General features: G+C 41.3%; 3 protein-coding genes across 3 annotated transcripts in view; all 3 read left to right on the forward strand.

Annotated features, from left to right (window-relative positions):
- Window positions 1-5,137: 5,137 nt before the first annotated feature.
- LOC103362088 (serine/threonine-protein phosphatase 2A 55 kDa regulatory subunit B alpha isoform-like) lies at window positions 5,138-18,607 on the forward strand. The gene is made up of 10 exons (XM_008288352.1): window positions 5,138-5,470; window positions 7,572-7,640; window positions 10,880-10,977; window positions 11,313-11,478; window positions 13,068-13,180; window positions 13,837-14,014; window positions 14,507-14,671; window positions 14,862-15,031; window positions 16,458-16,549; window positions 16,940-18,607. The coding sequence occupies exons 1-10, from the start codon at window positions 5,464-5,466 to the stop codon at window positions 17,217-17,219; spliced, it is 1,338 nt and encodes a 445-aa protein (XP_008286574.1). The 5' UTR covers window positions 5,138-5,463; the 3' UTR covers window positions 17,220-18,607.
- Window positions 18,608-19,395: 788 nt separating this feature from the next.
- bnip3lb (BCL2 interacting protein 3 like b) lies at window positions 19,396-35,026 on the forward strand. The gene is made up of 6 exons (XM_008288353.1): window positions 19,396-19,693; window positions 23,742-23,961; window positions 27,497-27,575; window positions 27,974-28,077; window positions 28,876-29,025; window positions 32,438-35,026. The coding sequence occupies exons 1-6, from the start codon at window positions 19,636-19,638 to the stop codon at window positions 32,484-32,486; spliced, it is 660 nt and encodes a 219-aa protein (XP_008286575.1). The 5' UTR covers window positions 19,396-19,635; the 3' UTR covers window positions 32,487-35,026.
- A 12,628-nt stretch (window positions 35,027-47,654) lies between these two features.
- Window positions 47,655-54,014, forward strand: part of LOC103362090 (dihydropyrimidinase-related protein 2) — a 33,059-nt gene continuing 26,699 nt past the window's right edge. Inside the window, exon 1 of the mRNA XM_008288354.1 lies at window positions 47,655-47,914. Coding sequence (XP_008286576.1) covers window positions 47,873-47,914 — 42 coding nt within the window. The 5' untranslated portion in view covers window positions 47,655-47,872. The remainder of the gene's footprint in view (window positions 47,915-54,014) is intronic.

Here is a 54,014-nt window from a genome sequence, read left to right on the forward strand (position 1 = left end):
TAACTCTACTCTCAGGCCTTGACTCATTGGCCAAGTTAAGCTGTAGATGCTGATATTCATAATGATGTAATTGCTGTTTGAAGTCACCTTGTTGACACATGCTCTGATGGTTTGTTGTCATTTTAAAATCATGCACTAAATTCAAACACTATTTTTAAGCAGAGAAATGACTTGACCCCCACAACCTGCTGGCAGTTTATCTCCAGTCTTTAGAGCTTGTTGGCCCTCTGGTGGCTGAAAGAGCAAAAAGCAATAAATTTTTTATTTTCCCTTAACGAACCACATCTCAGACAAACAGGACATAGCTGTCTGAGCAGTAATGATGGTTGCCTTAATAGAAAATTCAACCTGAGTGATGTGAAACTCAGTAATCAGTCAATTACAGAAGTTGTATATGTCCTTTTTTTCCTATCCTTATATTTAAATCCGTTATAATCAGTATCTGTACACAACATTTTTGTCGACTCATTATGATGCATGGCAACAAAATTTAGTTTTCTACTCTCCATGGGGACAAAATGTTAATAACACATTTATGGAAATCGCTTGCTGCATAATGAATTCCTCTCACTGATGTGCATTGTCTACATCTTGCTAAAATTAGGGGCTGTAATTCATGCACGTGCTTGAAGGGCTCCAGTCACAGATGAAAACATGGCAACAAGAAAAGTCTTGTTTTGGTGAGGGAACACATGCTGCCCTCAGCCTGGCACGAACGAAGCCCAGTAACCCTCAACAGACAGACTTCAGACTTGGTGCTTGGACTCAGAAAAAAAGCACAAATGATGGCCAAATTTTCTAATAAATGGTGCTTTTTATTTGGTTGTAGCCGTGCTAGCAGCATGAAAGAGTCAGCTGGTTCACCTGTCAGTCAGCTGACTGCACTGATCAACGTTATTCCACACAATGAAAGCCACACCCATATTTATACAGCAGGCTGACCGGTTCCAGGCAGCAGACAGGTGTGGTGATCATCTTAACCCAGCCAGGGTGACAAACATCCACAAAAACGTTCACAATTCAATATGTTACACAGAAAAAAAAAAAAAAAAAAAAAAACGTGCACGGAGGAAAACAATAGTACAAAAGTCATACTGTTACTGCACATGTTCAACCACACCTGTCAGGAGCTTACCGGGTTCATCATGCATAAACACACGTGTGGTTTTTATTGTTCAAAGAGACAACTGAAGATCCATGTTGTCAGTCAATATACAATTTTATAGCACAGATTAAGTGTTCAGTCAGCCTCCTTTTTTCTTTATAATGTGATGTCTGTGTTGTCATAACATTTAGTTACAGACATTCATGGTGCTCAGAGGATGACTCCCAGTGTCTTTGGTGATATTCTGACATTTTCATTTAGCAACAGCCGTTCTTTAATTATTGATTCTACTGGTGGACATCAAATCATATATTCTGCAGAAATGACAGCTGCAAACATCGGACATTTAAATGTAAACAATAATATCAATGTCATTTTCAATATTACATTTTTTCAAAAGCTACAGTATTATACGCAATATATTATATTTCATGTACAATAAATCAATGCAATGTGCAATATTTCAATATCGTGTGTGATATTCCTTTGTTACGTCCAGAATCATTACCAGTATTACTTTTTACTTTTCTATTCTTGTCATATTTTAGCTTGCTTGTTTTTATTTTCAGTAATGCACTGTACTTTCATCATGTTTTTAATCTATTAGGCATTGCGTTTTCTCATGTAATTTTGTTTTCCAAGCAATATCAGGATTTCCCTCGGAACTGATAACATCTTATCTTATGAAATATTTCTCTATCTTCTCAATGTACAACAGCTTGCACAGACATTCAGTGTTTTCAGAGGGAGAACCCTAATGATTTTGGTGACCCAAACTTTTATTTTCGTTTGACACCACCGTAAGTTTGACATTTGTGCTCATTCAATGGCTTTGTTGACCCCTATTAGTTTAGTTTAGTTTAATTTATTTATCTCAAACTACATATATTTAAAAAAAAAAAAAATACAGAATAAGCAATGCATATATAATACATAAGCATTATTGAGAATTCAAGTACAATATTCAATAAAAGAGAAAAAAAAAACAGAAAAGAACTAATCTAAACATAATAATGCATCCATCATCTATACACCACTTAATCCTCACTAGGGTCATGGGGGGCTGGAGTCTATCCCAGCTGACTCAGGGTGAAGGCAGGAGACACCCTGGACAGGTCACCAGTCTATCACAGGGCTACACTTAGAGACAGACAACCAAGCACACTCACATTCACACCTACGGACAATTTAGAATCATCAATTAACCTCAACATGTTTTTGGACTGTGTGGGAGGAAGCCGGAGAACCCAGAGAGAACCCACGCTGCACGGAGACAACATGCAAACTCCACGCAGAAAGATCCCGGCGACCTTCTTGCTGCAAGGCAACAATGCTACCAACCTTGCAGCCCGCACAAACACATGTATGTCATAAAGTTAAGACATCCTCAGCTGTACTTTGCTGCTGATTAGCAAATGTTAGCATGCTAACACATTAAACTAATATAATGCAAATGGAAAACATCATATTTGCGAAGACATCAGCCTGTTAATTGAAATTTGCAATCCCAAAATCCCCACCAGTGTGTCTTTTTGAAAACAGTTTCTTGATTACTGTGGATAATCCAAAAATCTCACAGGGAACACTTGTGATTAGAAAGATCTAGCTCCAGTGAAAACACTTGACTGCAGCGTTGGTGGATTAATCTTAAAAATAGATCTACATGAAACTTGTGCTGGCAGCTGGTCACTGCACAATCTTTCCACAGGGGTGTGCATTACTCCCATCTGCTTTCTTTTCATTTCCTCCCTGAAACTTATTTTTTCTGCTGTCTGTCTCTGTGATGAGGGGCAGGTGCTGGGCCAGCAGGGGGATGCACTTCTGCTGCTTCTCTGACAAAGATCGGGGCGGATCTTGTCTTCGGAAACGTCAATTACAGGGTTTGAAGTCATTGACAGGTGAAGTGGGTCAGAAAGCAGCGCCTGGGAGCAAATTGACAGCTTCACTACATTTAATCAGACATTGCAGCTGGCAGTTTTGATAGCTCCGCTGCAACTGAACAAGTTTCCGACAAAGAAAATGCTCATCTCTCTTTCGTTTCTCTCGGGGCCCGCCATTTGATGCTGTTCCTCTTCGCTTCTCCGCTGCAGCTTAGGAATGCTGTGTTTGTCTTGTCTTCAGTGGGCACACTTGCTCTGAAGGAGATAAAGGATCTGAAGTGTCCGTGTGGGTGGTGAAACTATCGTTTGCACATCTGAAGGCCTGTGTGTTTGTGGTGCTAAAGCGTCTTACAAACTCTTCAGTCCCCTCCAGAGCCAACCAACAGACAGAGCTTCCTTTATAGTATACGCAGCTTACTATAAAATGAGGCGGAGAGATAAAATAAAAATAAAAATATCTCTCTGAAATTTTGACGAGCTATAGAAAACATGGCAAAAGGAAAATTCAGACTGTAGTAGTCGTGCATGGGAGTATTAAATAGGCTTAAATATTGATGTTGCTCTAAGTGATGCATGCACATTACTGTCTGAATGTATTGAGTGAATGGTGGCAAAACTGCCCAGCAACAGATCTCAGGACTGCATTATAGGTGTAAGTGTTTTCTGTGTAGTCTTTTCTGTGCTCATAGATTTATTAAAGGTCATCTGGAAATCTGCTAAGTCAAAAATATACATACAGCAACTTGACTGATCAGTTTTAATGATGTAGAACGCTGTGTGAATCAAATTTTCTTCCCGGTATGACCGCTTAACTTCTCGTGAGTAATTGAGATTGATGATACCTGGTGACTCCTCTGAGCCAATTTAAATGGGGTCCATTTGGTCGACTCACTAGACTCAGCCACGAACTCTACAGTGGAAATGGAAAGGAGTTCAGCACACATCTGAAAAAGGAACAAGTCATAACTCAGATCCCACAACCAAACAACTGATTGTAAATATAAAGTGCATGGTACAGTTGTGTCACTGCCACAAATCCTCCTGCTGCTGAGAAACAATTGGTCAGGATGGTCAAGAGTCAACTGAGAATCACCCAAAAAAAAACAAGTTGCAGTGGAGTAAATGCTGCTGAAAGACATGTGTCAGAGTCAACACTCAAGCTGAGAGGCTGCAGAGCAAAAAGGAAACCCTTTCTCCAAAAATGACACCTCAAGGCTGTCTGTTTGCTGCTGATCACATGGACAAAGAAAAGGCCTTCTGGAGGAAAGTTCTGTGGTCAGAAGAAACAACAAATGGAGCTATTTGGCCACAATGACTAGAAATATGTTTGGAGGACAGAAGGTGAGGCCTTTAACCTCAAACGCCAAACCTACCGTCAAGCATCGTGGTGGCAGCATCATGCTCTGGGGGTGGTGCTGCCAGTGGAACTGGAGCTTCACACAAAGTAAATTAAATAATGAAGAAAGTGGATTACCTCCACATTCTGCAGGAAAGCCTACAATAAATAGGCAGAATATTTTGTCTTGGAGGAAGTTGGGTGTTCCAACAAGACAATGACCCCAAACGCACATCAAAAATGTTAAATGAATGGCTAAGTCAGGATAAAAATCAAGGTTCTAGGCTGGTCTTTGCAAAGTTCTGACTTTAACCCCTTTAAAAAGTTAAACTGCACCAATTCTGTTCAGAGGAGTGGTCAAAGACACAACCACAAGCTTGTGGACGGATAACAAAAGGTGAATACTTGAGTTGAAAATGGCCAAGAAACATTTCATCAGATCTTGTTGTATGTATATTTTTGAGCCAGCAGATTTTGTCATATCTCCAAAAGACCCAAAATGCATGATTGCTTTTTATGACAAAAATGTGCTTCAGTCATTCCATCATAGAAAACTGAGAGTTACTGGAGTCATTGGAAGCTCAGAGCTGAAATAATAAACATGGTCTTTACATGTGTATGCAAAGTTTTGAGCACAGTAAGTATTATTACTGCTACAAAGTATGAATGAAGTGACACCAGCACTGCCTAAGTAGGACAGTGTGATCATGATGATGATGTCCATCAACGTGCACGCGCGCCCGTGTGCAGCTGCCGTGCTGTGTGCGCGCGCATTATAAAAACCCTTTGGTTCACGTGCGGAAGAGACTCGAGTGGGGTGGGGAGGAACAAGAAGAAGAAGAAGAAGAAGAAGAAGAAGAAGTGGTGACTTGTGGGATGCCAAGTAGCCGGCGGCAAGAGACGCGGAGGGGGGGAGACACACCGAGAGACACAACAGACACCGGAGCGGGAGATAGAGACCGGGAGAGTGATTAAAAATAGCCGGTGTTTGCGCTTAATTTCGAGCCCGACTTCCAGGTTTGCGCGCATACACACACGGCGGACACTGAGCGGAAGAAAAAGTTCAGATCCCACGAATCAGCGCGTGGGAGTGGGAAGCAGGATCGTGACTGACTGAGGCGAGCTCCACTGTCTGTCTCGTCATGGCAGGTAATTCACTTTAACCGTCACACACGCACACGGGCACCCGGCGTTTTCTTCACACCGAGAATCCGCTTGCAGCGAGCTCGCCGCCCCCGTCAGTCGGGAGATTTCGCAGCCGAGTGTTGGGGTTTAGCTAACGGCAGCCGGCTAACCAAACTTAGCTTGTGTGCTAACGTTAGCTAGCTAGCTAGTGTCATCGCCCATCTAGCCTGTCTGCTGTCTATGCCGGCTAAAGCTAGCTAGCTAGCTAGCTAACAAGCAAGTGCTAGCTGTTTACCGTCTCACTGGCCCGGGACCATTTTTTTTTTGCAAGCTATCTGTGCACACCGTGTTAGCCAAACATAGCTATCCTTCATACTACAGCGCCAACTTCTCGCAGCTGTAATGGCTGATTCTTACTCTGGGTACTCATAAGTCATCAGTTTACATTTATCCGGTCTGCTGCTATAATCACACCAGTGCAAATTTCTCAATCACGCTACGGTTGGTTTGACAAGCCAGGCTAGCTAGTGTTAGCGCAAACTTTGACATTGCCCACATGCAGGCTAGCACCGCAGGCCTGCTGCAGACTGAGCAGGCTGTTTGTGCAATTTCTGCTTGAAAGGACTGAAGAGACAGAGAGCTGGTGTTTAGGGCTATACATCTGCTACAGTGGAAAACTATCCCCTCAAATCAGACCCAGATACTCAAGCGTTTATTTGGCACAGCGCAGCGTTTTGTTCCATTCATTAGCTGATAGTTTCAGTGCTGTAGAGTTATTGTGAACGCCTTTAACTCCTTACAGTCGTTTGAGATAGGTGGTTATTTAATCGTTCAGCAAAAAGAAGGTCTGCTAAAAATACATCTAGTACATGCATTTTATCCATTTGCCCGGGGAAATGCCACTGATCCTCAGACGTAGACATCAGACATGATTCTGTCTTTCAAAAGAATCAGGGAGATTTGCATATTTAAACACCTGCTTTCTGTTTCTCTTGCAAAATGCACAGGCATTAAGATGAGGCTACATTTTTATCCTGTCCAATACCTACCCTGTCCTGGCTTTTTGTTTAAAAGCCATGATTCATCTCAGAATAAGAGTATGATGAAACCACGGTGACTCATAAATGTCCTTGATTATTTTTCAGAGCTTCTGTTAAATGTGTGGACATTGTTATTGACAGATCCGACCAGTTTTTATTGTGTAATAACAGAGATGATCATGTGTAAAAATTATGCGGGATTCAACTAGATTTATTGTGCAACGAGCTATGTTGATTGAGAACCTGTTGAGACGAGTGATGGTGGTTATTATTAAATACTGCAGCATGTTTGACTTGTTTTTATAGTTTTGACAAGGGAGCCTGGCATGAGAGCATCTCCTGCTGCGAACAGTTGACCAGACTTAAAATAAAGGACGTCTCAAGACTGAATTCACCCACTGTTACTGTGATCTGGAGTTCAGTCAGTATTTATGAATCTAATTTACACCCGACTCCTTCTTTCAAAGTGCGAAAACCACAGTGATAACTGAGCCTTAAATCTGGAAGATTTATTTAAACAGTCATTGTACGTGAAAGATCTTTGACATCTCAATCGCTTCTATTTCATAACTGTTGTCTTGGTAATGTGCCCATAATATAACTGGTCTTGCAGGTCTCATCTGTGGAGTGGGTATATGTATTGTTCAGATAGAGACTGACAAGTCAGTTTCTTGTCTTTGAGACTACACATGCAGAAGTTGTGAGAGGATATGTGCACATTTATTACCGCATACGTTTTTGCAACAGGTCTGCCACCTGTCTGTAAGTACGATATCAGTGAAATTGTTTCTTGCTACCTGAAAGTGACACTGTGCTGAAACGAAAGCTTTCCAATGTGTTACTTTTGAACTGCTTGCATATCAGGGCAAGGAAAGTTAAAATACACAGTTAATACGCTTCTTTGACGTACAACATCACGCAGCTAAATGCTGTTTCGTTATCAGTAAACATGTGAAACCTGGCCATTTTAGTGTAACTGAGCCAGTTAAAATCCTACTATTAAAACATGTAGAACACCCTTAGCCAGCCAGAAATATACTTTGAGGTTTATTGTTAATGTTACATTTCTTCTCTTATTTCTACAGGACCTGGAGGTGACATGCAGTGGTGCTTCTCTCAGGTGAAAGGAGCCATTGATGACGATGTAGCTGAAGGTACGGGCTCCCCGTCAAGAAAAATTTGCATTTTAAAGCAGAAAGCGTGGTTGGAAAAGTGACAAATGTTGGTATATGGTCAACTGCTCAACAGCTTGCAGTGAATATCTTCTGTTTCATTTCAGCTGGTTCGATATAGAACCATTTAACCACGCCTTGGTGCGATAAGCCATGATGCGATGTGTTTGAACTGTGCACTCCATACAGCACGGCCATTATGTATATATTTTAAACACTACCTGTGTTTCCCTGAACTGAGCTGTGTTGTTGCACTGAATGACTCACCATTTGTGGGCATCATGCAGATGATTAAAGAGAAAGCGACTTCTTTAAATGTATTGCTCTGTTAAATTATTCTTTACTTTAATCAGACAGAAGTCTGTTTATTGACACCTTAGCTGTATTAGAGCTGTTATTACACATTAATCTGTTCGTGCTGTTGCTGATTCACATTCAAAAATTTCCATTGGTCAGCCACTGGTAAGCTCTCATTAATACTAGAAGTGTTACTCACGTTGGAGACTCACCACTAGATCCTTGTGAGGATCAATTAAACAGCAAAATATTGACATTTTTTGATACCTTGGTGTCAGAGCAGGTTTTGGTGTTTTAAAGTGGACTGAAAAGAAAAGAGTGCATGGCAGCACTTCAGCTCTTGGTCGCTCATGGTGAAGGTGTTTTACTTGAAATTTGGAAACGGAGACTTTCATTGGTCACTTTGGTGGTGATGGACAAAACATTGGATGCTAAATAGATAAATCCAAGACTGTGAACCCATATCGTATACTGCACAGCAGTTAATAGTCCTGTTAGGTAGAACCTCTGGATGATGAGAACAGCATCAGGACATTTTCCCTTCATCTCAGTAGGATTAGCTCTGTACTATGGTGTTTGGTATTTTGCTTCAGAATATGCTTCTACAAACGACTGGACATTGGGCATTGCATTACACTGATTGAACAGTTTTTTGGTACACCCAGCTAATACTAATGTAGTCTAGTGCAGCATCCCTGCAGTAAATTCTATCCCTTTCAAGGTTATAATGTTGTTTCCTCATTTTGGAGGATCTAGCTTGTTGTAGTGTTAAATTGTATTGCTATAGTTATACATATGAATAACATTTTTGGCGAATCCCATTTATAGAAGAGTGAGAAATTAAAGGAAAAAGCTTGAACCATTGATCCTTACAGTGAGGCGATCTGGTCTCCATGTTACGTTGTTTGGGACGTTTACTGACATGGTTTGGCTTCACTTGGAGGAAAGGTGGCTGCAAATGATTACAGAGTTGTTCAGAGTCATCACCTTTACCTCGTGATGAAACCTTCCTATCCTGATGGGAGTGGTCGGGTTTGAGTCTGAAAACGACGTGAATCATGTGCTATGATTCCTAGTCACCAGATCTCAACCCAACGGGACACGTGTTGGAGATTTTTTGACCAACATGTCAGACAGCACGCCATCATCAAAACACTAAATGACGCACTATGTTTTGGAAGTAGGGTGTTTCATTCCTCCGACTTGAAGCTGTCCTGGTGATACGTGGTGGCACAACACCTTACGAAGACACCTGGTTGGTTTTTCCTTTCATTTTTCACCGGTGCACATATCACAAAGCGTCGGCTGAATATCAGAAACACCTCTTTGTCTCTGTGTGTCATCTGTTGTTGCAATAAGCATGGCCAAGTATCTGGAATCTAAAGAATGGAAACATGCTTTACTGGAAGGCGGTACTGTTTTTCAGTTCATGATGTTCTGCAGCAGTCTGGCATGTTTCAGCCTTTTAACGCATTCCGATGGTGGAGTGACAGAAAAATGGTACATTATCCTTGGCCCACATTTCCTATTGTACTCCATTTATGCAACATTCACATATAGACAGATGGCGACATCCATTTACCATCAATAACGAATGCATTTCAGAGGCTGAAGTAGCTGCTTTGCTCTGGCTATTTTATTTTTTTTCATACCTGTCATGGGCATTTTTTCAGGTGAAAAACATTTGCATCCAGAATTTGCTGATATTGAACAGAATCAGTTCTTCCTTCTATTTGCACAGTGTTCTCTTTATGAAACTAGTCTGGCTTATCCAGATGCTGCAGCACATCCTTCAGCTGTTGTTTTTTTTTGACGATATATATGGCAGGTAAGGTTTTTTCTTGTGACTCTTCCATACAGACCCTGTTCATTCATCAACTCTGCACATCTGAACAGTGCACCAGTACTCCTTATACCAGCTCTGCTTAGCAGATGTGCAGATTTATCTGACAGGTTTCTAGTGTTCCCAGATCTTCTCTAGACTTCCGTGGCTTCCCCTAAGTGCTGTTCTGTTACTGACACTGGACATTTACAGCTGGAGGTGTTTTAATCTTTTTTTAGGAATCGGTTAGCTCAGGTTGAGTTTCACTTCATGGCTTCAAGACTCAGATATGATCCATCTTTGCGATTGCCTCGAGTCTGTAATTTCTAATGACAATTCTTGAAATGTCTGACAAGTCTGAACTCGTCGAGTAATTCTTAGCAGGTTAATGAAGGTCTGAGACTTTACATGTAGTATATGGAGTGTCAATTACAACTGATTGTTTTCTATTTGAATAAATAATAAGTAACAGGGCATTAGTAAATGTAGTCAATGTGCTGGATTTGTATTTTCTTTTTGTCACTTTAGAAATTAACAAAATGTGTAATCTGCCCAAAAATGATTACATACAAGTATGACTATGTGCCCTCAAGTAGTTAAGCTACTCGTTGGGATGTATTACCCCCTACTTGGGGCCTCAGGGAGTACAACGTATATACAAAGACCACTCGCTGTAACCTTTTGGAGCATTGTCCTTCTGCTCCAATGGGCGACAAAGGGTTAAGCAAGTGTGCATCTATGCGACTGAGCTTGGGTTTATAAAGCAGCATACTGCTGCTGGGGGAAATGTGTAATGCCGTCTGAGTAAGAGGGAGAGAAAAGGGGAAAACTAGGTTACTGATAATTTTCCGTCTGCTCTACATGCTGTGACATCCTTCTGCATGTCCAGCCTCGACTCCCGTCTTGTCCACTCTCGTCCATCCACCGCTCTCTGATTCCCAGAGAGATAAATCCAGGGTTAGTTGGGATTAACAGTGGTCCCTGAATGTACTTAATAATGGAAAGAGGTTGTTCTATTTTGGTGCACCAATTTTAAAATAACATCATGGCAAATGGGAGTTTTAATGTTTGTCTCTCTCTCTCTCTCTCTCTCTCTCTGCAGCGGACATTATATCCACTGTTGAGTTTAACCACACAGGGAAGCTGCTGGCCACAGGAGACAAGGGTGGGCGTGTCGTCATTTTCCAGCAGGAAATAGAGGTACAGCTGCATGTTGGACTTGTGTGGAGTTCTATTCCCACACTTTAGAAAAGGTCATCCCTTGAACTCAGTCACATGAAGTGAAAAGAAAAACAGATGGATGTTATTTTTGGAACATATTGTGTAAACAGTATCTGAGGATTTAAAAAATAAATAAATAAAAAAGCTGACTAGTCATATGCTGTATTCATGCCTGTTGTATTTCTTCGTAGAAGGATGCTGTCAATTATTGAACAGATGTTTGTTTGTTTGTTTGTTTGTTTGTTTGGAATGAAATGCATCAAATAAAGGGCAAATTAACTTCCTCCTCTTTTGTGTGAACCGGTTCCCAACAGAATAAGAATCAGCCTCAGTTCCGGAGCGAGTACAATGTTTACAGCACTTTCCAGAGCCACGAGCCTGAGTTTGACTACTTGAAGAGTTTGGAAATAGAAGAGAAGATCAACAAGATTCGCTGGCTTCCTCAGAAGAATGCTGCTCAGTTCCTGTTGTCAACTAATGGTGAGTGAGTCATTTTAACTGAGCGTGTGCCCAGATATTTGCTAAACTCTCTCTCCAGGCATGAATTAAACTCCCCAAAACTCATCTTTGTTCATCAGACTTAAACAGTTAGACATTTATGCCATGAAAATAATGCTTTCTTACCCTACAATGGCTTAGATGTCACCTTAGTAGGTGTGGACACAGTCTGTAAATTGATATTAATATTTAAAGCCACACTTATTCTTGACTGATCAGAACTTTCGTAGTCATTAAACCTTATTTATTTTGCGTTTCTTTAGGGTCACCTTCACTGTACGATTTATGAACACGTACTGGAAACAGAATACTTCTTCAATTAAAATAAACAAGGTTATTTTAAGGAGGAACATGTTTTGTAATCCCATTCCTTATCTAGTCTGTGCATTGGTTTGAAATTCAGTTATTGAATTAGACCTATGCCAGAAATAAATCTAAAATAAAATATGTGAATTACATGAATCAAATCTCATGAATCACCACTGAATCACCATCTAGTAATCTTCTGCTGTAAGATGTGCAATGTAAATACAGATAATTCACTAATTTGTTCATTCATTCAGCCCATTAATGTCTCCATGGCTTACATGCAAAATGCGCTGTGTTCAGTACACTTCTTAATGCTTACTGCACAATTGTCAAGTTGCTGCTTTGGTATTTTCCGAAGTATCCCGTCTAATGAGGCTGTCCCCCGTTTGTGCAGTCGGTGCAGTCTTATTTGTCAGGCACTCTCTGCTCTCTGCTGAGCTGAACTCAACCTCTCAGCTGAGAGCGAACACGCACATGTTCATATTGAGCATGTGTGGGTGGGACCAGTACCGACAGAGATACACACTTCTCTGTGATCATGCACGCTATGTTTTGAAGTGTTGGATAGTGGTTGTGAATGTGCATGCATGGCAGCTTGCAGCTTGGTAATCAATGCTGTTTTCTGAAATTGGATTCAGAAATCTGTAAATGAGCTGGCTGAACTTAAACGCCAGCAGCTGGCACTTATGGAAAGCCCTGAGTAGAGCTTTAGTAAATATAAATATGCAACCAGTATTTAGGATATGACAGAAATTATTGCAATTATATTCCTTGTAGGCCTGCAAGGTGGATCGGTGGTTAGCACCGTTGCCTCGCAGCTAGAAGGTCCCCGGTTCACGTCCCGGTGAGGACACCCGGGATCTTTCTGCGTGGAGTTTGCATGTTCTCCCTGTGGGTTCTCTCCAGGTTCTCCGGCTTCCTCCCACACAGTCCAAAAACATGTTGAGGTTAATTGATGATTCTAAATTGTCCGTAGGTGTGAGTGTGAGTGTGCTTGGTTGTCTGTCTCTAAGTGTAGCCCTGTGATAGACTGGTGACCTGTCCAGGGTGTCCCCTGCCTTCACCCTGAGTCACCTGGGATAGACTCCAGCCCCCCATGACACTAGTGAGCATTACGCGGTGTATAGATAATAGATGGATGGATATTCCTTGCACTTTTCTAACATTTTTATTTGTGCTAATGGATGCATAAAAGTTCACATTTGTCCTTTTGTGAAGAGTTTGTGCTGCTATTTCCAACTTTGTTTTTCTGTCCCACGCAGATAAAACGATTAAATTGTGGAAAATCAGTGAACGAGACAAGAGACCAGAGGGATATAATCTCAAAGAGGAGGATGGATGCTACAAAGACCCCAACACTATCACGTCACTGCGGGTGAGTTCTTGAATGAAACACAACCTGAAGGCGGAGTCACTCAGCCAGCGTTCCCTGGCAACAACCTTGGATGTCAAATTAATAAAACACGGACATGTTATCATTTTGGAAGAGTCACTCGTTTGACTTTAACTAAAACTCCAAATCTGTGCTTCTACACTTGCTGTTTGAACTAATGTTTGGTTTCTTGTCAGAACAATGTACCTTCTGGGCATTTGGGCTCAGGCTTCGCAGCTTTGTTGTGTTGGCACGAAATTAAAGGAAAAGCAAATCAGGTTTAAGGAGAAGCATTTTATATATATTTTTGAAATACTCAGCGTGGAGTACACTCCTACTACACCCAACAAGTGCAGCACAAATTGACTTCACATCTGTTTTTATCTTATGGCGTTTGAAGACAGCTGTATTGATTAAATTAAACCAGTCTCACATGGAATGGACGCCTGGAAGAAGCAAATGAAAGGAGAAGGTGTTAGTGCCCCTTTATCCAGCTAATTGAATATATAGAATACTTCATGCCACACTGGCTGCATGCTCTGGTAATTAAAGTCAGTGGACAGACAAGAATGTGCCTACTGACAGCTTTCAGAGCTTCAGAATTCATCCCTACTGTCATTATGAGTTTCAAATGATGGCTTATTTTTCTCTTCTCTCAGGTACCAGTTTTAATACCGATGGACCTCATGGTGGAAGCCAGTCCACGGAGGGTGTTCGCCAACGCTCACACCTACCACATCAACTCTATCTCCGTCAACAGCGACAATGAGACCTACCTGTCTGCAGACGACCTGCGCATCAACCTGTGGCACCTCGAGATCACCGACCGCAGCTTCAGTATCCTTAAACACACGTTGTCTGAATCTGTGCGACCCCGCTTGAGTACGAGATTATTGACAATCAGAATGACCTCAGGTGTGAGTAGAAAATATTGTTTAACACCACAATCAAAGGTCTTGCACTCAGGTAGGTTCATGTTGAGTGTCAAGCTTGCTGCTGGGGATGAAATTTGATTTCGGGGGTAGAGAAGTGCTGTCACACATGATAAAGGAGTAGAGACAGATTCTCATAGGCTTTACATTATAGGGTAGGTGCAGCTGCCAAACTTTTTCTTTCACGTCCAACTAATAAATGAGCTGAAAAGACCTAATGTCCACCTTAAGGTTTATTGTGACCCCAGACATTTTCGGATGTTTTCGTCTTCTTTTTCCTCCCCTTGAGAATGTTTATTTCATTAGATATCACCCAAAATAACATCAGCCTAGAGGGGCTTGTGATGATTTCTCCAAGCATTAAAGCTGCATCCCTCCTTAACCACGTGCTCCTCAGATATTGTTGACATTAAACCGGCCAACATGGAGGAGCTTACGGAGGTGATCACGGCAGCAGAGTTCCATCCTCACCAGTGTAACACCTTCGTCTACAGCAGCAGCAAAGGAACCATCCGTCTGTGCGACATGAGGGCTTCGGCACTATGTGACAAGCACTCCAAGCGTGAGTACCCACTCTGGTTATTTCTAATCACCATTCTTCTACCTTGTCGTGCTGATTAAGTATTGAATGTATTCTGCTGGGCGCCCCGATAGCCACTGAGCAACACTTCATCTAACTCTAGACGTCTGAAAAACACTGCAGTTTGACAAATTCTTTACATACTTGTTTCATTTTACTTTCTTTTGCCCAGTGTTTGAGGAGCCAGAAGATCCTAGTAATCGCTCCTTCTTCTCTGAGATCATATCCTCGATCTCGGATGTTAAGTTTAGCCACAACGGACGCTACATGATGACCAGAGACTACTTGTCTGTGAAGATTTGGGACCTGAACATGGAAAACAGGCCAGTGGAGACCTATCAGGTGAGAACACAAAACACAGCACCAACATGTGCTGTTCGGTTCGTCGCGTGATTGGAAACGGGCCATGAGTGACTTATTGTGAAATCTAGACGCCATTTGAAGATGCTGTTGACAGAAACCAAGACAATCACTCCTTTCCATTAATCTACGCCATCTGAACACGTAAAAGTCGCAACGTCAATCTTATTAGATTGGACCTTGTAACATTTCACTTTAGCACATTGAAGCCTGATTTGCATGCTGTTGAATTAATGAATATTCACGCACAAGTGGAAACAAACACTTGGAGCTTAGGTTTGTAGCAGTCTTTCCTCTGAGTTTCTTAAATACGAGCTGCTCTATATAAGTGGCTGTAAAGTGAGAGAGTTGAACTTCATTAATTACATTTAATTGGACTATAAATCATCCCCAACTTGGAGACAAGATCATCAGGATCTAATGACAACTCACACAGTGTAGCTACTGTTTGTTTAGTCCAGAAAAGTGAGCTGTCACACAGAGCCACAGTTTACAAGCTGCAGCTTCGATGTATCCTGTTAATTAGTGTGTTATTATGCATCATCCTAATTTACGGTCCGATGTCTCCGTGTCACTGCTGTGGGTATGTCTGACTGAAGCAGCATTACCATAAAAGTGACCGACGTCTGACAGAAAGAGAGCCGACTCTTTAACACACTGATGAATCCAGAAATGTTACATAACACACGTCTGAAAAGGGCTGAAGTGTGAAACTCCATGAATACCTCAACAATTTGGAAGGCAGACACTGTTTATTTTACAGCTTCGTCTGCGGTCTGAGAATCTCCTGTTTGTGACATTTTATGATCAGACTCAGTCACTACTCATTTCCTGTCATTGTAATGCTCCCGCACAGCGCCGAAAATGCTCCTTTTACTACAATGGAAAAGGTGTACGTTGGTGTTTCCGCTTTGTGCATTACACCACTTAGATTCTCCTGTTTTTCAGCGAGTTCCTTCATTGTCTACGTGATAATGTGTCCGCAGCCTATTACTGAAGCATCATGCATCATTCAGATTTTCTAATTGCATTTGTTTGCATGTGTGTTGTAGTTTAATTCTGATGTAAACATGCTGCTCATCAAGCTGAAAATGCAGATACTGATATTGTGTAACACTGGCCACACCTTTTTTGAATCATTCCTGCCAATGACATATAGTGGCCACTAGGAGGCGCTCTAAAGCTGTCATTTTTCTGTGCACTGGCTTGTGCACAGAAAGCACAGAAGGAAATTTGTGCCATTGAGACATAATTAAGCTTGTAAATGTGCTTCCCATGAGATTTGGGTATGATTTTACTGTATAAAGTCTCGTTGCTGTATCTGCATCTACAGCGATGATAAAGATCCAGAGGTCAGTCTTTTGGTTGCCTCTTCAAACCTGCCTCTAAATACATTCATTCATTCCAGGTTCACGAGTACCTGAGGAGCAAGCTGTGCTCGCTCTACGAGAACGACTGCATCTTTGACAAGTTTGAATGCTGCTGGAATGGCAATGACAGGTACAAACTGGGGGGGAAGATGAAATAACACCTTATGGGAAAAACTTTGAAGTACTACCGTATTTTTTTCCCCATCTTGTTGTTGCTGGCTTGATTCCCAAGACTTTACTGCAAGCTGAGGCAAAAATAGTTTGACCTCTGACACTATTGGACCCAGAATATTCCTTTTAAAAGTGGTATTCAGTAGATTTTAAAGAAGTGATTACACGACATACATTAATGCAAATACAGTTTACGTTTTTGTCAGTTTAATTGGGTTGCTTTAAATTCCTTAAATACTTTGGATTCTAATTATTCATCTAAATTTAAGCCCACTATTCTGTTTAATGGATGTTATTCTACGTTGACTTGTACTGAAAGCTTACACGCTTATCTCTCTTTTTCCATCAGTGTGGTGATGACTGGCTCATACAACAACTTCTTCCGGATGTTCGACCGCGGCCAAAGGCGGGACGTGACCCTGGAAGCATCCCGCGAGAACAGCAAACCCATGCAGGTCCTAAAGCCCCGCAAGGTGTGCGCCGGCGGCAAGCGCAAGAAGGACGAAATCAGCGTGGATAGTTTGGACTTCAACAAGAAGATCCTTCACACTGCCTGGCACCCCCAGGACAACATCATCGCAGTGGCGACGACCAACAACCTCTACATATTCCAGGATAAAGTAAACTAACGTGCAGGGTGAGCGCGTGTGAGATACGGCGTGGGTGACGTCACTCGAACCACCTGCAGCCTCACAGCCCTCACCCAGGGTGATCTGTGGTAACGCCGACAACCAGCATCCCTGTCCGTCGCTACTCGGTGACCAGACTTTGCCACTTTGTTCTAGATGTGGACAGAGGAAGCCTCGCTCTCGCCCATCATCAGTTTGTCTGCGGCAGAGTGACACCTGCCTTGTTGTTTAAGTGATGTTGTGCCAATTTTTTTCCATTTTTTTTTTTTTTTCGCCAGCCCACCTGCCCTTTTCTTTTCTAATGTGGGTAAACCAGTTTAATTTCCTTAAAATTCTGAATACAGACACACTTATTTTTATAACTTTCCCCCCAAATGGCTCTGTGGTAGAGAAACGAAAAAACACTTGTTAGTATGTCCCCTTATTATCTTGTGCCATTGTAGTGTTTATTTTTCTAAGAAAAATTTGACCTTTTTTGTGTGTGTTCACACCTTTTATGAATTCATCCGTTCTACTGTCTTCTTTTTTTTTTTTTTTGTTGAGTCTCTTCACGTCTCCCGTGTTTCATTAAACCTTGCATACTCCACATTCACTCAAGTATGCTCACACTTTCATTCACACACTTGCTGCTCACACTGGACAGCAGCACCTCAGCGGTTCCCTCCAGGATATTGAGAGGTGCAGTGTGCTTTCACAGGTTCGGTCCAGTGAGGTGTTGTCCTGCTCGCTGTGCCTCAGGCTCTGGGTGGCCAAACAGGCCCAGACTCCAGAAGAGATTTTTTTTCTTTTTTCTTTTTTGAGATTGGCTCTGTGTCTTGACATCTTTGTGCATCGGTTCCTCCTTTTTGTTTTGTTAAACAATAGTCAGGTATAAGAGATAGCCTATTCAAAGATAATTATTATGATTGTCATATTTATATTAAAAAAAAAAGTTAAAACGTCACCAGATTTGTTCCGTCCTATTTTGTGAAATGAAGCTGGACCTTTAAACATATCTTTTTCGAGTGATTTTAAGTATTGTCTTCCCACAGTGTACCACAGCTCTGAAGCAGTACTTCACAACAGGGAAAACCTATGATTTGACACTGGACTCTTTTTGCTGCACCAACTAAAGTACTTGGATGTCTGTGTTGTAAGACTGCAATTTAAAAAGAAAACATTTGAGGCATTAAGTCACTTAAAGTGTCTGTTTGAACTACTGCAGACGCGACTGCTACTGTATGTGATGGTACAACAAGCCGCACAAAGATCTGCAGCACTCGATGTCACCACACCATATTTAAAATGTGGACAGTTCAGATTATATTGATGCCTCTAGTAATGTATAACTACAATTTTAATCTATGACAGTGGAAAAAAAAAATAAAGGAACTACTTTTTGCATCCCCTGTGATTGCCTGATTGTGGATGGGATCTTATCAGTGCTACACTCATTTTATGAAACGTGTTTCTGGTTATATTGAATATTTGATGTAAGAGATCATATAAAATCTTTGTCTGCAAGTTCATCTTGAAAATGAAGCATCATGCAATAGTTTAAGCATTTAGGGTATAAATGCTTTTCAGAAGTTGGGCATTTCTGTATTGTAAATATTTTTTTCTGATTGATCTTAGGAAATATTCAAATAATTTGAGATATTGGATTTTAGATTTTCATGCGCTATAAGCCATAATCACTAAAATTAAAACCAAAACAATCGTTTTACGTGTAATGAATTGGTATATATGAAAAACTGTTACATGAATTATGAAAAGATGAACTTTTTCAGTGTTTTTTTTGAGATGCACTAGTATTAAACACCTGCAGCTGGAGTATAGGAACGTATTCAGACACGCAGTGCAATCATTCAGCAGGTTTCTTCTTATTAAAAATCGCATGAATGATGGAGGTGATGAAAAGCAGGAGCTTAAAGGTTCATTGAAATGAGCTGATATGTGGCTCAGCTGTTTGTGTACGTGAAGCAACGCACGTGTCCACATCCAGTTATTGATTTAATTTTATTTTTTATTATTATTATTATTATTATGAATCAAAAATCAATGCTTGTATTTCCTCCAACACCCTGTGCTGTGTTTTTTTCTGTTTATTTTTCTGTTTTATGTTATGTAATCCGACTCCCTCTTTTGTTATCAACCGCTCCGGCGTGACGTCATCACCCAGCTCCGAGGAGGTAGGTGTGTGTTTGCAGCTCGCGCGACTAGCTTCCCAGACCAGCTAGCGCACGAAAAAAAACGGCAGCTTCTTTTAGCTTTAGCCGCCCGTTCTCCGGAGAGGGAAGAAAAAAAAAACGGGACCGGAGACGACTCGGGCCGACTGTACTACCACACGTCTGAATGTGTGCAGATAAGGTAGTGCACGTTTTGCACTGACTTGAGCCCCTTTTTATGCAACCCACCCTCCTCAGCAGGCACGACCATGTCCGACGCTGCTAGCACCGCTTCCACAGACAACAACGGAGACTCCGGGCTCAACGGTAAGCTAGCAGCTACCCATACGCCAAACCACCCTGTCAGCGTGTTCTCTCGCTGAAAAAAACGCGTGTCGTGGACTGTTGTGTGTTTGCGCCAAGTTTATTAGGGTTTTTTAATCAATGAAGGCGCTTTAATTTGCCCCTTTATCATTTTTTTCACCGCCAAGCTTCATGGAAGGGGGAGGAGTTAGAGAACGGTATGTTCCGTGTGTTTATTGACAATGTCTCGACCAATGGCGTGCTTAGGGCGTTGACTGACAGGCGAGTAAGCCAATCGGCGATTCACACAGAGGGTGGAGGCGGGTTTAAGCGTTGTCAACAAGGCTACATGGAAGAAGTCAGAACTAGCAAAAAAATGGGGGCAAATAAATTTTGACAGAGTGTTTGCGGCATGTCAAGCTGTAGAATCCTGCTAAACACTTTTGTAGATATCCGATATACCTCATTCTTTATTGTATTTTCAGATGTCTGTCTACATTAAAAATACCAACATGCATGATAAAAATAATTGCCACGTCTCCTAGCATTTGGCAAATGACATTTCACACAGTGCGTCATTTCATAACTGTGGAAATGTGTTACCCAAACACTAATGTCTTAAAATACGACAGGCTACATACAAGCATTCGGATTGCAGTGGCTGTGACAGACGTAAACAAAGGCGTGTTTATTGCATCGCTCCCCTTCCTCGGGCCTACCTAGAGAGCTGCTAAGGTTTAAGTTTTACAACACTACGTGGGGCCGTGACTTGGCATGCTATTTATGTCCACAGCGACAAGGGGACAGACGTTTTGGACACGAGGAAGGTGGGGGAAGTGTTACAGCACGAAGCAGTGTAGGCACATGGAGGCTGGTTAATTTCAAATCCAAAGTCTGGGCAAGAAACAAACTTTCCAGCCATTTTTCTTAGACTCACATGTTTTTTGTTTTTTTTAATTGGATACTCAGTGGTGAACAGAAAATGTCCAAGTTTTTGGCTGAAGGATGGTAATAATATTCCATCCTTGTTCTTGGCCATCTTTTGCAAGACGAATATGTTTGGTCTTACCTTTCCCCTATTACAAGAGAAAGCAACAAGTGTTGTTTTTATCAGACACTCTTGGTATTATGTTCAATTTCTCATTGTCTAAACTTTGCATAGTGTATCTTGAATATATCTGTCCCGAGATGGCTTGCAAACATTTGACAAGAATGGATTTCTATACCCTGCCTTTTGGCCATTAGTCAGCTGATACAAGCGCCAGACTCCCAGCAACCCTTTACAGGACAAAGCGATGTATAGATACTCGATGGATAATGGATGGATTTTATTATGCAAGAGTCCCCCTACTTCTGTGCCAACACACAATTTTTTATGAACTTATATATGCATTTTGCTGATAAACTTCTTAAATAGCTAAAAATCTACACCAGATTTTGGTGCATTTATGCAGCAGGATATATGCTGTATGCACATGGCGAGACACTGCTTTAGGCACCGTAAGACCTTGTGCCTTTTCAGACGAAGAGGCCAGCAGTGTGCTCTGATCTTATTTTTGCTTTCCTGGGGCCCTTTCACATCAGTGACATTTTTATGTAATGCCCGGGGTCTTCAGGCAAGAGGCAGCCTTGTTCAAGTCTGAGCCTCAGCATCAGGAGATCAGAGAGTTCACATCATGTCTCCCTCCTCTTAACCCACCCAACAGCTGATAACAGCTCTGTGGCCAGAATGTTCGGAAGCATCAGCACCATGGCAACGGGGTTTTAGTCCACGGCGTGGAGACAATGGCCCGTCGACACCAGCTTGGCTTGCAGTCCACCGTGTAATCCGCAGGATGAGTGCAAGTGCTGAGTCGAGGCCTGTTTAGGGGGGAGGGGTGCACTGATTGGGTAGCGGGTGTAACTGGCCCGTTGCCTGTGAAACTCAGTCCCAGGAAAGCTCCTGTGAAAATGTTGTTTACGTACCGTTATGGGGTTATGACACCTTCCTCTGTTTATTTTGGTGAAGACAGAAGGAGAAAGTTGTTTTTTTTAAAGCTGCACAACATGGAATATTAGAGTTTTTTTTCACTTCGTTCTCCAGATTCTTGCCCCGGCTAACCTGCCCCTCCTCTATATTTGTAACCCAGCTCTGACATGCTGTGCCTCCTCAGCTGCCAGTCCATGCCAGAGCTCACGTACTAACAGGCTGAGCGTCATATATCATGGTCAAGGTCTACGAGAGACCACAGCACACACACATGCAAGCATTTACTGCCCTTTCATCACACAGCAGTAAATAGAGCTTTACACTTGAACTTGTGTGACTGACGGGTTCAGACTGCCTGTCATGGTGTCCCTTCTAGCTTAAGATCATAAAATCATTTTTGACATTGTTCCTATTTTTCTAATCCTCCTACTTTTCTTTTGTCTTTTGAGCCAATGCCTTCTTGCTGCACTTTGTGGGGGTGCTGTGGCTGACATGATGCCCCATATTAGTGGAAAAACAAGTGGTAAATATGTTGGCCAGGCTATAGTAAGAGCACAGACTCAATTAACACAGATGATGACTAGAAATCAAGTTAGCTTTGCGTGTTTCCAGACCGCTGTATCGTGCATGCTGATCACCATGACTCTAAGTATTAATAATAGCCTTCATTAATCTTATTAGTTACATCTGTGCTTGTCCTAGTGTGACCTGGAAGATGTCTTTGAAGGCTACAACTAAAACTTTTCCTCCCCTCACTGATAGTTTAGACAGTGTTTCAGAAATATGCAAATCTGTGAGAAAAAGAAAACAACACCTATCTCTTTTCTTTTTTACTGTAAGTAATTAATCAGCAAGAAGACAGCAGGCATTTTCAGACATCTTATGTCATCGCAAAAACAAAGCCCAAATATCATATTAGGATGGTTGCCTTTTGTTATAAGTAGGTTTGTCAGTTTTAGTGTCATTCTCTACTGGGTAACTTAAATGTAACATGTATGGTCAGTGCCATCTACCAATTTCTGTCCTACTGGAAGGTCACCACTAGCGCAAAGTAAAATTATGTGTCAAAACTCCTCATATACATACATTATTCAAAATGCAAACATGGCAAAAAAAGAACATAATTGGCTAAACATTAGAACGTGGGCAGTGCATTTTCCGTGCAGCAGAGGCATCGAAAGGCTGCTTTACTCTGGAGTGTTGTTGAAATGATGGTAATATGCACCAAAATGAAAAAAACACGGTTATGAATGATGCTGTCCAGTTGAACATTGATTATTTCAGTGGCAAATGTAAGCAGAACCCTGCTCCTCGGAGCATATTGGATTTTGCTCTGAGCAGGATATCGGCTTATTGGTTTATTGACACAACTGTAGACTCGCAGCTTCTTATCAGGACACTTGTATCTGAACATGTTTGAAAAGCAGGTGAGAATTTATGTAATTCAGTCTGCAAGTTGAAACATGTTCATGCTGTTCACCTGTTTTACATAAACTCAATGCTCTTGAAGCACGACTTGGTAGAGTTGTTTGTAGAGAAATATTTAGGAGTTGATCTCAATATAATTGATTATGACGCAGTTAGAAAAGTATTTTTTTTTGTTTAGTTCTTATTCACAAGAAAAAGGAAAGATCCAGGAATGAATTGATCTATGTTTAGTTTCTAAAGTAAATAAAGAAAAGAACAAAAAATAGCATGAAATAGACGTAGACCTACGATGTAAATCCATCTGTATCTTTTATGTTTGTTTGTTTTTGTTTCAATTTGAGGAATTCTGGCACGTAATCATACATTCGTCTGCATTTCTGCACAAGTTTCTGTCTGCATGTTACGAGAAGGCCTTGTTTCATAAGTTGTTGCTGTGAGTGTCTTTTGCAGCAGACAACAACTTGTATGGGGGTCACAAAATCTTGGTTAAAATAGCTTATACGCACCTTTTTTTAAAAAAAAACATAACTTTTTCAGTAAATTTACCAGAAGTCACCAAAGCAATTTTGTTAGCTTCAACAATTTTTTGTTTAAATAATTTAAAACAAAACCTTAAACTTTGCACCGCTGAAACAAACAAGTGAATGAATGCTGTTTGCCTGTGTGTTCCCACAGGGTCCTGGGTGGAGTTGGAGATGAACAGAGCTCATCAAGCCCAGTCACCCTCCACAAGTGGCCCAGGCCTGCTGCCTCTTCCTCAGGTGGAGGAAGAAGAGGCCATAGTGGGGGGCCTGGAGCATGTCCCATCCTCGTCCTCAATCCACAACGGAGACATGGAGAAGATCCTGTTGGACGCCCAGCACGAGTCGAGCCGCAGCAACTCTTCCTGTGACAGGTAGGATCAAACTTCTTATAATGGTAGTGAACACATTGCTTCCTATTTTGGCATCAAGTTAGGTAAAATATTCAACATTCTTATGTGAACAAACGCACATATAACGAAACAGGCAATACCAAAGTTAGCAAAAATGATCAAAGGCATGTCTACATAACCTACGATAAGTCAATAATGTAATTATCGTGTCAAGGCTAGTTAATAAACCTTGAAATTTGTTTGAAGACATTTAAAATTCATAAGACCTGATCTGACCTGACCTGACAGGCCCCATTTGTTCCAAGGGTACAAAACGAAAAGGCTGCTGCATTTTCCAATCCTTTTACCATTAACTACAAAAGAGGACACAAGGATTTCTACCAAGGAAGTCATGAGTTGTGGGGCTCATAAAAGCTTATTTTTGTAGTTGCAGAATTAGTTCTGCTTAACTTTCACTCAATTTGGAGCTGTGTACGTCAGAAGAAAAAGCTGATTTTAATGTTTAATTAAAACAAAATCTATTCTAAAATATAACCCTGGGTTTGCTGAGAGGCTGTCGGATATTTGGTTACGTGTTGGTGTCATCCAATGGTCCCCATTTCTGCCCAAAATGACCAAACCCTGCCTTCCCCACCAGAGCCGTAAGAGTAAAAACTAAGCTCTCAGTTCTGGAACTAGACTGAGAACTTATTATTTTCAATTTTATAGCAAAAATGTGGCTGTAATTAGAAACTGAAAATACATTTACAATGCAAACTTTGCTTTTTTTTTCTACATCGTGTGTAATCAGCAGCTTATTTCTTTCAATATTTCTCTTGCATTTGTATTACTTGTTGACGTTAAAGTAGTTATTTGAGAGAAAAAAGGTATTAGTGGTTTAAATATAGAGAAAACTGAGATACATCTCTCCAGACACTTGCTTTTCGCCTGGATTCCCACATGAGTGTTCATCTTTTAAACACACATTACCATTAACAGTTCACTGGGGAGCGATGCAACATAAAACCCTTTTTATACTGGTTGTGCGATATTGGTCACTTAGCTCCTAAAACTCCCAGAATTCTTACTATTTTAGTGGAAACACTAAAATTAGCTCATAAATCAGGAGTGGCTCGTTTGTCGTGTTGAGTCAGCTTTGACTCTGAGGTGACAGCTGCTCCAGAGTTGAGTCGGCTTCTGAAAATAAAACGACGTCTCCTTTCACATCTTGCCTCGCATTTTATTGAGCATGTCAGAAAATTCCCGACCCTTCAACTTCCAGCCACATCACGCGCTCGTTTGTAATCCTCGAGGCTGCGATAAGGCAGACCTTATCAGCGAGCAGGCCGGTCAGCTGTCACTGAGTCACCTGAGGATGCGGTCAAGTATTTGAGGCAGAGAGCGCTGTATCAACACGCCGCCCTGAAATAAGCAGGAATACAAACATCAGTGAGGCATCGTCAAACATTCTGAGCAATGCGACACCCGGGATGTTCTATGAGTTAAAATGTTGTCTTTACTTGCCCCTCTGAGACGCACACTTCACTACACATTTCATCAGAGAGGTCAGAGTACAGAAGCAGCAGGAGTTCACTGCGGGTGAAGGACGATGAAAATATAAACTCCATTTGTAGGCAGTAATACACGACACAGGGTGCTAATATTAGAGCTGCATCATTTTCATTACTCGTTTTAATACCTATTAAGTGATTACATGCTCAGTGTATGAAATGTCAGAAAAACAAAGCGGTTGCCTGTACAGTGTCCCAGAGGCACTTGGAGCATTTTTTATGTTTTTTGAGCAATCGCTAAACACCCAAAAAGATTCTTTCTTCTTAATTAATGTTTTTAAATCTGGCACAATTATTTTTTTCACAAAACAGTTTTGGACTAATTTAATATTCCAAAGTCAGTGGAAATGTCTTTGAAGTGTCCTAAGTCAGTGATGCTGCTGTTGTTACTGAGTGTGTAAGATTATCTAAGGTGGCTTTTTCTATATCAGGACACATCACTGCACAAAAAGAAAAAGCTGTGACGAAGCTGTTGTTATTTTTACCTTTAGTTTATTAACTGGTAACAGAACATGCACCTAAAGCACCGTTGCTGTGGTTACCTGTAATTCAGTATCCTTTGTGCAATTTTCACGGTCTGTTAATCTGAAGGCATTCAAGATGTAGGAATTCATTGATTAATGTCTGTTAGTATTTTAACTGATCAAAAATACATTTAGGCAGAGGACAAAAGATGTGCATGTCAGAAAATATCTAGTACATTAGCTATCTAGTTGAAACAACAGGGACCAGCCTCCTAATTACCTGAAGATGTGGTTACTAGGACTAAGGGCAGTTCCCTTTTGGGAAGCAGAGAGCATTGTGGGGGTTTAGCTAGCAGCGGGCCATAGTGACAGATACTGCTGTGGTGGTTAATGGATTTTTTTGTCAGTGCTCATATGGTTCAGATGAGTCTTTACCAACATGCTGGAAATTGCCTTTACTTGTTTTAAGGGTAACTGATTGATAACGCTGCTGACTACTGGTTAGGAAAATAATTGAAAATTTGTATCCTACTAGGTATTGACTGACCTGGCCAATAATTGGATCCATTAGTTGGCATTTTTCTGATTATCGATATTGCTATTTAAAAAAACCCAAAACTGATTCCTGAAAAAGTAAATTAATTTTAAACACACGTTGCTTTATTTGTGATGCAGGCGCCTCTTTCGATCTATAGCCATCACTTTGTAGACTTGAGCGATGGCCCACCGACAGCACTGTCTGATTGATCGTGAGTAATAGCAAATCAATACTGAAGAAGAAAAAATGCTGAAAGTTTAGTTTGAGCTGCACATAACAAGGGGTGCTAATGTTGGATCTGCTTGATTTACATTATGTGTTTTGTTCTTATTAGGTGATTAAATGCTTAGTCTAGAAAATGTCAAAAAAAAAAGAACCTGTGCAGTTTTCTGGGGCCTACGCCACTATTCGATCGATCATTCCTGATAGCAAATCAATACTGAAGGACAGATGCTGAAAAGTTCTCTTATAACCGAACATGTAAAAGACAAATAAATGTGTTATTCTAAATTCTGAATGTTGTCCCCGCGATTTTATTGTGTGCCTAATCAGCACATTTGGGTTATTGGTCTTTGATTACCAATAATCTGTATCAATATCGACCATGACAAAACCATATTGGTTAACCATTATAGTTGAGTATGTCAGTTTAATGTTACATTTTCCATATCAGGACATGTTGCTATGCAAAAAGAAAAGCTGTGGTCAAACTGTCAAGCTTTTTTTAGTGGTTCATTAACTGGTAATGGAGCCTTGTTGCTATGGTTACCTGTCGTCCAGCATCCTTTTCGCAGTCGAACTGGTTTTTAAGCTGTTGATCTTAACTACATTAGAGGTTTAGTTTTAGCTGCAGTGTGATCAAACAGTAAATCAGAAGCACATTTCTGATGAATACTGGTCCTGTTAAGTCATAAATTAGTATTTTTTATTGGGGAACTTTATAAACAGTCATGAGTTTGTGACTTTGCTGACAACAAGTTTGCCTTTTTTTATTTAATCCACAGCCCCCCGCGGCCCCACACTCCCCAGGATGAGGGACAGATCATCTTCGACGTGGACGTGAGCGGCAGAAGAGACAGCCAAGTAAGAGCTCACGTGCCTCTCAGCTTCTCCATCAGTCTGTTGCCATGGCAGCATCAACCACTGGGCCTGGAGTTGTGTGTGTGTGCATGTGTGCGCGCACGTGCGTGAAAATGACAACTGCTGCCAGCCTTTCAGTTTCCATGGAGATGGCTGCCACACCCAGCGTGCATTTCAGTTTCTTTTGCGCAGCTTGTGTTGTCACCATTGATTTGTCATTTTTATTTCTCTTTCGATTTCTATAAAAATCCTACTTTTGTGCCATTTCCAGTCGTCAGAAAGTGAGAATAAATGTCTATCAGTGGTGCACACATTCACAATATGTCTCATTTGTACACTAAGATCACTGTGGACGTCAAACCTGCAGGCTGAGGTTTCTCAATGAATCTGTCTGTCTTTAGTCTGAAGAGGATGTCTTGGACAAGGATAGAGACATGGACATCCTGATGAAGGACGCAGATTGGGTTGCTGACTGGTCCAGTCGACCGGAAAACATTCCCCCCAAGTAAGTCTCCAGTCAGTAAACATCAGCCTTCTGTGTCCATGGCAACTGAACACACTCAGCTGCTTGTTTGTGCAGAGAAAGTGCACAGTCGTTATGGCAATAAAGTTGGTGTAAAGCACAAATGTTAAGGCCAGCTGCCATGAAAGTCTGATGCTGACAGAATTTTGGGGAGAGTTGAGGGTTGAGTCATCTGCATAGTGAAGCCTTTTGTAGTGTATAAAAGTCAGATTTAACGTCAGATATTCAGCTTTTACTCTTTATGACATCAAAGGTTTCTGTAATGTGTCACCTACAATTTTAGCTGATGTACAGTCAGATAACCTGAGAGGACATTTATGGCCTCACACAAAGAAAAAGAACAAGTTCTACTTCCACTCCTGCACTGGCATCTGCTACACAATAATATGAATAAAAGAGTCTTTGGAAACACAAAGCCAGCAATTATATCTGTCCTTTAAAGGTTAAACCTTATAGTTGAATTCAGTTCTTGTAATTGGTGGCAGCTTTGAAAAATACTGAGGTTACAACAAATGATTATTTTCAGTATTGATCGAGCAGTTTCCACAATTTCCCAAAGTGATGCCGTTAAATTGCTTGTTTTGTCAAACTGTGGTTGAAAACACACAAGGTATTTACTGTGCAATGACAGAAAACAAAGAAAATAAGCAAATTCTAACATCTAAGAAGCTTTGAAAGTGTTTTGCATTTTTGCTTTGTGCACAACTGAAACTGTGACTTGAAAGGTGTCAGGTTGTCAATCAGCTGTCTTGTTTTTTAAAGTGAGTGTAATTTGTGCAGGGAATTTCATTTCCGTCACCCTCGACGCTCAGTAACGCTCAGCATGAGGAAGACTGGGGCCATGAAGAAAGGAGGCATCTTCTCTGCCGAGTTCCTCAAAGTCTTCATCCCCTCGCTGCTACTATCACACATCCTCGCTCTGGGCCTGGGGTAAGAACCCAACACAAATCACCTGATCTGACTGTCATGTTGTTGGAAGTTCTGAAGGCTCCAAGTGATATGAATGATTTAATTTCTTTATTCCCACCAAAATATTACAAATAACCTTTCTTGCTCACAGAAATGCTTTTGGTCAAGGTGGAAAACACCATTACAGAGCTCTAAAACTGTCCATTAAAACCAAAATTAAAGAAATTCTTGCAGCTACCCAAGAGTAGTAACACTGCATTTAATGCTTATGAAGGTTTAGTGCATTCATTTTAATGTAGAAACAGTTCTTGCTTAGATTTAGATTTCTCCTGCCAAAAGCACTTCACATTTTGCAGTTGCTCATAAACTCCAGCAGGGGGAGCTGTACAGCCACAGACAGCTGCGTCTCCTCCATAAACTGACAATCTGTTCTGCAGCTGCACACCTGCTGTCTCATAGTGAGCTCCGACCCTCCCAGGAGTCCTTCGCTTGTGACAACACATGGCACAATAATCTCCTCAGACACATAATGTAGAGCAGCGACACCTCAGACAACAGTGTTTGTTGGACATGATGAGGTTTGCAAAATTCAGAATTAACAAACCTGTTCTAATCACAGCATCCCTACCGGCCGTTCTTGGGTTTATATAATTACGTAACAGTGATGTTTGCTTAAAACAGTAGCTGTTATTTAGGAAGACATTTATTAGAAAAGCTTCAACCTTTGGTATTTCTGTTTCAGTCTAGTCTATAGTGCTGGAATTAGTTTTTTTGTTATAAATTCTATGTAGAGACACTAAATACAAATATACTCGCATCAGTTTTTGTCTCATTATCAGTTATGACTGTGTTGATAATGGATTTATGTAGTTGCAGAGTTAGCAGTTTGAGGATCTATTTTCCTGTTGACTAGACTTCAAATACAGTTAAATGAAAGAATTGCAGACTCCACCTTTGAACCATTATAAAACAACACATCATATAGTGGTGGTGGCTCAGTTCTTTAATGAAAGCAACATATTTTGTGATAATTTGTTGTCTAAAACAGAAATAGTTCAGCGTGTGAAAGGTGTTTCTCAAGTGAAAAATGGACAACACTTTGCTTCTTGATGGCATTCTAATTAACAAAACAGGAGAAACTATGAACTTAAAAAACTAAAGACCTGAAGCCATACTGATCTCACTGTTGGATTCGACTTCTGTGTCTGCTTTATGAGCTTTGGCCATTTAACTTTTCTGTCCATCTTCTTTTTTACGTGTGTCGTTTTATGGATAAAGACGTTAGCTTCCTACTTCAGAAACCTTTCTCACAGCAGACATAACGACATATCGAAGCAGGAGGAGCCCTGGAGTAAATATTAGCTCATTAATTATTTACACTGAGGGCTGTGTTCCTTTTAGGTGAGCCAGCTCTTGGGTTTAGTCTTTGCTTGCATAATGGCAAATAAAAGTCAATAACGTCTGCTGTTTGACTGCAGATATAAATTACGTCTCCATTCACCTGATGTTATGCCCTTTTTTATTTTTGTGTGTGGGAATGTTGTAGATTAGTCCGAGGGTGATAAATATTGGAAACAAGCTTGTATGCTTATGTGAGGTGGAAATGAGCAAAAAAGCAAAATGTGACTAAGTGCAGTGGGATCAGACCTGATGAATAAATAATGACGATACCTATACGTGAATTATGTGGCTTAAATGTTCACTGAAGCTTCGGCTTCACTGGATGGACAGACATTACCAGCAGACTTACACACTGTGCAGACTGATGAAGACAGTCGATGAAGATATCACCTTGAGCTCTTTATAATTACATCATCTCTTTTTGCCTCTTTTAAGAGTTGAGAGGAAAACAGATGAGAATTTGCTCCAAAAGCTGTTTATCTTGATGCACCAAATGTCAAATATTCACATAGACGTAGTGCAAAAGCAGTGGTTGTTATTAATAATAATAATAATTAAAGCCGCAAGCGGCGATGGACGGGTCCTCGCACTTACGCTTGTCGGCCTTCACGCACGGCGGGACTGTGATCCGGCATGTCGAGTTTGGGGCAGATCGGAGCAAGTGCGGCCTAGTTACGAGCCACTTCCTGTTTAGTGGCGAGCCGCGGCGGCGTGCGTGTTGGCCGGGGTGGAAACACGCTCTGGCTGAGACTCGGAGCACGCGTGTAAAATTTCAGGCCGATTGGAGCACAGACACAGCACATCTTGTAAGAATCTGCAAAATTGTCACCGTGTTTTTTCAAAATAACGGACTTCCTGTTGGGGTTAGGGCTTGGTGCTGATTGACTTTTTTGTGCGTCACGAGTTGTTACAGATGTGTGGCGAAGGTCATAGTTGTAGGTGAAACGTAGCCGCGATGGGACTCCGTTGAAATATTGTAGGGGGCGCAGTTGAGCCGTGTTGCATTTTAGAGCTTGGTGCGGACATATATTTTTATTCGTGCCGACGAGCTCTATAGGCCTATGAAATTGCGTAGTTCTAGGTCAAATGTGCTTCCGACAGGACTCCGGCGAAATTTTCAAGGTGGCGCTGTGGAGCCATTTTGGCAGTGACATGTCCAAGTCCATTAAAATATCAAATTTTTCGCGAGTCGTGATGTGCGTGGCGATTTTGGTGAGTTTTCGAGCATGTTTAGGCCCTCAAAATCGCGTTTCAAAAGTCGGTAAAATAATAATAATAATAATAATAATAATAATAATAATAATCACAACGGTTTCAATAGGGTCCTTGCACCGTTTAGTGCTCGGACCCTAATAATAATAATGATAATACATCAAATTTCTATAGCGCTTTTCTAGACACTCAAAGTCGCTTTACACTGTTAATTATTCATTCATACACATTCAGGGGCAGACTGACAGAGGCTTGGCTGCCATTCTGTGCCGACGGCCCCTCCGACCACCACCTCAAACAATCCATTCATTCATGCGGGTGAGGTGTCTTGCCCAAGGACACAATGACCACGACACAGATTACAGGGCGGAATCGAACTGCTGACCTTCCGATCATTGACCGACTCGCTCTACCACCTGAGCCACAGTTGCCACATTTTCTAGAAGTTTTGGTATCATCCGTAGCAGGAAAAGCACAGGTGGAAGCAATAACAAACTCACAGTGGTATCGATTACACCCATATATAAAAAAGTCAGTAGTCTTCACCCTGGTTATGTGCAGCTTGTTGCTGAGGCTCCATGTCCTGCCAGTTTGAGAACCTCTGGCTTAACATCCAGGTATTTTTATGGAGTTCATCGAAAGGTGAAGACAGAATAATGACGGTAAGAAGCTGAGCGATAACTCCTGACCTCAGACCACGGTTTTGACCAGAGGTTAAGCTTTTTCTTGAAATGTTCTGAGGAAATACTTTCATCATGACAAGTTTGACCAGTTAAACCAGAAAGGTGGCGGTTTTTAACCCGCATCGCTTTCTTTTCAGTGTCTACATCGGAAAGAGGTTGACCACGCCACCCGCCAGCTCTTTCTGAACCCAAACCTGAAGAAAAGTGCCTGAGAAGTGGCCATGAGTCGTCGGAGAACGTTTTGCTGTTGTGAGAAGAATGCCCGTCTCTCCTCCCTCTGTCCCGCCTGCCCCTCTCTTCCCCTCCTCAGCCCTGAGATATGACATGTTCTCAGGTGAAATGCATCCGCCTTCTCCTCTGTCTCCCCTTCCTTCCTTCCTCCCTTTTTTTTTTCTCAATCAGTTATTCTGACTGTCTGTAGATATATCCCCCTATTCTCCCCTTATATCCTCCACTCATTTGTATAAGCTTTTCAAGAACGAATAAGGTCATATTTCCCCGATTCCCCCAGCAATTGGGTTAAAAATGTTTATAACGGGTGGGTTTTCAGGGAGGGTTGCAGCATTAAACCAAACTCTTCTACTTCACATGCTGTTTCAGTGCCCTTTTGATGATGTGACAACAAGGGAGGACTGTTGTAGACCACAGATTGTGCCACCTGCACGAGTAGCCCAACACTCGACCTCGACAAGGGTTCGACCAAATTCAGAGTCGGCTACGCAGCCTGAAAATGTGATCATGCCTTTCTTTTTTTGAGAGTAGCCATTTTGTTGATTATCTTTTAGGTATTATCTTTCTTTTTTTAATTTATTTTACAACAGTGGTGGCGTATTGAGAAGTTGTAACGATGAAAGTTGCCACAGTGGCCAACCCGAACCACGAACACTCATGAATTGCACTGTGGGGAGACTCTGGCTCCGTCTGCCAGGAGGTAGATTTAAGTGACCATTTTGTTTTTCAGCGTTTCAAGTAGAACGATCTGTTGAGCCGTGCATCTGAATGGATATTTTGCTTAGTGACAATAACTGGAAACCAGGGTGCAGGTGAGAGTTGTGCAGGCAGACAGTGCGTCCCGCTCAGTGTGTACACTAACAGTATTTTGCGGTCTGGTTTTGGGTAACGGCGCCGTACGGTCCAGAAAAGGTTCAGTCGTCTTTTCCAAACTGTGTTGTGGGTTTGTCTGCAACATTCTGCTTCTTTTACTCCAGATCTGGCTGGACATGGCATGAAACTGTGCTGATTGTTTAAAAAAAAAGAAAAGAAAAGAAAAAAAGTGTGTATTTTAAGTAATCAGAAAAGATTTGGTTCTAAAAAACTTTTTGATTTGAGATATATAGTTCTGGAAATTTATCTTGAGGATATTTCGTGTGATTTTATTTTAAAAAGGAGCAGGTGTTCCATGAAAAAAGTAAGTTAAATTTCTGCGTATACAAAGAGAATTTGCTGTTATTATCATTGTTATTAAGGAAACAAACATCCAGTGCAGCCAGCCCTGCCTCTTGACACTCCAACACGTTTTGCCAAAATGTCTGGAAAAGACGCAGAAATGCTCCGTGAAGCTGCAAGATGAAGGGATGAGCGAGCGAGTTTGTTCAGGCGGAAGATCTGGTGATCGTCTATATTCGGCTAAAATGCAGCAGCAGCAGCTTCTAATTGACTGAAGGTGGGGGTTTGTGTAAACACAGGTGGTTGGCTCGAATGTTCATGTGTTCTCACTACGTGGCTGAAAAACACAACATCACACCTCGGCTTCGTTGCAACATCTCCGAAGCTGGACTGTGATCAGTTTTTTTTTTTGTCACGAGCCAGAGCTGGGCCAACAACTTTTGCAATTTTAGAAGCTCAGATTTCCCCGAACACCGCGTCTCTCGGGGTTATTCTGTTTCTGCATGACACACAAGAGTTAATGCGCTGCAGAGTCTTTCCGTGCTGCTAGCGGTGAGAGATCTTGTGTGCGCTGAGATCTTTGGTTTGTTCTGCGCTCCACCAGCAGCCAGTGTTTTCAGTCATCCACGAGTAAATGAACTCGCAGCGTTTTCGGTTTATTTTCCTCTTCTAACTGCTTGTTGCAGACTACTTTGTTGACATGTAATGACACAATGAGTCCCAGTGAAGCTGTCTTTACAAACTTGCCTGGAACAACAACAAATACTGACAAAAATGCATTTTAGTGTCAGCTTTTGCAAGAAAGAAACGGGCAAAAAAATCTGACAAACAACCACAGATGACAGCAAAATTTGCAGCAGGTACTACTGAGACGAGCAGATTTAATTAATAACTCATTAACAACCAACATGGACCACGTTAAGGTCACCATTGTGGCCTCGTTGTGTCATTTCAGCCTCAGCGATACTAAACCTCCATGTTTCTGCCTGTGTTTCTACATGCAGCATTTGAGCAGTGGTGTTTCGGATTGTTCTTTCCTGTGTAGTTTGTTTTGAATTGTTTTTTTTCCTCCCTGGTGTCGAAGAAAGATTGTGAACGCACAGAGCGGGAGTCAAGTTTGTCATAGATCATGTTAAAAAAGTGAGAAAACAAAACCCCCATTGTTGATGGCTGGGCCTGATGTGAATAGACGTGGAAAGTGCAGAAGGAGGTTTCCCTCAGACTGTGGTGGTCTAACAGTAGTTATTGTAATGCTGCATTTGCTTTAAGTTTCTTTTTTTCCCACTACATTGGAGGAATTGATAAACATTTTGTCATTAAAGATGACCCGAATGAAGCTATTTGCTGGCTGCGCCTTTTTATTTCTGCAGTTAACCATCAAGACTTTCATTTTGATGCTTTAATGTTCAATTAAACTAGTGATTATTTCCACTTTTTCAATCATATTTTTGCAAATTAACCAAGTGATTAGTGTTTGAGCAGCAGGTCAAGAACGGTTTTCAATTAAAATAATGACAGAAGCAAGCAAGGAAGTTCTTAAGGTGGACAGAAAATAGACAGATTCTGCAATTTCATATAAATGGATTCAATTAAAAGAAGAAAAAAAAGAATAATTAAGTGGAGAAACACAAACAAACTGAATGCTTCCATCCAGGAACACTGCTTGGTACAAATAAACACCTGATCATGCTCTGTGATGTATAAAAACACTGAGCAGGTCCAGTTGATTCAGATTTTTTAGCAATATGGCAAAAAGAAAAGATGTAAGTGACTTAAGAACAGGGTTCATTGTTGGGGCACAGATGGCAGGAGCTTCAATCTCAACAAAAGGTAGCTTCTTCTCTGTATTTTGGTCTTTTGTCGTCACACAAATGTAATTTTAAGTCGTAGTTGTTGGAAAAGCTTCATCCAGGGTGAAGATTTTTAGAAACTCTATTTGTAGTGTTTGACATGCAGACACAGAAAACCTCTGATGTTTGTTTTCATGAGGTGTGGCCACAATAGTGCAAATGCTAACCTCACTAACAAGGTTTTTAACATGTTTACACACAGATGTGCAGCTGCTGTTTCACTTTATTGAGGAACAGGGATGTTAGAACCAGTTAACACATACGATTCCTCTACTGCTTGCTGTGCGATTGTTAGCTTACTGGAATAAGAATTAGCTTTTTTGCTAAGTGTTATATTGACTCCTGTTGATTTGACAAGCTCCTAACAGCCTGTTGTTCTTGTGTTTTTATGTGGACAGACTTTTTTGAGACTGAAGAAAAAGATAACTTTTAAAAACAGCTTGGGAGATTTTGAACTGACAGGTTATTGCTCTTCACCATTTTAGACACTTTATGTTGGTTTTTCCTTTAATTTGTCACCTGTCAGAAAACCAGAAGTAAAAATGAAGCACCAAAGTATAGTTTAGAGTCTGTTACCCACCATTTGTATTTGTCTTCAACATTTCACAAGTTTGTTGTAGAAAAAAATCAAACAAATTACAAATGAAGTGAGTTTTTTGTAATTTTTTTTTATCATCCACTTCCACATCCTGTCACTCTGTCACAGTTCACAACTATTATTTTCGGATGTGCTTCAAGCCCACACAGCAGCAGCAGCGGCAGCGGCAGCTTTGTGCGGTGACACCCGAGGCGTCGAGCTTCTCAGGAATTTGCCAGGCGTTCTCTAACTCGACGGAAATCCCTTTGAGCTCTGCTTGACAGTTACAGTATGAAGATGCTCAGATCAGTTTGAGGCTGAGCTCGTCTTTAATGAAGAAAACACTGCAAGAGACGACTCACATTCTTGTCGAAATGTTAGCAAATCGTCTTCATTCAACAGGAGAGATAGGCGTTGAAACGGATCTGCTGCTAAGTGTCCACATGATACGAGCTCTAACCGCTCGGTTCGTCGTCTGTTGTTTTAAGTCTGCGTGTATCCTCAGTTACCCTGCAGTGCAACACCTGTTTGTTTAGGCTTCTTCCCGTCAAATGAAAATTTTTCACAGGTGTCAGGTTGTTGTCGTGCAGCTCTCCCATCCATCAGGCCTTCACCCAGCGTGACCTGGACGTTTTAGCCGCTTGAAACCAGAGCGGGAAGACCTTCAGGAAGACACCAAGTCAGCTGTGATTTTGGCAATTTGAAACTGGTTGAACGGGGGCCCATGAAGAACAACTTCACGCCTCGCCGGGTCTCACACACAGTGGACAACAGTAAGTCTGCTGTTCAGGGGAGGAAGCACTGCACTCCAGTGGTAGGTTCTCTGCACTGCTGCCTTCTGCTGTGTCCTTTAAATGTTTTCACTGGCCTTTTCTCTGGTTAGTTAACCCGATTTCAATGCTTTACAGTCATTCCTAACAAAAGTATTCGAAGCAGGTGCAAGGTCGTGATGGGGCTTCTCAAGTTTGAGTCAACAAATCTGAATGATCTGAAATAAGAACTTGTGTATCTCCTTTTAAAATCAGACTAAAACCCCTCAGGCTGACTGTAGAGGACACACAGAGGGCATCTGTAGACTTGAACTCTTTAATTTATGAAGACATTTGATGATTCTAATTTATTTTACTTAAAATAATTAAAAGAAAATGACAATTCTAGTTCTAATTTATGATCACAAACCCCTAATTCTAGCAGAGTCACCGTTTAAGTGCTGCAGATTGTCCACAATTCTGAGTTGTTTCTGCAGTAACTTAACTTTGTTGTCCTCTGAGGGAAATTTGCTCTGCAGGGAGGCAAGAAACCCAAAAACTCAGAAAACACAGTCGATCACATCTGGACACCACACTAAAATGGACAGCACACAACAGCAGAGAAAACAAATGCAAAACAACAGTCATCCTCCAGAATCTGAGTTCAGTACAGGAGTGGCTTGTGTTATGAAGGACTTTTTCATCCTGTTGGATCGAGCCTTTGTTTATGATATGAGAGATTTGTGGAGGGTTTTTCTCCTGATGCCACGACGTCAGTATCACGGCAGGAAAAAGGAAGCAGGAAGCTCTTGACAGTGCATTTCCTCTCTCGACTGCAGTTACTTACTGTAATAAGCTCATGAATTAATTATTAAACTGCCCTAATTGCACTAATATATGAAGTAGCCGTTAGCATAGCATACATTAACCATCATTTGCAGGTTGGACGCTTCAGGAAATCCGCTTCTTTGCTTTCTGGTCGAGAGTTAGATGAGAAAATTAACAAGTTGTTTCCCTCTGCTTCCAGTCCGTATGTTAAGCTAAGCTAAGGCAGCTTTATGTGTAACATACGGGAATAAAAGCAAAAGTGAGGAGGTGTATTTTCCAGAAATTATCCTGTCGAGCTTTTGAATAGTGCAAACATCATCAAAACTGGGACAATCTTCTTCAAAAGTGGCTCCAGCTAATTAAAGAATTAGGTTAAACTTCTAGTTATTGCTCCAGAAAACTGATGTCCAAAACAAAGATGAGACATGATTGATGACTTGGTTAAACATAGGAGGCAGCCTCAAATATTCAAAATGTCAAAATCAGTTCATGTTCAGTTGATTGAGCTTCATGTTCTGTTTCATTAAAGCGATCTGCAAGCAAAGCTTACTCACAAATCACCCCGTGTGACAAATGATTGTGTTCTGCAGTTGTCAGATGAGTGTGTTGTCTCCTCTGATGAAGTAAAAGTGCAAAAAGAGAAGATGATCTCATGTTGCATGTCTCAGCCTTCATGTTGGACATTTCATGAAACAGGCTGATGTGGCTGCAGAATAGATTAGATCTAGATATCAACAGTTTAGAAGTATGAGTAATGTAGGACCGATGAGTTATCACAGTCCTGATCTGGTTAAAAATAATTGATCTGACAGTAAACCCACCCAACCTCTCCTCCTTCAACAATGCCTCCTCCAGTCGTCCTCCGCCTTCCCTATATGGAACCTCAGCACACCTGTTCCTGGCCAATCCAGACGCAGGGAGACGCGTGGCCCCTCCCACTGCAGCTGATGGCGTTACCATGGGTTACAGGGTGGTGGCCGGCTCCGTCTCCATCCCCTCTGCTGAGGAGACTTCCCTCCTCATCTCAGGACTGAGTAGATAACACGGCAGCCAGATAAAGACACAATACATGGCAGCAAATGTGTTTATGTTTACTGTATTTACTAAACAATGCAGTGGTGGATGTAAATGTCTGATCATATGGGCGGCAGGTTTATTCTGGTTGTCCTTCCTCCTTCCTCATCTTTTTCCTGCTCACTGGTTAAAATCCAATAAATCACCTTTTTTTTCTGTTTATGCACATTTACGGTTAAAACAGTGAATTATTGTTGAGATTCTAGTGTTTAATGTATGATTGAAAAACATCTTTAATGCTCCTTTATGTGTCTGTAGCTGACTCGTGTTGACAAAGTGACCTGAACTGTGGCCTTGTGGTCACCTGTGTAGCAACAAAGAGACGTTTCCTTTCAGTGTGATGTATAAAAATATGGCTGCTGTGCTTTCTCATGCTTCTAACTGTCAGCTGGTTAACTGTGTTCTCCAGAGCTTCTCCGTCTATAAGCAGAAACAACAGGCAGGTGGCGCTCTCATGAGAAACAGACTGAGATTTTGCAGGCATCTCTTGGACACAGCAGAGCCTTGAGGTAAACGCTAACATGCTGATTTATTTTTTGCAGGTTTTTATACTGTGATAGTGTTTACACGTGGAAAGTAAGTAAGCGGTTTTAGCGATTTGACGAGAAATGCTGCACAGAGAGTCAACACAAACACTGCAAATACAGGAAACACTTTGCTGCTCATTTTTTAATCTGATAATGGAGCACGATTAACAGCAGAGGGATCACCAGAGGAACATGAATACTGGTGCTAAGTTTAATAGCAATAGAGCAAATCTGGCTAGACTTAATCATCTTGTTGAATCCCCAGCTCCTGCAATCCCCCTCTGGAAGTGTAACTGGGTGAGACACTGACCTCCAGTAGCTACACCTGCATCTTGCTCGATAGCCCACTTTCATCTAACTGTAAAGTGTGATAGAGAAACGCCATTTCAGAAAAAGAAAACATCAGGAAATCGGCAAAGTCATGAAGATTCATCCCCTAAATGTCTATACGGAACTTCAGACTGACTGATATTAGTTAGTTAACATTTATCTGACTGTAAACTAAAGTGAATCATGCAAAGACAAGCATTTACGAACTGACAGATTTTAGATCTTCAGACTGTCATACTTTATGTTAAGACTTCCTGTTGTGTAGTGATGTTTCCTCAGAGTGTCCCAGAGCCTCAGATGATGCATGTTGTCTGGTCTCCTTCTTCATTTAAAGGCTTTCTCTGGTGAATTTTTTGCCTTGTCATCACGTCCATGTGGTGTTTTGTTGCTTCAACACACGTCAGGAGTGAAGTCAGCAGGGTGGGGCTTTCTGTAGCGTTATTCTTCAGATCTATGAATTACTGCACTTTACTGTTACAGTGTGACAACATAGAGTTCTGCACATTCTACATCTAAGGCATTTTAGGGCATTAAGGGATTATTTACATGGAAAAAACGTCTAAATATGCACAGAAATGAGATTTTAGAGGTCAAATCAATGCCTGTAGGGAAGCTTTATTTAACCTGACATGTCAGAATGAGGTTAGAAACCACTTTTATTGCAGATAAAACTAGAAAATCAGGCTTCTGCGCTGTTGTTTGAAATCTGTGCCTTTCTTTTGTTTCCCTCTGTGTCCTCCCCGCCACAATGTCAGGCTGGCTGCCCTCAGACTGACAAGCCGCTGTGTAAACCGAACTGAGCTAATAATCTAATAAGCAGCTCCTCCATGTTTTCAGTGGGAGCAGCTGATTAGAGAATCCACTCACACTGCTGATCTCACCGCTTGTCCTACATCTGTTGCTGGATGCCAGGGCCGTGCCCTTCCCGTCCCCAGACCAGACCCTCCCTCTGCCTCCTCCAACTGTTTGTCGGGCTCAGTGCCAACTTTCCCCTCCAATTATCTAACGCTGCCCCTCGTCTCTGCCCCTCTGCTGGGTTTGTTGTGTTTGGTGGAGGGGGTGTTCGAGGGTGCAGTTCGGGCCTTCGGGCGTGGCCACCGTCCCTGGCTTTGTCACTTTTCAGAGTCCACCTCTGGCATTCAGAAATCAGACTGACCACCCACACAGCGGCCCTCTGGGAGAGGGAGTCGCAGCGGCAGAGCCATTCGCTGCCCACCACGTTGTTATGGAAACTGGACCGACATGGGCTGAGCGCTGAAATGTTTTCCATGGCCTCTTGTGCAGGAGAGCTTTTGTCTGTTCTCCTGACTTGCAGTGTAGCGTTCGAGGTGGCTGATCTTATTGATCAGCATGCAGCACTGATTTATTTATACCCCACAGCCATTCATTCCTCCGCGAGGCTCTTCTAAAACAGGAAGAATATTCATTACCTTATGTGCACATGCATTGAAATCCAGCTTAACTATGAGCAACATGTTCTAAATAGGCCAGATATTACTAGTTGTCATGGTGCTTTTCTCTCTGACTTCACATGGTGTGTTCAATCACGGCTCTGCTTCTTCCATTGCATATTTTATTACAAAAAAGTCCCAATATTTTAATGTTATGTAAAGAAACCAGCATTAAAACAAAGCTTGGACGCCTCCACACACCTTATTTATGACACTGATGTCCTGCTTTAATGTGTATTGTGCTAATTTTTGTTAGAGTAGCTACAAATTTAAAGAGTATGTCCTTTATAGCTTCTTAAATGTAGCATTTACCGTTTTCCAATCCCCCCATAAAGTAGCTTTAATGTAATTATGAGCCTATTTACAAGCAAATAAATGCAACAACCAGACTCCAGTTTCTCGATGCGTATTGATGGAATCAGAATCGCCCCTGACACACCCATGATGTGCCCACTGTGATGAAACACAGGCAGAGAAATGCAGCAGATGTCTCCCTTTTGCATTGTGAACATTCAGCATTTACTGTGGCTGCAGAGGAGCCGTGCATAGGTTGCAAGCGTGCGTTACGACGGCAGAGCGAAGTGCAGCAGATGAATTATAACCTTGTGGGAGGAGACAAGTCCAGGTTGAAAAGTGTCAAGTGTGCAAAGTCTGGAGAAAAACACTGGTATAAGCAAAAGTTGAGCGCAGGATTTTTGGAGGCGTAATAATCGATGTGAGGGTAACAGCGGTGCGTTTAGTTGTAAAACTCTGACAGCAGGCTGGAAATCAAACCAAAATATACAATAAAACAATCGATAAAGTTATGTTGGGCTGAGATATCTCAACTTTTAAACTCCTTCGACGGTGAATCTACATTTCTCATAATGCAACGTTGCTTCATTTGTAAAAGTAAATGCACAAACCCAACACAATATTAGAGCAGTTTTCTAGAGTTTATGCACAGTTGCAGGTGAGCTGTTGTGCTTGAGCTGCAGTAAAACGACCATTTTCATACAACAAACTCATAAATATGCAAGTTTGATGTGCAGAGATGAGCTTTTAGTGACGACCACTTAAGGATATTTTTTTGAACAAACCTCCAATTTTACTTTTTCTTTTTACTTCTTACTCAAATGTCATTTTTACTATAAACTCTGCTTGTGTCTGTGATTCAGCGTTTCCTGTATCAGTCCTCTGGGTGCTGGCGGGCTGCTGAGACACTTGAGTTCCCTGATAGGGATCAATATAGCATCAGCATATCCTGCAGTGTGACACTAGATCAGCTTACTGTGTGCATTTACAGGTACAATAGTAAACAGCGTTTTACAGACTGACTCTTTAATAAGGATGTATAAGACAGAAGTAATGGCTTTAGTGTGGATTTAAGCCACTAATAAATGCAACTTTAGAGTCACATGGTTGGTAGAAATCAGTTTATTTTCCCCTTTAGTGCAACTTGCTTTGTTTTGTTCGTACATGGATCATTCACCTGCTTACCTTTGTGATGAGGACGACAGAGTTTATTCACATTTGCAGCTGCAAAACTGGTGAGAGCAAGTGAAACACTCATCATAGCCCTAAATTAAAGGTGCTACCATGTTATTTTCACAATAAAAGTCTAAATCTGTCATAACAGTGCTATTTTCTTTCCAAGTTAGAACAGGTTTGGTAAGTTGAACATTTTTTTTTTATTATTGCATTTTCCCACTTGACATGATGTCATCAATCAGAAGTTAGTAGTTTTTCTGTCTTGAACTTTATGATAAATAAACTTAATGTGAATTTTTAAAAAGTTTTTGATTCAGCTATTTCGTAATGAATAGGTGACGTTATTGGCAAATATGTTCATGCCGTATTTGCAAATATCAAAAAAAAATTAACACAAGTTTTGGAGCTGCATACTGAAAGATTGAACAGTCTAAAACGTTATTCTTCTTCTTCTTCTTCTTCTTCTTCTTCTTCTTCTTCTTCTTCTTCTTCTTATTATTATTATTATTATTATTGTTGTTGTTGTTGTTGTTGTTGTTGTTATTTATTCATTTTTAAGAAGCAATCCTGTACTGAAAACTCTAGTAGAAAAATCCCATGCACAAGTGTATCAGTGGGATAGCTCATTTTGTGTATTAAGAACTATAAAACTGCTTGTAGATGTTTCATATTGCTGAACATACACGAAAAAGTAAAGCTTGAAGAAAAAAAGAGGACAAATTAACAACAAAAAGTGGTGGGAACAAAATAAAAGCGAATTTCTTAGAGACAGGAGCAAGCAACCGAGTCAAAAATGATATACATTCTTTATAATTTCAAATTAAGGAACATGAAAGTGCTCAGATTTCTCTATCTTGTGTGTGAGTGACTAAACTTTGTGATGTGGTTCTGTGTGGAGTGGGAGCAGGTTCGGCTCGGTGGGTGCGGTGCTGAAGGGACAGCGCCCCTCATTGTCAGACTGGGTGTGACTCTGAGGAACTGTCCGTGGTGCTGATCGACTCTTGACCTCCAACTTTGTGCCTGAACCTCCCACCACACTGTTAAACTCCGTCTGACACGCTTTACTTGGCAACATCACTCATCTCCCAGGCTGCAGGACGCTGACTGGATCTTTAGGGGACAAGTCTCCAGATTTTTTTTTTTTGGACCGAGCAGTCAGATCTGATGCGCTCAGGCTACAGGTAACCCTTCATCTGGAGACATCCTCCTCTTCTTCTTACAGCTTATTGGATGTTTATTTATTTTGACAAAGCCACACTGTAGGTGCTGACTTCTAACTAAGGAAACTGCGCAAATTTAGACTCATGAGTAAGCAAATTGATCAGTAGCGAGGAAGGAAAACAGCGGATTATTTTTTTCTCTCCCTCATATCAAAATATCAAACATCACGGTGCGTTTCTGTCTCTTCAGTGGGAGTGTTTCCACGCAGCATTAGCCCCCTGTGTGTTTTTTTTTCTTTTCTTTTTTTTTGCGCTTTTGTCACAGTGCGACCACCTGCGCTTGAAAACCAACCGGCAAAAGGCGGTGGCTGTCCAGGCGCACGGAGCTGAAAAGAAAAACCTAGAAGAAGAAGAAGAAGCGCATCTGTGCATCTCCACCCTGCTAGAAAGGCATGTCGACCGCCGGGGAAGTGCCAGCCTTCTTCAAGAGCATGGGCTCCGACAGCCCGGCCAGGCCCAGGCAGAAATTCTGTGGCATGTTCTGCCCGGTGGAGGGATCCTCGGACAGCAAGACGCTGGACTTTGACGCGCTCTCGGCGTGCAGAGGCAAGAGCGACGGCAGAGTCATCGACCGGCAGACCGACATCTCCCAGCCGAGGAAGGTGGAGATCAGGGAGAGCACCGGGAAGGAAGCTCTGCAGAACCTGGACGACAAACGGGTACGTTTTTTTTGTATTTTTATTCTTGCATGTTTATTTCCACACCTCCATCTTTAATTCTTGTCTCTCATTCCTCTCATGCGACATTTGTATCTGTGCACACATCTGCGCCATTTTTCACCCCTCAAAAAAGTGCATCAATTACAGCCTCTCTGCCTACTCAGTTGAGTTTGTTTCAGCTGACACAGACAGACAACTTGCCCGGACTACATTTCCCACAATGCACCGTGAGATTGGATGGAAGGCCCCGGCATGCGGGGCTGCCAGAGGGAGTGGCTCCGTTAGATCATAGAGTTGGTGATTTTTTCCTCTTTCTGCTGCTCTCAGCTGACTGGTGGTGAAGCTGAACACCTGCTAAGTCACTGCTAACAGGCCGGACTGAGGAGCAATAAGCACAACACGCGTGGTTATAGACAAAACACACACATGAGGACACACAACATGAGCTGCTGGCATGTTGTGGTGCAGAGTTGCTGCATTGTTGTCCTCCAGGTTCTCTTGGATCACAGATTGGCGACTGCGGCCTGCATGACTTGCATTAAAACCTGTTAACTTTTCCTACAAGTATTTTTTTTCCGGTTTGGGTGCTGGTGGTGACGAAGTGTAACGGTATCACTGCTTCCTTTACTTAATACTCAGTCAGCACTCAGGATGCAGTTAAAAGCTTGGGCCTGTCGGTGTGTGGAGCCTCGGTATCGTGTTACGTGTTGAGTGGAAGCATTAGTCACTCAGGCTGCTTGCTCTCATCCACTACATGTGTTTGTAACTTACTCCTCCCTGATACAAGATTATACACGTGGACTTTATTGATATGAGCCTATATATCTATAATACAGATACAGTTATGATGGAATATTAAAAACCTCAAGAAAATATCAAATGTCAGTGATGTAATGCTCCTTTTACTTCTGCTCCATGACATTACACACCATTTATTTAACACCATGTACTGATCTGATGCAAGTTGTTCATATAAAATGTATGAAAATGCTGTAAAATATAGGTTACAATAAGATAAAACTCTATTGTATTCACAAGCTAACTGAAATGAGCCCCACTTTAACACATGGATGCACAAATAATTAAAATACTGCACTATTTTTCTACTTTTAACTACTGCATACTTGACCATTACATGTATTTCTATACAGTTTTAACATAATTCAGTAAAAGACCTTTGATTTTTTCACATAAATTTAGAAGGTGAACTCTGGTTTGACGATCTGTGGCCTTTTATGGTGTCAAAAACACAAATTCAGACTTTCAGGGTTTCCTATGCAACAAACCGGAACATTTAATCCCATCAACTTGCAGGGTGGAGCTTTCTGTATCATTGTTTTTCAGAATCTGATTCCTGTTTGATTGTGCATGACTGAATTACACCAATGATACGACTTGGGGCGAGTAGTTTTACAGCGTTAGAGCAGAGTTACGGGTGAGCTGGTGTGCTCAAGCTGCAGCAAATGGAGGTGGAGTAGTTGTAGAGAGAAGAACGGACTTCATGGATCTGCCCAGTCTTGAGGAAGAAAAGGTGCAGAGTGAAATTTAAGCTGTGCTCAGGGAGAAAGTGACTGTTTTTATGCGAACAACTTGAGTTTTTGGGGATTATCAGCAACCAGAGAGGAACTTTAATGAAAGACTTTTAAAATAATAAAAGTTGAATCTTTTAGAAGAAGAAACAACACATTCTGCTTCTTAAAAATGAAGTACTGAAGACATAAGAAGTTAAATGTGTCCTCTTTGAGTACAAAATGCTCTTGGTTTTGCTCACTTTGTGACTCATCTCTGATTGCGTTGCTCATATAAAGTTTGAGAATGTCACAGATTAACACTTCAGTCATTTTTATTACATCAGTAAAAGAAAAACTAAGAAAAAGTGATGCTTTGAATGAAAACAATCATTGCAACTGTCCAAAATTTGCAGAGATCAGGACAATTAAGCATTAGGACGCTGCTTTATTTTAACTTAGAAGAGCCTCAAGGAACTTGTTGGGGTTCCATTTTAAGCTTATTATTATTATTATTATTATTATTATTATTATTATTATTATTATTATTATTATTATGTAACCACAAAAAAGAAATATTCCAGCAATATTGTAGATGCTCCTAAATAAAATTGAGACTTTTAAATTATTTTTTAAATTAATTTTTTAATTTTATTATTTACATTTTTTCTAATGAAGATATTAGCATTGAGAGTCACACAAGATCCCAATGTGTCCAAATACACAAAACCAGCCTCTAAAATTGGCATTAATATAATAAATGTTATTCATAGGGGCTCCATAATTTAATGCTCAAATCTGTAAACTAAAAGAATTACTTAGTGTTTTTTAAATGAGTTTTCTATTGTGTTAATAAAAGAAAATTTCTGTCACAGCAGCAACAACAGGCCAAAAATAACAAATATGTTCTGTAATATTGAAATTTTACAAATAATTCTACTTTTGACAACAATACAGCATCACAATCGTGTCAATCTTATTTCTTCATCATAAAATTAACCAAAATTACTCTATTATATGTTTTATATTGTATTATGTTGAAATACTGCAATGTAGATGATTAGAATAATGAAAGTGAGTTTAAAAATGACTTAAACATGCAGCTGTAAAGTGTCACACAACTCCACAAAGAGTTAGTGGAGGTTCCTTCAGCAGCAGGAATGAAGCTGGTAAAGGTTATTTCAGTCAGCAGAGTTCCTCAAAGTCCTCCTGATTCTAATGAATCCTTCTCAATCTGGTTTAATTTGGTCTCTAATGAGAAATATCAGACCAACACAAACTTAATATCATACATTCTGGCCTCTGTCATCAGTGTGAGTCAGTTTTATTTGTTGTTATGTTTGTTAAAGCCTCATTTATCTTCAGTCACAGAGTTTCTTGTCACATCTTTGGACAGTTTAAATGACCAGCAGCAGCCTGGTGTCAGATGTTCACAGCAGCAAACATGCAAAAAAGATCAAATCCACACTTTGTGCAGTTAAAGTGCGCTGAGTTAAGATGGCTGCTGGCGGTTTCTTGGTTTGTTCGGCGGATGTTTCTCTGCCTGCACTAATCCACCGAGAGCAATTGATGGCATTAGTGGCTCTCTCCTGTCAATGGAGCAGGGCGAGGCTCTGCGCATGCTCCGTGGGGTTCTTTTATGGGGAAGAGGCTCTGGAGCGGTCCCTCCCTCCCTCTCTGCCTCCCTCCCTCCTCCCCTCTTGTCTGACTCCGTCTGGGAAGGAAAGCTTTGGTGCATCGGCGGAGACCGGGAGGCTGCCAGGACGCGATCCGGAGTTGAGAGACACTTTCTTTTTCCCATTTGTGGCCTCCCCCCCAAGGATCAGCTGCGAACCACCTCTGTGCTGCTTCTTCCTCTTCATCCACCGTCATCCTCAGCTACAACATCCCGTCGCTTTAGCGGTTCCGAGGGCGCAGCGTAAAAACCCGAAGCACCGGCGAAGATGTCTGGCTACCAGGGCAAGAAGAACATCCCCCGCATCACAGTGAGTGCTCGGACGGTTGTAACGGTGAGGTAGCTGGAGGGAGGAGGAGGAGAGGAGGGGAGCGGAACCGGTGCGGGCTCCGGTGGGCCTGCGGGGTGCAGCAGGATGTCACCGGGGCGGCATGGCTCCGTGCGTCGACGAATCCTGAGCTGGAGGCGCAAAGGCTCGGCCGGTTTCTTCTCTCGATTGCAGGGCTTTTGCGGGTTTTTAGTGTCAGATCTGAAGCTGAAATCGCCCCTCGGGGATCAATAAATCAATGAGGCCACTGCTCATACTGGTGCGGCTTCCATTTTATTTATTATTTATTTATATCTTTTTTTTCCAGATTTTTTTTTGCAGCATCTTTGCGACAAGTGCTCGTTTCCAGGGCTCTGATTTTTATTTTTATTTTGTCAGAAGCTGCATTTCTGTTGCAAAATTCTCCACACAGTCTCTTTGTTCCTGGTGTGCAATGACGGTGGAGATTTCACGCCGGTGGTCTTTGTTAGACGCTGTCTGGTGGCCGGGTATCACTGCACACCAACTGGTGGAGCAAATGCTTCCCTGCATCCGCTCTTTCTCCCCCCACCCCTCTCTGCTCTCTCTCTCTCTCTCTCTCTTGCCCCTTACTCCAAAGCTCCCCTTCTTGTTTTTATTTTTTAAAGAGGCATTTAAGACAAACTGCTGCAGATTATGTCCCTGAATCCATAGCGGAGCTGCAGGGATGGTGGTGGTGGTGCTTGAATGGAAAGTAGAGAATAGGGAGGGGAAGGGAGGGCAGCGCAGGGAAGGGAAGGGAGGGGAGAGTGGCTCCTATTTCCTCCCATGCTTCCCTCTCAGCTGTGTAATGAAGGGAAGATGCATAGGAGGAAGGAGGTCAGTGTCTGATCGGCCTGATGTTGCTGCATGGAAGTGAAGTAATTGGTGCAGAGTATCAAAAGCCTTGCAGAAGGAGCTGTGTCCGCTTCAAACATAAAGATGTAGTTTTAAATGAATCTTTGCTCGTGAGCCCAAGAGGTCAGGTGACTTGAAGTCATAAAGAGGTCATAAAAAGCCTGATTTGGGTCAGGCTGTAGCTCCTAGGTAGCATCCATTCTTTTAATCAGCATGGTTTTCTGCAACATGCATGGTTTCCTGTGCTGGAGTTACAATTCTGCACTAAAAAGTCTCATCATACGAAAAGATGAAATTTGAATAATGAGTACATGCAGCCCTAAAATGCTCCAAAACACACTGAGAGTCTCTTTAGATTAAGCTACATGTGGGGACATGCTGGAGGTCAGTGCATGTTTTATCTCCAATATTATTTTTTGTGTATCAGTGTTTTTGCCAGCAAGAATCAGAAACATACTGGACTGATATCGAAACCTCTCAGGTGAATCGTTTTCCTCCAGAGTTCTTGCAGCAGCTCTTTGATGGAGACATCAGAGCTTCAGTTAGTCCCAGCAGTGCTTAAATCAGGCCCTAAACGAAGGAAAAAACTGGGTCAGACTGATTCCTCTAAAACTTTACACACCATAGACTTGCATACGTTCACGCCAGGGAGGACGAGGAAGAGTCTCCTCCGGTCACCTCGGGCGTCTTTCTGGGCTTCTCCGCTTAACAACCTGCAGCAGGACGACCGGAGGAGCTTATTAAAACCAAACAGACGCCCAAGAGGAAATGAATGAGGTTAAATTGAATAAAAACCAATCAGGGGAAAAAAAAGGGCTCGAGCCGGGACAAAGGGGCTCTGTGTTTCCTGTGGCTTTCCGCACACAGCAGTTAAATTAGTTTAGATTACATATTACATATTTGAGCGTTTAGCCCGTCTTACTCACGGCCCAGTCATCGTGGGTGGAGCGCCGGTGTCCAGGACAGCTCAGCTCCGAGGCCAGATGGAGTCGGGTCAGCCGCACAGAGAGGGACGTACTTAAGGCATCAAATATGAATGAGCTGCTGCAAGTTCACCACCTGGAACTGGAGCCTTTCTCCTCCAGATTTACAGGGTGAAAGCTTCCTGAGTTCAGAGGCGTGTCCGAGGAGGAAGCACCGAGTCGAGCAGGGCTGCAGAGCTGTTGTTGGCTTAATTAGCTGCTAATGAATGACTTGTTTGGTGTTTAAAATGGACAGAAGCTGAGAAAACTCCATTTGAATTCCCAGATTGCTTGATTTTATCCCAAAAAAGACACTTTAACTGGTGTTAGTGCTGAAACATTTGGCTAAATAATCAATTAGTAAATTTTGATCACCATCAAGCGGGAGTTAAATTTGTGTTTTTGTTCTGTTTTATCTCCTCGTAAACTGAATATATTTGGGTTTGGAGCTGCTAGTTGGACCCTGTCATGGAGATTTTTGAGTCAAATGATCAGCTATTCAGTCATTCTTGAGTAGAAAAAAGCCCAGAACTGTGTTTTTGCCCTTCTTACATTGTTGTAGTGGTTTTATTCAGTTGCTTTTCATTTGATCAACTAATTGGTTAATTGGTGTTTTCAGCTCCAGAGTTATTTTTGTCCCAAACAAGATCAGCTTAAAGTGAAGGATACTAATACAGATAAAAGCAAAAAACAAGAGAAGAAATGTTTTTAGGAGAGTAAAGACAGCTCTGGAGTGCAAATTATGCAGATTTGTGGTTTACTTCCTGTTTTATCTCATTGCAATCTGAGTGTATTTGGGTTTTAAAGTGGTACATTCCTCAGTCTTTTTTAACAAATGATTTATTAATTATCCCCAAAATAATCAGAAATTCTTAAGCAGAGAAAACACTTGAGAGGCTGGAACTGGAAGATTTTTTTTACCCTTTTTGCTTGATACAGACTTAATTTCTAGATTGATTTTATTCAGTTGCTTTTCCTTTGATGGACTAATTGGTTAATTGGTGCGTTTAGCTGTACAGTCGAGTCATTTTTTGTCCCAAACAAGATCAGTTTGAAGTGCTGGATACAAATACAGATAAAAGCAAAAAACAAGAAAAGAAATGTTGTTTTTTAGGAAGGTAAAGGCATCTCGAGTGTGCAAATTATGCAGATTTGTGGTTTCTTCTTTGTTTTATCGTATTATAAACTCAGGACAGTTGGGCTTTTGGCTGCTAGTCTTTTCAAAGCAAAGACAAATGATCAATTAATGAGTCATTGTTGAGCTAAAATGATCAGAAAGTTCTTGCTTTTGAGAGGCTGGAACTGAACAAACCCAACTGATGATTAGATTCTGCTTTATTCAGTTGGTTAATTGGTGTTTCAGCTCTTATTTTGTCCCAAATAAGATCAGTTTAAGATGACAGAAATCCAGATAAAAGCAAAAATAAGAACAAAAATGTTGTTTTTAGGAAAAGTAAAGTCACTTCTAGTGTGCAGCTTGCAGGAAAGTAAAAATAGCCTGGATGCTATTATAGGACTGTCCTGGATTAAAGTCTCCGTGACTCCAATCCTCAGCGGATGAAGGATCATTAGTTAGTCTGCAGCTACACCTGTAACACGCCGCTTGTTGTTCCCCAGTGGCAGCTCGGTGTGTGTTTGTAGATGCTGTGGCCTCCTCATGCTGTTATCTCTCGGTGCAAAGCAGCCCCGAGCGATGTCTCTTCAAACATCACACACTCTCAGCGTGCCGCCGTCCAAATCAGCCTCCCACCGGCTCCGCATCAGCCCCAATCCTCATCCACAAAGCCAGGAGTCACAGCGAACTCTGTCATTAATCAGCATCTGAACAGAATAAAATACAGTAAAACAGCAGATCTGGGCCCCTCCGGCTGCACGGTGTCCTCAGCCGGCTGCAGCAAGAGGTCAAAGAGGGGTTTTAGAAGCACAAGGAGAGAATTTTAATGAAACTTTTTGCATTTGAAGTGAGAATTTAAGGCATGTTTTGTTGCCAGCGGTGGAATTTGAGTCAAGTTTTGAAGCCAAAGAAAGTTTTTATTCGCAAAGTTTTTAGTCAAAGAGAGACAAAAAGGTCATTTTTCATTGTCGGAGAAACTTTTATGTTCGTGCTCAGGGGATTTAGCTAAATTTTAATAGCAAAAGAAGTGATTTTCTATCAACAAAAACCACATTCAGGTACATTTTTAGTCAAAGAGAGGCACATTTAGTATTTTTTCATTGCTGAGGAGTGTTTTTCATACTTACAGAGAGATTATAAGTGAATTTTAATGGTAATAAAAGTGTTTTTTTTCATAGTCAAGAGAGAATTCTGGTGAACTTTTTAGTCAGAATGAATATTTTGAACCTACAACAGGCAAGGACAGAATTAAATGAGTTCACAGTCATGGTCAAAAAGAATTTAAGTAAAGTTCTGAAGTCAAAGTAAGATTTTTTGTGAAAGTTTTTGTCAAAGAGAGAAAAAATCTTATTTTTTTGGAGACAGTTTTTTTTATAGCGACTGAGAGAATTTAGGTGAATTTTAATAGTAAAGGATTTATTTTATTTTATTTTTTTATCAATAAAGAGCGGATTTATGTGAATTTTCCGCCAGTGAGAAGGTTTTGAGTTAAATTAATTCATAGTCATGTTCAAAAAGAAAAGTTTTTAAGTCATACAAGCATTTTTTTGTGTGAATTTTTTGTCAAAGAGAGAAAAAAAATTCTTATTCATGCTCACTTTGATAATTTAAGAGAATTTTAACAGCAGAAGATGAGTGAATTGAGGTGAATTTTTCAGCCAGAGAGAATATTTTAAACTTTAAACAGGCTGAGACAGAATTAAATGAATTCATAGTCCTGGTCAAAGGAAACATAAGTAAAGTTTTAACCCTCAAACACAAACTTTAAGTGAAATTTCCAGCCTTAAAGCTGCAGTAGGCAGGATTGTTTTGGCATCATTGGGCAAAAATTCCTGCTAATTTTGAATTCAAGCAGTCTGACTTCTGCAACTCCTCTTAGCTCCGTTGTCAGGCTTAAGAACGTCTAGCAGGAGGTTTCAGCCAATCACAGGGCTTGTCATTGATCAGATGAGACGGTATAAATAGCGACAAAGCAGGATGTGGTGAAGGACTTTCACTTGGACGAGCAGAGTTCAAAGTCCTGGAACTGGAGGATCTGAATGTTGACTTTTGGCTTTACTACTATATGTTTGACTGTTTGAAGCTTGTGCAGCTGCAGGATGGACGCTGCACATTTTATAATTCTGGCATTTTTCTTTTCCTCCAGATTTTTGCCTACTGCAGCTTTAAAGAGATGAATTACCAGTAGCTAAATTGGCAAGTTTAGTTTGTGTCAAAAGAGTTTTTCTGCTGATTTTAATTGATGCGATTACATTCAGCCAAAGCAAAAACCAACTTGCTGCTCAGTGTTACTGTTTTTGTGTCCAGTTTGTGCCGTATTTTCGCAGCCAGGGTGTTAATTTACAGATTAGCGCTCTGGGAATTGGTTTATTTCCTGCTTTGCCAGTCATTCTGAGAGAGCAGGCGTTCAGTTTTATGTGTTTTCCCAGCGGTTGCCTGAACATGCATGGAGATGGTTTTAGTAGCAGGGCTGCTTTTTGACTAATCCAGGACAAACCATAAATCATAACGCTGAATGTCTGACCTGGCAGCGCTCTCCACCTGACTTCACAAATGTTCCCAGGATATTTTCCATTTGGACAACAACACACAACGTTGCCGGGTTACGTCTCAACACTGGCAGACGTTTTCGCCGTGCCAAAGCTGATTTTGTGCTTATTTTTATGAAAGTCAGCTTTTCTCAGTGGCCAGGCTTCTCTGTTCTTCTTGGTTTTCACCTGTGAGCTGCTGCAGCTGTGTTTTACTCTCAACGTGGTTTTAATAACCGGAGCTTGTGATTGATCTTTGTGGTTGGAGCAGAGGAATGATCGATGCCAACACACTCCATCATCATTAGTCTGTTTCTCACTCGCAGCAGCCTTGAGCCTCACTATTACTAATAGAAATGGGTTAGTTTAAAGCTGCTACTGTCAATATTTTGAATGAACAAAGAGTCACATAATTTTGTGTTCATGTGAAATTGATGATTCCAAACAGAAATGTCCCCTGAATTTGCATTTCTCCTCAGCTTGGCTGAGCGTTTTAGCATATTTTAGCTCGTTATTTTGGTTTTAGGGTCTGTTTTGATTCACTGTCACTAATCCTATTAGTGTTGCTTTTGGCTGCAGCAGTCAGTGTTTCTTCTTTTGCAAAACTTGACTTGCTCCAAGTA

The sequence above is a fragment of the Stegastes partitus genome, unplaced genomic scaffold (assembly GCF_000690725.1).
Source record: "Stegastes partitus isolate 25-593 unplaced genomic scaffold, Stegastes_partitus-1.0.2 Scaffold554, whole genome shotgun sequence".
NCBI classification, from domain to species: Eukaryota; Metazoa; Chordata; class Actinopteri; family Pomacentridae; genus Stegastes; species Stegastes partitus.

Excerpts from the sequence above, each read along its gene's own strand:
- LOC103362088 (XM_008288352.1), top strand. Across the intron at positions 15,032-16,457 it reads GGCCAGTGGAGACCTATCAG|GTTCACGAGTACCTGAGGAG; the intron begins GTGAGAACACAA and ends CATTCATTCCAG. Across the intron at positions 16,550-16,939 it reads TGCTGGAATGGCAATGACAG|TGTGGTGATGACTGGCTCAT; the intron begins GTACAAACTGGG and ends TTTTTCCATCAG.
- bnip3lb (XM_008288353.1), top strand. The coding sequence starts at position 19,636 with ATGTCCGACGCTGCTAGCACCGCTTCCACAGACAACAACGGAGACTCC. Across the intron at positions 27,576-27,973 it reads GCGGCAGAAGAGACAGCCAA|TCTGAAGAGGATGTCTTGGA; the intron begins GTAAGAGCTCAC and ends GTCTGTCTTTAG. Across the intron at positions 28,078-28,875 it reads CCGGAAAACATTCCCCCCAA|GGAATTTCATTTCCGTCACC; the intron begins GTAAGTCTCCAG and ends TAATTTGTGCAG.